At 41.7% G+C, this 72,089-nt stretch overlaps 2 protein-coding genes across 2 annotated transcripts; one reads left to right on the top strand and one right to left on the bottom strand.

The window, feature by feature from the left end:
• Positions 1–16,139: 16,139 nt before the first annotated feature.
• ptgir (prostaglandin I2 receptor) lies at positions 16,140–55,975 on the top strand (the record flags this gene model as incomplete). Its single annotated transcript, XM_080731900.1, has 4 exons — positions 16,140–16,718; positions 18,207–18,446; positions 19,091–19,243; positions 55,688–55,975. The coding sequence occupies exons 1-4, from the start codon at positions 16,293–16,295 to the stop codon at positions 55,973–55,975; spliced, it is 1,107 nt and encodes a 368-aa protein (XP_080588026.1). The 5' UTR covers positions 16,140–16,292.
• A 5,759-nt stretch (positions 55,976–61,734) lies between these two features.
• LOC308290124 (amino acid transporter heavy chain SLC3A2) lies at positions 61,735–66,725 on the bottom strand (the record flags this gene model as incomplete). The annotated part of the gene is made up of 7 exons (XM_080731899.1): positions 61,735–62,133; positions 63,901–64,008; positions 64,581–64,770; positions 65,089–65,144; positions 65,284–65,361; positions 65,717–65,859; positions 66,341–66,725. The coding sequence occupies 7 exons, from the start codon at positions 66,723–66,725 to the stop codon at positions 61,735–61,737; spliced, it is 1,359 nt and encodes a 452-aa protein (XP_080588025.1).
• Between the last annotated feature and the right edge of the window lie 5,364 nt (positions 66,726–72,089).

Here is a 72,089-nt window from a genome sequence, read left to right as displayed (position 1 = left end):
ACACCCACTCTGCTGGCTGCTGGTTTAATTTGATTGATTAATTGACTGATTGATGGATTGATCCCTGGAGGGGAAATTCATTTCACCACCACACACAGAAAGACAAACCAAGACAGCAACAAAACAACAGTATACACAACGATATGGCAGTGGATGCTTATACTGTTTTCCTAAATGATTCTAGGGTGTTGTTAATGGTGAAGATGTCTGATAGAAGATTTATCAAGAGTAAAAATGTTATGTCAAAGTGAAATATCACTTTAACATGCACCATGGTCAGAAAAGGCAATATCAAATTCACAATCAACAAAATATACAGTCACAAGTCATGTAAAATAAAGTTCCACTTTTATTCAATCCATCAAACAATCAAAAGTAAGTATGTTTTATGATGACCTTTTCAGGTTAACAGGTGGAATTGCCTTTTCAATGTAAATTCCAGGAAATTGAAGATTTTCTGGTGGTATCTCATACAGTAGAATTAGGCAGCAACAGATGTCAAAATATAAATGTATTGACAGCGCACATTTCTTCTACCAATATGATAAGGGATTTGCATGGAAATCGTGTCCCTGCAATAAGTCTGCCTGAACCTTACAAAAAAAAGACAATCTCGTTTTAGGTCTGTTTATCCTCAGCTGCTCTTAAAAACAATTGACTCCAAATAATTGTGTTAACTCCTCATAATTGGGTTAAATACCCACAGAGAGATCTATTATGACACAAAGAAAGTCACCATATAAAGAAAAGTGTTTTCCCCCCAAAAAAGAAAAAAAAGAAAAACGAATCAAATCACCTCACAGCAGGGGCATCATTTGGGGTCCCAGGGGAGGGCAATGCCATCAGCACTGAGTACATCTCAATCCACACACCCATCAACACATAGGGGTAGGGTTTTCTTGTCTTCAACCATACTTTGTCTTAAACCACTTCCAACCTAGCATGTCATGTTAGGCGAGCATTTTCAAACCTTTAAAAAGATTATAATAATAGCGAAAACAGCAGATCTACAAGCACACAACGCGTTGCAAGCTGTGAGCTTGTACATCGGCTATTTTTGAAAGAATGGCGAGTGTTCACTTTCTTTTGCCACCCTTGTAGTTCTTAATTAAATTACACACTTGTGTGGTCTCTGTGTGATCTCAGGCACCACACCGGGCCAGGAATTCTGAGGCAGAGTGAATTCTGGGCCGTGGGGATGTGTTTACATCACAGGGATCTAGCAACACTTTGTGCAGCTTGGTTTCTTTTGAAAACTAATAAAAAATGGAATAGCACATGCCGCTTGTAACAACACAATCTGCCCAGTGATTAAAGAATTACCGTCAACACTTGCATGACCTACTATCCAATAATACAATTACCCTGTGAAGTAAACAACAGGGTAAATTTAGACACAAAGCAACAACATATATGGTTATTATAATGTCTGTATTGTGTGAGAAACCAAAATCACGATTAGGAAATTACAAATAATGTACAGTATACAGTACCTCATAGCTTATTGCTTATTGATTCTCTCTCTCTCTCTCTCTCTCTCTCTCTCTCTCTCTCTCTCTCTCTCTCTCTCTCTCATCCTTATACACTCAGTTACATGACACACACACACACACACACACACACACACACACACACACACACACTCACACACACACACACACACACACACACACACACACACACACACACACACACACACACACACACACAGGCGCTAAAACATAGTCTCCAAACTTTGTTTGTCCGGCCTGGTAGAGATACTGACTGAGAATTGTTGCTACAGCTACTGAGGCCATCCACGAAGGTTTCATGATACATGGCATGTAGGCCTACTCTTTATGCTGATTTTGTAATTTCTAGATCCCAAAAACGTCCCTCCTAATCCAAAGCAGTGGCCTCTAAATCTGCGCTTGAAGACCTCACAGGCCCTGATCAAGTGATTGAATTTGATTGCAGGGCAACGGTTAACAACCTGCAGTCTGATGCACTACGCCAGGGGTCTTCAACATGTTCAGGCCAAGGACCCCTTAGTTGAGAGAGAGATGAAGCAGGGACCCCCACAACCTTTTCATAGATTCCGTATAGTTTCATTGTTTGACAGCACAATCATCAGTGTATTTTGGATTCATGTCAATTTGTGTTTTCAGATATTTACCCACTTGAACCGTCAATACTTAATAAACTTGACCTTTCACTCTGTACTTAGTCTGCTCTTTTTCCCCCTACACCAAAGCTCTTTGCCAAAAATAGCCGATCTACAAGCTCGCTATTTTCTCAGAATATGGAGGCTATAGGGTTCAAGTGGTTAATATAAAAAAGGAGAAAAAAAGTTTCTATCACTCAAAGATTTGGAGGACCCCCTGTAGTAACTCTGGGGACCCCCTTGGGGTCCCGAACCCCCTGTTGAAGACCCCTGCACTACGCGGGACAAGCTGAAAGAATCACGATTAGGATGAATGTGATAGAGTGCTGTGGAGGATGGTGGTCCAGATGGAACAGAACAAAAGCTGCAATGAGTCACACAATGAGCTGCTATCAAAATTCTCCAGCGATTCGACACGCGCACAGATGCATATCACCTGCTTAGACTCGCGTAGCTGACACATGCAATACCCCAGGTGTAGGTGGCCTGTGAACGATTATTTAAAAAAGGAGCAGACTTAAGCCTCTATCAGAGTCCAGGGTAAAGAGCTATTCACTTCACCGCGGTGCAGTTTTCTAGCTATCACCTAAAAATACATAACAAAGCCTCCTAGGTGATAGCTAGGAAACTACAATGCGGTGAAGTGAATAGCTCTTCACCCTGGACTCTGATAGAGGCTTGAGAAGTCACCTGTCTGCCAGCAAATTGGAAGATTTCACGTTGATGGCCACTGAAAAGGACGTCCTTGTTACAGTCTGTAATTGACAGAGTTGCCTATAGTAGAATGAGCCACTGGGGAAACTGCTTCTATAAATTAGAAAGGTGATTTGATTATTATTCCAAAATTACATTACATTACATAATAATCTAGCAGCTTAGACAATGAGACAAGATAATGAGATCATGTGACAACTACTACCACACACTATACCACTAATAATCCACCCCTTTGACGGTGTTCAAAGGGCCATGCAGCTTTTTTACAGACCCTGATACACGTAGCAATTTTTTCATCAATATCAACCAGCAACGACCAGAGGCGTCAATTGGGCATGGCTAAAGGGGAAAAAAATAAAATGTACTTCCTAAAATAAATTCTTGCCTGTTGATTAGGTATGGCAACATGACTGGTGTCTTGCACGCGTGAAGGCACACAAAGATTAATCCAATGATGATGCCAATGGCCATACCCAATTGACGCCGCTGGTCGTTGCTGGTTGATACTGATGAAAGAATTGCTACGTGTATCAGGGGCACTGGCAACTGGGGAAATCTCGCTCTTTCGAACGACCGTCATTTCGACAAAGGAGTGTCGGGATGGTTAGCGACTCACCCCACGGAGGTAAGGTTTAGGGTAAGGGTTACAGTTGGGTGTCGAAAAGATGACATGTAGTAACAGCGAAACGCTCCCCTGGAAATGCTCTATAACCAGCTCAATGGCCTTGTGGTTAGAGCGTCTGCCCTGAGACGGGGAGGTTGGGGTTTGAGCCTCCCTGCTTGGCATCAGATCAAGGGTCGGATTGGGGGTAAGTCCCTATGACATACAGTACTAGCATCATGTCCAGGGGGTGTACTTGTCCAGGGGGCTGCCCACGCTACTGAAACAGGGATCCTGCCCTAAGGCTTACTTACAGTACTTACTTACTCACTCATTGTTCTATATAGTGTGATCATTTAACTCAAGCACTTATCATTCTCACCCTTCTTTTTAGTTAAAGATAGTGATGAGGTAAAGGACGACAGCACAAGGGGAATGAGAGTAGCTGTGGCCTCTGATCTGGAGGATGTGATATGGATGAATGTCTCTGACGATTGGGGCGGCAGTGGCTCAGTGGGGAATCTGGGGATACCCATCGGCACTCCGACACATCTGTATTCCGAGTCCGACCATTGACATCAATTCATCGGAATGGGGGGGTGTCCCCACTTTTCTATAGACCTCGGCATTCCGAATTCAAGAGAACCGCCTTTCCGTAGAAGCTTTACATAGATTGTGCATTACATTCACCCATTCACACACACATTCAGACACCGATGGCGGAGGAAACCATGCAAGGCATCAACCTGCTCATCGGGAGCAACTAGGGGTTCAGAGCCTTGCTCAAGGACTCTTCAACAATAACTCTGGGGGAGCCTGGGATCGAAATGGGAACCCTCTGTGTTCTAATGACGGTTTCTCTACCCCTGAGCCACTGCCGCCCCTAGGTAGGGTGTGTCTCCTAGCTTTCTTGCTATGTATTACGTTCATTTTATTCCAATTAATCTTAATTAAGAAAACCAGGAATCAAGTAGCCGTATATGATTTTACAGAATACCTGGCTGAAACTCAGAGGTTGTGGAACCTGGTCATGAGTTGACAAGTCATGAGTTCAGTGATTTGAATGATATTTATCTATTATCCAGACAAGCAGGATCACTTATCTGGATGCTCAACATTACTAATAATTTGGCCTAAATACTGTCTCTCCAGCTGCTCTGTGGAACACTGTAGCTAAAAATGGAAGTTCTCCCTTGAAACTGCTATTGTAGCACTTCTACAGGGACCACTTGGGAGGATAGGCTGCTGGTTCAGCTGAGATTATAGTAGGACCGGTCATCGGCTTTAATGTGGTTAAATGATCCTAGTGTTTTTAGCAGCGTAGCATGCTTTTTAAGCCTAAGGGGTGGGTGACCCTTTAGCTCAGAGGAGCAGCTGCTCCAGAGCCTTTTTATTGGGTTCACCTGGGAGACAATGCCTCACAGGAACAGTGAGTGAGGCATATTTCACTCATACGGCCTCCAGCTGTCTCTGCTTTGGAACCATTGATGTTTTTGCTCCTGCCAGTACAGCTGTTGGTTGTCTGAACTTGAATTCAAACACAGTGGCACATGGAATATGCATAATTAGACAGACGAAACACACACTCTTTTTAATGCAGCGGTTCTCAAACTGGGGCTTTTGTACACATTTTTACACTCACACTGTTAGGATTTCACAGGGTAGATTGGGGTCCCCGAGAATAGATAGATGTTCTCAAGGGTTCCATGGCCTAATGCATATCAGACGGTCCTTGAAATTATAGACCAGAGAGCCGCTGGTTTGAGAACCTGTCTCACCTAAGCCTTGACGAAAAATTCCAATATTGGATGAATTGAAGTAAATAGGAGGTATGCAAAACTGTATAAAAAATCATTTATAAACTCCAAAATAACTCAGTATAATCGAAGAATAGAATTGATTGATTGATTGATTGATTGATTGATTGATTGATTATTTTATTAGACAAAAATGGAGAACAGTACAATTATAGTCAATACAATTGAAATGTACTGTAGTAGGCCTACAGTACAAGTACAGTTGAACACCCTGCCTAAAAGGAACATCCCAAATAAGACCTTTTCTGTTCATTTTTATGTTGGAATGTTTTTTTATGTGTTTATGTCTGAATGACTAATGTAGGCTACTACAGAGGTTAAAGTGAATGATTTAAATATGTTTTTTCTCTCAGATATTGGAATAATGGATTAGGAATACGAAAAAACACATAATGGGGTAAGTAATTAAGAATTAAATAAGCTGTTCATAATATAATAATGTTGTAAGTTGTTACAAGTTTGTTGCAAGTTTTTACAAGAGGTTGAAAGTTTAAACTAGTTGCATTGTGTGTGTGAGAGAGAGAGAGAGAGAGAGAGAGAGAGAGAGAGAGAGAGAGAGTGAGAAAAGTGCAAGATGGAAACTTTTTGAACATTGATGGCCAGATTGATCTTGTCACAGAGGAAAAGGTTGAACAATAAAAGCTAATATTCCCAGAACCCTAATATATAATTCATCATTTTGGCCAAGAAAGATACCACTGTCGCCACTCAGTTCCATTTGACTGAATGATCAATAGTAAATCAATTATAAATCATGTTTATGACTGTTCGATGTTCATAAGAATTATTCAGGGACCATTTCCCTGAAAGATATTTAACAGGGAAGACAAAATGTCTTCCCTGAATGAGTTTCAAATAACGTCTGTCCACTTTCCCAGCATCCACGTAATAATGGACATGCATTGAGCTTATATGCCTAATGTATGGTATGCTCTGTCATGGTGAGTTTGCATGATGGCTATTTTCGGCGAGCGACACAGCTGAACGACAATGTAAGCCGAGAGACTGTGACACCTCATTCATTTTGGGACGGAGGGCTTGTTTTCATTAGGATTCAAAGGAGGCAGGAGGCGATGCTTACCAGACCTAGAACATCCATCTGAATGCCCTGTTCAGAACAAACATCAGGCTGAACCAACCGTGCACGTGCACTGCACTGCACACACACACACACACACACACACACACACACACACACACACACACACACACACACACACACACACACACACACACACACACACACATTTGATTTTGGCAAAAAAAAGAATACAAGTAATCACAATATAACTTAAACCCAGGATAAGCACATAAAAGCATAATGAAACACTTGTTTCCAATGTTCTCATGCAAACATGCATGCATGCAATGCAAACTTATGCACATGCATGCATAGGCCTACACACCCACACCCACACCACACGCACACACCCACCCACACACACACACGCACCCACACACCCACACACACAAATGTGCACGCGCACACGCGTTGACAACAGTATGAGTATCACTTTACCCTGTCCCTTCCGGTTAATGGCCAAATTTGTAAATGATGGTAGGCCTACTATCATTACGATCTAAAATGAACATTTGTTTTGAATCAGAAACAGACTCTGGATATTGGCAAAGTGAGTCAATAGTAATACCAAGACTTTGACTCAGTAAATGCCTCTCACAGGGCAACATAAAAGTGTGCGTGCGTGCGTGCATGCATGCGTGAGTGTGAGTGAGTGTGAGTGTGCATGCCTGTATAATGACTGTTGTTGCTCTCTTGGTTCAGTGGCAGAGAGAGATTATCTCTGCCTTGAAAGTCTCCTGTTCTGTCTTAAGACAGATGCTGGTTTTGATGTTTACCTGATATCCCTGACCTCCTTTGCAGTCATTTGATTCCTTTGAAAAAAGTCCAGATACACACCAAAGAGGTTGACGACAGGTGCGTAGGACAAAATAGAAGGTCCAAATGCAAACAATGAAATGTTGCTACTAACCTACACATTACGTTTGGAGATGAAATATCATTAATCACAATAAATATTTGTATTCATGTTTCAAATATTTTTATTATTAAGCACAGGATAAATGTACTTTTCTAAGACCCAACAAACCCATTGACCCTGAATAAAATGTATGTCATATAAGTACCCTAAGGCTATATAAACACAATATATACGTAGGCCTGCATACAGTATAACAATAAATGCCATCAGGTTCAATTTATCAACCGGCTACCACAACTAGTGGGAATCACTTATCTAACTAATGCATAAAGCAAACATGATGGATTCAGTGTCTGCAGGCATATTTCAGCTTCCTGGCTCCTTGTACAGTAACAAATGTTCTACTTTTATGGGCATGCTACCATAAACAACACACCATGCCATCCTCTTGAGTTTGAGCTTGTAGCTGTAATCTGTAAAATGTTCAAACTTTCCCTCATGCCTTGCAATAAAATGAGGCATGGGGAAATTAATATGTCCATCATATATCAACTAAATTATCCACCACCATCAAAATGCGTAAGTGCACTTCACATGGAGAGACCATAAAGCAGTCAGTGATGATGTATACATTAGTGATGATGACCATGTATCCCAGTGGTTCCCAAACCTTCTAGCTCGAGACCCAAACTAGTGAAAATAGCAGATCTACAAGCTCTGTCCGTCCGCCGTCTGTCTGCATGCTGACATCACTGATAATACACAGTTACCATGGTAACAAGTGACATCAACAAAGCCCAACTGACATCACTGACTGACATCACTACAGTGCCCGAATTTAGAGATGACATAACAGACTGGCCTGGTCACGGAACACCATATATGGGCATAAAAGAGTGCCAGCCAGACAGACAGATGGATTCAACTGGTATTGCACAACTGGACATCGATGGTGACTCTTCTGCCCAACGGGCACCGGTCTGGGTTCTCCAACATTACTTCTGAGACTCCATTCAATCCTACATTCAATCCTTCATTGCACACCACTGGGCACAGGACTAGTATTTATATGTGTGTTATGCGTCCCTAACATTTGGCCATTAGGGTGCCCCAAAAGTTTAAAAAAAAAAAAAACATTATATTTTTTCTCCTAATTTTCCTCTCCTTTCTAATTGGCCTCTCTGGCAGACTCCTCCTTCAGCTCTGGGGCATATCATATGTATCGAGGAACCGAGGGAATCTGCATGGCTTCCGCGTGAATCGCTTCCGTGTGAGTCACACATACGCCAATAAAGCTCTGTTGAATTGATAAGTCCCGGAAAAGTCACTTTGACTGGCAGCATTCCCTTGGTTTTTCCCGGACGTCCGGACTCCAGTAGTTACAAATCGCTCCAATGAACTGCAGAGACAGATGAGATATCTAGTGTTTCATATCTATGGCCTACATAACTCCCTCGGGAAATTAACAGTAGCATCAGTTTCACAACTCAGACATCACCAGGAAAGAAAGTTGAGTAGAATTATATCGTGAGGGGAAACAGAGGTACCTAAATGTTATTACAACTATGGCAGCACATCTCATTCACGTTGTTAGGTTGTTTGCTTTTGCTAGGATGACTTACAGCTGATGGGTCCTGGTAATGGAAAACTAAAGCAGCCATTAAGGAGAGCAGTAGCAGGTGCGCGCAAAACCGGAGTACAGTATGATGATTATTACATCCTGTCTTTGCAAATGTGTTGTGTTTGTCCGGTCTGTATGTTTTGTGTATGTGTATGAGTTTCAGCGTGTTTCTGTGTGTGTTTGGGTGTCTGCACCGCACATAAAGGCTCTGATTTATGCGACGCATTAGCGTCTCCCATAGGAAGGAGTATTCCTTCCAGAGTTAAATAAACAAGGGTCTCATATGAAACCTACTGTTTCTGCATGTTTCTGTGTGTGTTTGGGTGTCTGGCATGGAGAGGGCACTACTATAAATGTGTATTCGCCCCATTCCATTTGTCAGTTAGCAAAATAACTATAATTTCCCTGAAACTTGGAGGGAACAATCACTAGGCCCTAGGCCGCCCCGAACTGATGACGAACCTTTGGTTTTATAGATTAAGGTCATAATCTCTTACAACTGGAGTTGGTCCCCGAGTGCTGCACTGTGACTGCTCACTGCTCCATGGGCCAAATGAAGGGGACAATATTACCAAATAAAATAAAATCAAGGTCAAAAATACATAATTGTGGATTTGTGTAAATTGCATAATCGTACACACTGAGTGTAATCATTATAGTATTTATAATAGTTTATTAAAGTAAATGCCTTAGGGAGCAATCCATATCATGTGTTGTATTGTGGAATAGTGGCTGACACCATCCATTAAAAGATGTGAATCACTGGTTTCTTTCAAAATTGGCATGGGAAAAAAAAGAAAGAATAAATAGAATAATACAAAAGAGACCACAAGGGTATGTCAAATGTAAAGGTACATTCCCATCGAAAGGAGGTGTCATTCACTGCCGCCGTTTTTCCTTTTTCTCCTCAGTACACAATAGTGTTTTGTAGATTGTAGATTTGTAGATACATTTGTATGCCAGTATTTTGATGTTGTGCTAGTATGTTCATGAACTGAATACATAGGACCACCATTGAAACAAGTCCCCAGGGCTTTTTTGTGTTATCCTTTTAGCCTTAATGTCTGACTGTACCATGTGCTGTTTATATTTCTGTCTAATAAAGTATTCAATTCAACTAACCAACCAACCAACCAACCAACCAATCAATCAATCAATCAATCAATCAATCAATCAATCAATCAATCAATGGTAGCTCTATGGTTAGCATAGCAGGGAGGCCCAGGGTTCAAACCCAACAAGAGTCTCTCTGTTGAGTTTGCATGTTCACCTGTTTCCTCCAGCTACTCTCACATGATACAACATGTATGACCACACCAACCCCACCCCTACAAATCATGCATGGCCTACACCCACACAGCATACAGCAATGCCACACACACACACGCACGCACGCACGCACGCACGCACGCACGCACGCACGCACGCACTGGATTTTCACCACAATCATCTTTCTTTCCATTCCTCATGAGTTAGCTTTCCATCTTGTTTTGGCACTTATCTCTTCATTTGTGTCATCTCTTTCTCTCATCTGTTTGTACCACGGCCATTATCTTTCCAGCACCTGCTCCCTTTCTGTTGTCCTCTTATTGAAGCCGAAGGCATTGTCCACACATCTGACCAGCATCAGGAGGAAACCTGTATCTGAAAACGCTAATCCAATCTGATCACTTGCAAATATCAGTGACCGTCAGTCCCAAAGATGAGATTGGAGAAACAAATCGGATTTGCCTGGTGTCTGAACAAAGCCTTAGATGCCAACTGAGTCTGAATGGAAATTGTCATTGTTCAGGTCACAAAGCCAATGTTGATCCCAGTGTCTATGAGCTTTCTTAATGGAAACCATGATGAGAGACACAATGGTTCTACCTCTAATCCTTTCCTAGGGGCACCATGCTTAAAATAACCCTTATGGGAGCTCGACAGCATCTCCAACAACCAGTACACAATGAGGTGGGGGCTACTTAGTACCTACACTACCACACCAACGGGCATCACATGACACCTGATGCTCAGATTTACCACATTTACCCTCAGCTACCTTCAGTGATCTGAGGTTGTGATGTTTAGTTCACATGCACATTTCTACGTGCACATTATATTGTTTTATTCATTTTGAATAGTTTAGCCAGCTCGACTCAGCTGTAGTTCAATCACAAGGATACATTTCCCTTTTCTCATCCCATTCCTCTTGAATACACAATCGTTTGTGGTCTTTACTGTTCTATTCACTCAGTATATCTCATCTGTGCAAATTCTTAATAGTCAAGTAATAAATAACACACATACTGGGTACTTTTATGGGACCTCCCACACACACACACACACACACACGCCCGCACACAAGCATGCACACACACACACACACACACACACACACACACACACACACACACACACACACACACACACACACACACACACACACACCCACACACACACACACACAGTTATGTAACATTACAGTGAACACTCCTATATTGGCATGCAGAGTAAGATTTACAGACAGTTGCCAAGGAATTATGTATCAATCAATAATTGTTCAGTGGTTGGAGACACTTCACATTGTAAGATAAAAGTTTGAATGCATGAGCTCATAAGTCGGCCTAAGTACTGCATAAAATATTCAGGTTGGTGGTAAGCAGTTATCTGAGAAAAGCAGGGAGAAAGCCTAACTATATACAAAGATAAGTGGGGAACTTGCTTGTGTCAGGGGACCAAGCTATACCCAAAACAATTGATACCTAGCCCACGTCATGGCTTTGACTTTGAAATTCAAATGGTCAGAACAAACAGTATCATGAGGATTGAGGCCAAAGGTGAACAACATAAGCTGTAATTCTACCGTCATTCTCCTTTCCTGGCGGACATATTATTGCAACTATCTGAAAACAACAAACACTTGCACAGTAGTGGAGATATTGAGTTTATGAGCTTCCGGCAGAGCTACTTGACAACCAGTCTGTGTCCTATCCGAGACCAGGGTCTATCTCGAAATCACAGCCTATATAGGGACACCTTTTCCTGTGCTAGTTCTCGCTGTGAGCTTGTAGATCGGCTATTTTTGCTGTTCATTGTATGAAGTATGTAGCCTATACCGGTAGCTTAAGTCAGTGGTTTTCAACCAGTGGTCCGGGGACCACCAGGGGTCCCTGAGGGGGTTCCAGGTGGTCCCCAGCTAAATGATGGAGAGCTACTAATCACCTTATGGACCCTTATAGATCTTTAACTCTTGAGAGTGTAAAATGAAACCAAATGGACCCTTACAGGTCCATTTGGTTTCATTTTACGCTCTCAAGAGTTAAATTATTGTTAAACATCTGTATTACTTAATTTACAAGAAGTCTACACAAATGAATGAGAATGCAGAAGAATTGTTATTTTGATCAACTTTTGCTTGCTGTCTCTCCTATGGTACCAAAACCAATACAGCATGGAATTGCGGACAAAATCTTACCCAACAATGACAAAAACATTTTGGGTCTGAAAGGCAAAATCTCACCAAATGGTGGTCTGTGGGCTGTGGCTCTGAAGCAGAATAAATAATGGACCATGATGTTGAAAAACTTTGAAAACCACTGCTTATAAGTGATTAAAATATTGTGGCTGGTGATGAACTTACCATCATCACCATGTTGTACTTGTCAAGGGAACAGCAGGGTGGGCCATGGTGAGTATTCATCGCGTCTCGAGTTTCTCCATAGTAAATGTGTGTTCTGGAACTGAATGTCAGTGGCACCTTCCAAAGAAAGAGATAGAATATGCGGGAAGTACATCGTCACTGTCAGGCAGAAACCTTGTATCTCCACGTTTAAAATGTGTATGTTTTTTTTGTAAATTAAAGCCCCCCTTTATCATTACAAAAGTGTCACCCAAAATGAGTGAAAACAGCAGATCTACAAGCACACAACGCCTCGCGTCGTTTTTAAAATAATAACAACAAAGGAAGGTTTTGGGCATACAAGGTTTCCACCCAACAACAATATGAAAGTGCACACACACACACACACACACACACACACACACACACACACACACACACACACACACACACACACACACACACACACTCTCTGGTTCAAACCCTGACTTTGTGCCGAAGTGCCCTTTAGTAAGACGCTTTTTTGGGCGTTCTTTACAGTTATGTTACACCCTAGTGCCCTCACAACAGTATAACATTAGCCTACATGTCCTATGAAAAATGTTTATTGGCCCTGGCCTGTCCTGATGGCACCCTGCCATGGCCCTGCATGGGTGGGCAACCAGGCCTGGCGGAGATCCGCGCTGAAGAGTGCACTTTTCTCTAGTCTTACTGTATGTGGTGGAAGTTTGTTGCAGGTATAGGTACCACATGTTATAGTTTGAAGTTTGAACAAGTTAATCAAAACTACACAAACACAGGTTTTCCTTATTCCTCCATGAAAAATGTGTGCACGGTGACGTGCAAACAAATTCTGACACCCACAGACACCTGGTGGTGATGAATCATATATACTGTACCAATATTATTCAGGTGCAAGCAGTGTTACATTTCCTCAACCCTTTGGCATTATTATTTTACAGGAAAGAGAAAAGACAGTTGACAGACGCTTGACCTTATGTTTTAAATATTTTATTTCAGACACACACACACACACACACACACACACACACACACACACACACACACACACACACACACACGCACGCACGCACGCAGGCATGCACACACACACACACACACACACACACACACACACACACACACACACACACACACACACACACACACACACACACACACACACACACACACACACACACACACACACACACAGCCAGTTAGCCACCAATCAACAGTGCCAAATTTGTATCAAAACTATTCTGGGAAAAACCAAAACTCCAAAATGTGCAAGAATCTTGCGGCATATTGGTTATTAGATTTAGTAGGCCTATATTCAGCAAAAACTGTGTAGAGTTGGGTAACCCCTAACCCATTGTTGTGTCATTGCCTGCAGCGAATGTCTGTGCAGTCATTGATCCTCCCACACTCCTGTGAGTAAACTAATAGTCATGAACTCAACTCTGCAGAAGCTCACGTTTCCACGATTTTAATATAAAGCAATTTTACATTGTAAACTAGAAGCAGTGCTCTTCCGAGCACAGGTCTCTGCCAGGTCAGGTATGTTATTGTGGCCTCCTGGTGGCGCTATAATAGTCCAATGTGAAAATGGTGCCATGTTTTCTTCTGCCTTTGCACGGTAATCTTATCTACAGTAACGCTGCATTCATGATTTGAGGCATTTTGTTCCAAAAATGTGTGTTGCAAAAGTTGACTAAGTTGAATATGAAATATATTAGACAGATCCGTCTTGATCACATAGAGATACTGTGTACCGATTTACGTGATTTTGGGATAAAATCTGAAGGAGTAATATCCCAAAATGTGTTTTACATAAGTCAGCCTCCTGGTGGCACTATAATGTGAAAAAGTCAGGGCAGATGTTCTGCTCTGGCACCCAGGGAGTGTGCAGGAACAGGTTCGTGCCATCATGGCAACAACGGTGCCGGATATTAGCTGTTCACAGCAGGTCTGGAATTTCGTCATTTGAGGGACAAGGCCACTTGGCCTTTGGTGTTGGCATTTTTTTAGAGCACAAAGGCCAAATGCCAGGGCAGGAAGGCCATCAAATAAAACTATATTTTAGTCCATTGAAAGAATTTGTTGAATTTAAGTGTTGCAGGGAAATAGATAAATTACGGTATTTACAATCTGATCCATGCTCAGCCCTGCACTAATCAAAGTCACTGGATTGGTTTAAAGATGGGACTTCGGGGAGTTAAGAATTCAGATTATCAACAAACGACACTAGTGTCTACATGACAAGAAAGAGACACCAGAGTCTACATATTGGCAGAGACCGAGGAGAAATCAGCTGGGGCATTAAGGCCACTGTGGCCTCAGGTCATGCAATTGGTTTGAGGGGCACAAGGCCAAACTGAGAGGCAACGGCGGCCATGGCCTCCATGGCCTCCATGAAATTCCTGCCCTAGTTCACAGACAGAAGGACGGGACACATGCACGGACGGACGGACAGGGGCGAAAACATAGTCTCGGGCATGCCTTTCAACCTGGCAGAGACAGAACGCTGTAAAATTCATGTAGCCTATATAGGCTATATCATGTCCTGAAGATTGGGACATGATACACACACACATATATATAGGCCTATAAATTGACTATTTACTCAATGTAAAATAGTCTATTTTGTCCAAAATGCCATTTGTGGCAATTTAGACCTTACCACTTTACATTTTCTAAGGTAACTGCAGCGAACTAATAGGAAGAGTGGGCACTTTGGTGTAAAATTGGCAATGTGTCCAAAATGTAAAAAAATTTAAATAAAACAAATAAATAATGTAAAATTGTAAAGTAGGCTATACATGATTAGAAAATTACTGAACATTACACAAGATACTTGATCCAAGTAGACTACACCCTGCCAGAGCGCAGATCATTTGAGTTGACTTGAACTGCATTAGTCTACACTTCCACGGAGTCGGAGAGAGTTCATGAAATTAATTGATGCTATATGGACGGGTCATTAAAGAAAGTCACTGGTGCATATTTGTCAGGCTGTGATTACTGTAATTCCAACAGTGACAGTGTAGGGTGGCTATAAGTGTTCAAGCATGTGGGAGGGACTCAAAATTGATTCAAGAGAGAGAGAGAGAGAGAGAGAGAGAGAGAGAGAGAGAGAGAGAGAGAGAAGTATATTAGACGCTACAGTACAACCTGTCTGTCGACACGCTAGTTTAGAAGTTGCTGCTGTTTCGCGGATGTGGAATATGCTCTTGCTGACTGACTCCAGTTGATAAAGATTTATTTTTGCTTACGAAAGACTGCGAAGGTGAGAGTTTACAAATACCTACAAGAAGAGAATGATTTCTACGATGTTGATTATGTTTGATTTATGGAAGTCATCGCGTCTAATAATATATATTTTTTTACAATAGCTGCGACTTAACAGCATTTCCAGTAGCATTTTTCAGGGTCTGATTTCGTTCCACAGAAACCTTTTTTGCACTCCATTAAGAAACGTGAAATCAACTCGGTGATCATGAATCCATATGTCATATAAATCGGACGGGAGAGCTTCTTCCTTTTTCAGTGAGTGAGCGTGTGTGTGCGCTTTTGCGTGCGCGCGTGCGTGCGTGCACACGCATCCATCCATCCATCTTAAACCGCTTACCCGGAATCGGGTCGCGGGGGTAACACTTTCAACTGAGATTTCTCTCCTGAGCAACTTCCTCGTTGCGTTCCCAGGCCAGTGTGGAGATGTAATCTCTCCATCTGGTCTTTGGTCTGCCACGGGGTCTCCTCTCTCCTCCCAGTGAGACGTGCATAGAGGACGCTCGGGAGGCATCCGTACTAGATGCCCGAACCACCTAAGCCGACTCCTTGTGCGACGCCATGTTCACAAACTCCTCATCCTGTAACAACATCACAGAGGCGCGCGTGGCCGGCGCGCCCACCACCAGCATCTTCATGTTCGCGGCCGCCGTGGTGGGCAACATGCTGGCACTGTTCATCCTGGGCGTGCACCGCAAGGAGCGGCGCACCAAGTCCTCGGTGTTCTGCATCCTGGTGACGGGGCTGGCGCTCACGGACCTGCTGGGCACCTGCCTGCTCAGCCCGCTCGTGTTCGTGTGCTACGCACGCGGGTACTCCCTCATCGGCCTGACCGGCGACCACCGCCTCTGCAACCTGTTCGCCTTCGCCATGACCTTCTTCGGCCTGGCGCCCACGCTCATCCTGTGCGCCATGGCCGTGGAGCGCTGCCTGGCCATCAGCCACCCCTACCTGTACTCCAAGTACGTCCGCCGGAGCTTCGCCAAGGTCAGTGGTGGGAAGTAACTAAGTACGTTTACTTACTTAAGTACTGTAGGCCTAATTAACCCTAGAACACGAAAATCACCCAGACAATTATGTTTATGTGAATTTCATAATGTTGCTGATGTCTGAGGTGGGTGGGTCCTTGGGTACCTTCAGGATGCTCAGTGACATCATAGAAGGTAGCTGTGTTTCCCCGCCCCATCCCTGTTTTTATCTACAGGCAGGTGTACAGTATGGGTGAATTTCACCCAGCTCCCAGCATTAGTGATAGAGAGTAAAAAAAAAATCCCATACTCCCACAATTGGCAGTTGACTGTGCCTTCATTGGACCATTCTCATGTCCCATGCAGGAATGGATGGACCAAAGGAGAAGTTCACAGCTCCTTTACGTTTTTAAGTAATATTGTTAATAGGCTACCCAATTTCTTTACAAATTTTGCCCCCCTTGATATAGTTTTTTCGTTTTTTGGAGATTTTTTATGTTGAAATGTTAAAGAAGAGTACCTCAAATTGTTATTTTCAAATGATTTTTATACATTTGAAAACTTATAAAAATATGGGACATTCTGCATGACGAGTACTTTTACTTTTGGTACTTTAAGAACATTTCGATGCCAATACTTTTGTACTTTCACTCAAGTACATTTTGAATATCAGATCATTACCAATACTTGTAACTAGAGCATTTCTACATTGCAGTATTGATACATTTACTTTCACCTCTTCAGACTCCACCTTAGCCCATAGCTCTTATCATAGCACTTGCCCACCCTCGATGACCATACATGTAATTTAGATAGTGTCGTTATATAGACCGATGTCTGTCCATTTTCGACTTGGCATCCTATCATACATCGAAGCTATAGTGTGTGTAGCTTCGATGTACAGATTATTTCGTTTTTTTGATTGTCTATTGAAATATATTGAATAAGTTCTTGGTCTACTCATTTTTGTATTAATGTTGATGTATTGATGTATTAGCCATGTAGTGCTTATTGTAAATCGCTCTGGACCAAGAGCGTCTGCTAAATGCCTAAATTGTAATTGTAAATGGTACTTAACACATTTAGGCCTGAACGCAAATCTCTGTCACTTTAGATTTGAACCACTTTAACCATTACTTTATGCTTAAACTATTAAAAAATAGCAGATATACAAGCTCAAAGCGAGCTTGTACTATTTTTTAAAAATCGTGAACATTTGAGCAAGTTGTTGAATATTGTTGACCAGATTATATAAATGTCTTCTAAATCAGTGGTTCTCAAACATTTTCATGTCAAGGACCCCCATTTCAAAATATGTTGTTCCAGGGACCACCCAGAAACAAATATTTGAGTTACAAATGTTCGCCTTTAAAAATATATATTCAAAGACTTGCAAAAAAAAAAAAAAAAAAAGAAATCAAGATTTCATAGTTAAAGCATTAAATAATTCTAGGCCTAAATAAGTAAAACATTTGGGTACTTTCCCCCCCACCGCTGGCTCTCACAGGTCACCCTCCTCCTGGTCTACCTGTTCACGTCGGCCTTCTGCCTCCTGCCGCTGGTGGGCTACGGGCGCCACCGGCAGTACTGCCCCGGCACCTGGTGCTTCATCGACATGGACGCGGACCGCGGCGGCTCGCTGGCCTTCTCGCTCTCCTACTCCACGCTCACGGCGCTGCTGATCGCCGCCGTGTTTGTGTGCAACGGCTCTGTGATCGTCAGCCTGTGCAAGATGCACCGCAGCCAGGTGAATATCGGTGCAACAAAGTACTTTTTGCTCAATTGCTGCACTTACAGTAAGTGCACTTTTGAGGTGTTTGTACTTAACTTGAGTGTTTCCAGTTTCCAATACTTACTTCTACTCCTCTACATCTCGGATCCTGATATTGTGCTTGCACTCCACTACAATTATTTGAAAACTTTAGTTACCGGTTACTTAAACTTAAATTATGATATTATAAAACATACATGAACTACTTTAGCCCTATTTTATACCTAGTTGCGATGCGACGCATTGTGAGCTTGTAGATCGGCTATTTTCAAACATTTTGTACTTTTACTTTTGGTGCTTTAAGTACATTTTGATGCCAACACTTTTGTTGTGACTGTCAGGTCGAAGTTACTATGAAAACCTGCAGCTCATGTCCGTCCGTCACGCTAGTAGCTCCCCAGCTGTGGGCAATCAGACACGCCGAGCCACACAGCTGTGGGCAATCAGCGTGTGTTGAGTATTAGTCACACAGACACACAAACACACACACACACACACACACACACATAGACACAGCGTGTTACTTGTACTTTTACCCAAGTACATTTTTGAATTCCGGACTTTTACTTGTAACAGGGTATTTCTACATTGCAGTATTGATACTTTTACTACCCCTGCAGGTGATGCGGCGGGGCTCCAGCGTGGCGTCTCAGCAGGGCAGGAAGAAGAGGGTGAGCTTGGCCATCTTCGGCCAGGGCGAGGAAGAGATGGACCACCTGGTGCTGCTGGCGCTCATGACGGTCATCTTCGTCGTCTGCTCCCTCCCGCTCACCGTGAGTTGCCCAAATGTTACCTTGTGTGAAAGTGGGTGGGCGCGTATCGATATTTCGATGTGCCGTTGTTTCGAGCGGCCAGTAGTCCGAGGCTACGGCGGGTGAACGCCAACCCGCCGTCGCTGGTGAACGCTAACCTGCCGGCGCAGTTGAATGCTAACCTGGTGAATGCTAGTCTCTCAAGAACAGACTCTCAAATGAAAAGGAACAAAACAGAGAGGGTGCTGTTTTTCCCTTTTATTTGACGATGGCTATAGCCAGATTGGATGAATGCTAACCCAAAGCCTAAACCTTAACCCTAACTGGAGTACTGGGAAGTTGAAACAACGGGACATCAAAATATCGAGATTGTGCCAAAGTGGGTGCGTGTGTGTGCACGAGCGGGTCCATGTGAGGCCCAAAAGGAACTATTACCAGTTGAACTTGACCTTATGGGGAACATTCTCTCCTTCCCCTTGAGGGAAATGGCTATTCTCATCCTAAAAAGAAGAAGAAGAAATGTCTTTCTCTCTGAATTGAGTACAAGAGGACCCCCAAGAGGACCCCTCAACAAGCCATCGCGCTTTCTTGGGTTTCCTTTTAGTTGACCTAGTATCTGAACTGAACTGTCCTGTGCTGTGTTTTTCCTATGCACATTACTAATTAAGTCTTCAATCAATCACTGGGTTTGATACTAGTTTGATACCAATTTTATTACACATTCTTTAAGCTATTGTAAAGAGGCAGGGGCACAGTTATTTCCAGTGACCGTTATTTTATTTTTTATTGTGGTAGCAGATTATGATACAAATCTATTATTAGCCTCTAAGGTCTGCCAAAGGGCAACGGGTACCACTAGGCATATATCTACATAATTAATAACATAATAAATATTACAATTCTAGGCCAAAAAATGTTTTGTTAAGCATGAATGTTTTGTTCCCATTAATTATATATTCATGGGAATCTGGTCTTTCCTTAACCCTTAACCGTTTAGGTTAGGGATGGGAATGTTGAGGTTAAGGTTATGATTTAGGATTTACGGTTACGGCTGGGGTTATAGTTAAAATGTATTATTTATTGGAACATTGTTTTTAGAACAGCAATACAAACCTCTGTGTGTGAGAGATATCAACAGTGTGTGTGACGTGTGTGCGTGCGTGCGTGCGTGTGTGCATGCGTGTGTGTGTGTGTGTGCGTGCGTGCGTGCGTGTGTGTGTGTGTGTGTGTGCATGTGAGGAATTGAAAGTATAGAGGGTATGCGCATGCATTAAGTGAATGGCAAATCGAGTGGAAAATCGAGTGGCAAAGTGGGTTTAACCTCATTTAACATCATTTAATGCAATCAGATAGGACTTTTCTTTTTGGATGTATGGGCTGTCAAGGCCAGAAAGTAGTTTTTTTGGCACTTACAAGGTGTTCCCGCATAACTTCTGGGTATGATGACGATGTCACGCGTATGTACCCTCTATACATTATTGACATTTTTACATTCTTTACTTGTGAGTCCTGTTTTACCATTTTCTGTTCCCCAATCCGTCTCCTGAGGCCTGTCTCACTCTCACTCTCGACTTGTACATCTGGACCTCACTATGTGTACTGATATAGGCCTATGATATCTCACTGGTTTGGTCTTCAGCACTATTTGTTTAAGATTAGTTTTTTGGGAGGGGTTGTATTCTTATTTTTAGAAAGGAGATAATGCTGATATTCTTGTCTGTGGATTTCAAACAAGAACCATTCTTCTCCTTAGGAATCTAAATAGTGCAGATAAATTCAGCATGTTCTGAGATAGGAACGCTGAAAAGGGGGCACACTTTTAGGTGTTTCATTATTTTGGAAGCTCATTTTGGCCTGATTTACATTATGTTGTTTTATGCAACATATTTTGTATGTAATATTATACGCTGTATTACTGACATATATTTTCCTCAAGAATGAAAAGGTGGACCAGGAAATTAGTTCAGTTAAAGTTCTACAAAGCAAAGTCCATCCGGGAATAGGGTGAATTAATTTCCCGACTTCCTACAAGAAAGCTTCTTAAAGCAGTACACAGCAAAAATCCTCAGTGTTATTTATAAAAAATGCACCCTTATGGGTACCATTTTCTCACTATCAGAGTGAAATTACCACTGAGTATTTGACTGTGTGTGTATAGCTTTCTAGGGAGGGGTTGTCCCTATGTTGCATAACTTTTATTTACATTGCACGGCTAAATGACACAGCGGACGGTTCATGTCTTTGTTGTTTGTGTCTCGCTGGTGTCTCACTTACACCACTATTGTGTTTCGCTCCAATGGGTGCTCTTATTAAAAGGCGTGCTGTGTGTGTGTGTGTGTGTGTGTGTGTGTGTGTGTGTGTGTGTGTGTGTGTGTGTGTGTGTGTGTGTGTGTGTGTGTGTACTGTGTACTGTGTAGGTGCTTTAGTCTGTTCTGCTGCAAACTCTAGTAATTGAGAGATGTTTGTGTGTGTGTTAAACCTGTCAGCCTTGGATGACAGGTCTGGAGTGTCCCACCCTGCCCAGAGGGCTGAGGTGTTGGGTTGCCGGGTCAGCCACCCTCTGTCACCTGCCTAGTGTCCAGAAATACAGACCAGATGATATTCTATGTACAGTTAAATGTTAATTTAACACAGATGGGCCGGGACCCATTTGTCGGTTGCAGACTCATTTTCATGGTTCCCTTTATTTTTTGTGTCCTACATTTAGTTTTTAATTATTATTTCAAAACATTAAAAAAAAAAAAAAAAAGAGAAAAGAAAAATAATGAATTAAAAATAATTTCAATAATTCTTTTCAGTAATTTAATGGAGAAATGAAATAATCGAATACATTTCTTAAATTAGAAAACAAATGTTTAAGAAGTAGTGAAAATAGCTGATCTACAAGCTTACAACGCGGGGCGAAGCGACACATTGTGAGCTTGTAGATCTGCTATTTTCACTTTTGGGTCTCGAGCTAAGACTTTTGGGAAACACTGCTTTAAGGAATATGATCAATTGAGTTCCATTTGCACACATTGTCGGAGTTACTGAGGATTTTACATACACCTTTTACGAACCATGACGGTCTAGGGGCATAGCCCGTAACAAAAGAGTGGGCAGGACACCAGTTTATCCAAAGACTACAATATCTGTGTTACGCCAGCGGGCGTAATACACCGCATTATAAGAGAACGAGAGCCAGAATGAAATGAGCTATGGAACTGAAACATTCTTTTCTTTTATGTTTATGTTCTTGTTTTATTTATGAGTGAAATCTAGCCCGCACAAAACCTACGCAGTTGTATTGTCTTACCTTGTACAGTACCTGACTTGTTCTGTGCTTCAGTGAAAAACACACAGATAGTATCATGTCAGAAGAATTAAACCACATGAACCCCAACCCCCTAGCGTCACTATTCTGGGCTTGTCACAATACTGTAGGTGAACTGAACATATGGTGAAAATACATTCTGCGAAAATAGCTGACCTACAGTCTCACTCATGGCTATTGTGAGCTTGTAGATCGGCTATTTTCGGCGAAGACATTTGTTTGCAGTGGGGGAAAAGGAGGGGGCCAAGTATAGACCCCCTTGGCCAGTCAGCAAAGTACGCATTCTGTAGTTGTGGTTAAAGGACAACTTTGTTTTTTTTACAACAAGGGTTCATATTTTAGATTGTAATTAGAGAAAAGAAAAGTTGAGTGTTAAAATGTTTTCATTTACTTCTTTCTATTGTTTTAGGCATTTTGAATTACTTTGATTTCAGTGCATGGGGGCCTAAATGTGTCTTTTTAGACACAATAAGCTGGAAATGTCTTTATTACCATTTACAGTAACACTACTAGCCCCCATAAATAACATCTGCCCACGAAAGATTGTGGTGCATTTTGGGAATGGGCTAATTGTATCTAAAAATAAATATTTAGCCACTTGCACGCATGCCCCAAACCACTGAAATCAATGTAATTAAAATTGCTAAAATGATAGAAAGAAGTAAATGAAAACATTTTAGCACTCTTCTTTTCTCTAATTACAATCTAAAATATGAACCCTTGTTGTAAAAAACAAAAGTTGTCCTTTAATGTACATCAGCAGTTCAAACCGCCTTCAGTGCCTTATCTTAACTGAATGGCAATCAGCATGACACTTTTTTTAATGATTTGCTAAAGAATATGTTTGCATTAAATTCCATGGAAAAAATGGAAAATGTTTTTGCACATTCTTTCCTCAGAATGTGCATTGTGCAAACCCCTCACCCACATCTGTGGTCTCTTTGTCTGTGTGGGTATTGATTTGTCAGAATGAGGAAGATAATTTGTTGATTGAACGGAGTCTCCCATCCAAGGCCCCCCCTCTTTTTTCACCTCTACACCACAATATACAAGCTTGTTTATCTGCTATTAACGGAGGTTGTTCGTGACCAGAATTGGGACACAGTTTGGATTTCGAGTGGTTAATCTTCATGTGACCTTGATGTGACTGTCAGACACCACAGAGTCAACATATGTTATAGACATCCGCGACGAGTCAAACTGAAAGTGGGACTTCCCCAAATACTGTCAGGCACCTCTTCTCAGAAATGTCATGGATGTGGAAACCACAGTTTTGAGTGGTTGAACAGATATTTCTGTGAGAAAACAACTAGATAACTTTCCCCTGACTGTTCTCAGAGAGGCTTTGGGTTTCAAAAATAGACACTTTTTGTGTCTACTCAGCTTTTGACGAATTCACCCATTATCAGCCCTTTTCTTTTCAATTGTTTGCTGTGATCAATAAATATAGAAATGTGTATTTCTTGCTCCTAATTTCACCATGGACATCTGGATTTGCAACTGTGCTTTCACATGAGCATACATAGTATGTGTGATACATTTGCATGGTTGTAAATGAGTGAGAAGGAAATTATCACTAAAGTACAGCTCTGTATAGTAGATTGCATTTGATTAAGAGGCAATGGTCTTTGTCTGACAGTCATTAACAATACTCATTTCCACACCACAAACATACCACACAAAGTTATGTCTCATGTCTTTGCTGAATTAGGAACCCTGCTTTGGTTTAACCACATTTATCCTGGCATCCCTCATTTGGGGGCACCATTTCTGGCTATTTTCAAACTAGCCTGGCATGGCTAGGCTAATATCACTGCCGAGGGCAATTCTTTTTTCTTTTGTTCTTTTTCTTTTAATGCAATGGCAAATTAATTTGTCTGGTTTCCAGGGTAATTTCAAACAGGATTTCCTATAACTTTACAGGAAGAGAAAGTAGGCTACGTAGTTTCTGTTAGCTTGGGATCTCCACCTATGATGCCACTGGTAGGCAGGTTTCTGAGACACAGAGAGAGTAGATGGAAATGGTGTCATTCATTCATGGCACCAACAATTATATGAAACACTGATGAGGTCTTAGAGGCCGAAACGTGTCCGTTTGTCATGACTGCTCCTGCGGTAAATACAAGTACTTTTTCTGTTTTGTATGTGTCTATGGAGTTAACATTACTCTAATAGACCAACCGGGTGGGGTTCATCATAAAATCATCCCTTTTACCATACACCCAACACTGTGGGTGTGGCTAACTTCAGCTGGGTGAACACATAAAACATAATTTTAACACTTTCAGTACACTTTTTTGGGAAAAAATCTTCCTCCCAGTATAATCATACCAGTATAATCATGGCACCCCCATCTTTAATCAATTGGCTGTAGAGCCTGCTCAGTCCCCTAGTATTTGGACCAACTATATGAAGATGATATGGAAATGGGTGAAGGGCACCTTTTAAGGTGGGTTAAAAGTGTGTTTATTCGGATGTGATCCTTGATATTCATCATGTCACTGTCAATGTGGTTGTTGTTGCTGTCGGAAGAACATCAAAAGCTGGTCATGGTAACATCAGAGCCTTCGTCATGTAACATCATGTATTCAAGCACGTCCACGTAACTGTACACCTGGTAGAACAATACTGTACACCTGGTAGAACAATACTGCCAGGCCTCCAAGAACACAGGACTACATGTTCTTACTGCAGTTTGATCTTAGCAGATCAGGGTCGGTGTGTAAAGTTTACGTAAGTGAAAATAACCCTGGGAAGACAGAAGCAGCATAGAATACGGTGTCGTCAGTCGAACATTTTTGATTCCTTTTGGTGGTGGTGGAACTTTTGAGAACATGTTTAATGCTCATTTACATTGGAGGCTGGCATACAGTAGTGACGTTATGAGTTATGCAAGTACCCTTTTTGTTGACACGTTGACTAGAAGTGACAAAATGACCCATGGAGAGAGCCAGCTATTTGCTCTGTGGGTTTGTGAGGTGTGACTCTGTGACTCCTGTTTAGCAACATGGGAAAAAGAAAATGGACCCTTATGCTTCAAAGGATTTACATCAATTGATTACATCACAGCTTTCACTGTATATGAAATGAAGGGATTCACAACAGATTAGATTAGATTCAGGACACCTGATTGTGTCAATGCCAAGATAGGAAATAAAAGCTACAACTAGCTACACAGACATATTCCACATTTCTATACTGGCATTTAAATACAATGAGATGTTGTTTTTTTTGTTTTTGTTTTTTATGTTTAGAAGAAATGTATTGATGGGTTAGGGTCTGTGTTTCCTTCATGAAATTAATGCTCATTTTATACTCTGTTGCACGTCTATGTCACGCGCCAATAGTTGCAGATCTACAAGCTCAACGCATTGTGAACTATTTACAGCAGCTATTTACTATTTACAGAGCTATTACAGCCTGTAGATCTGCTATTTTCACAGTATTTATCTGCGAAACAGAGTCAAACTAAATGTAATACCTCAACTCCTTCAATTGCAAGTGCCTGTCTGGGTGGGGGGTCCCTGCTGTTCAAATAGGATTATTTCAGGGGGTCGCGGCCTGAAAAGGTTGAGAACCGCTGATTTACAGCATGCAACAGACGCACAGCCGAGTATAAATCAGGCTTAACATATTCCCAGGTCTGTTACCGCTGCACTACAGTACTGGATTCTTGAAAGATGAATCACCTTAGGGATTTGCACTCTAAAATGGTTATCTAAAGTGTTATTATCACAGACAATTATTATGAAAGATTAGGTGCCACGTTACTGTGGTCCTGCTATGAGGGAGAGCCTGTTAATTGTTTGATGTAGTGTGAAAGGTGAGGCGTTCAGTTTGCTCTTGTACTATTGACTCATACTGTACTGTATGTGCATTATTAAAGGAGCTATAGTCAACTTTTTCATTGTAGGGCCGACACTTTGTTTACATCCTAGTCTATAGACTAGAATGTAAACAAAGTGTCGGTCTGACAATGGCCAAAATTAATATTCTATCATTATTTTACGCTTTTTGTGGTCATTTTTGAATAGAAACACATATATGAAGCTTATTTTTTTATACAATATTTTCGAAACATTATTTTTATTTTAGCATCCGTTTTTCAAGAAAAAGTTGACTATAGCTCCTTTAATATGGATGTTTGAACATTTGTACATACAATACAGCCATGCTATTCATTTGCCTAGTGAAAAGTTCTGTTCCAAAAAATGTAATTAGGGGATGCAGTCTGTCTGTTACAGTGCTATAATTTATGTTCCTACTGTGCTTTAAAAAGTACTTTCTATGATCTTTAGTTGTGATCACATTCTGTAGGTTGGCCCGCAGTTTGGTCAGTTTGTACAACATTTGCAAGCACAGACCAAGAGCTGGTAGTAGTTTATCACAAACTACATGCATGTTTTTTTTATTTTTTTATAATGTTATAATGTTCTCAAAGACAGTGAAGAGACTGTCTTTGACAAAAATATCAACATGTTAAGTCAAAGAGGACCCATGTTATTAACCACATGAACTCTAGCATCCCAATCCTGGGCATGTCATAATAGGTGAAAATATTATATCTTGTCATGTTGCAAGTGAGCTTGTATATCTGTTTTCAGCATGGAGATTTAACCCTGATGGACCCTGGTCAATCGCACACTGTCTACACTTACAGACAAACATTTGGGGGAGGGGAGTTCAGGGGTTCAGTTACGGTGACAAGCTTAGATTTTTTACTGGGGATACAACCTATCAACAGGTATCTGATACCTGATAGCCTCGGAAACCCAGACTTCTTTTGGCGATCGGAAGAAAAAGAAGCCTGGGCGATCGCGTTATGATCACTGTTGTAGGAAGTGTAGAATTTCCAACCAAATGTGTCGACGTCATGACGCACCAGCGTTCTCTGCGCTGAGCAGAGGAGCAGAGGGTGTTGGGGGGAGGAGAACACATGCTATTGGCTGGAGACTTGCGGAGAGACTCACCGCGCCCGCCCATCTGCCTACACTAAACTGTCCGCGTTAGGTTAGAGTGGATACCTGATGAAGGTCAGTGTGACCGAAATGTTGTATTCTCATTAAACTGTAAGTGAAGACAGTGTGCGGCCGGGCGGGAACCCCTTTTTCCATGCATTGTTTTTGATTGCTTGCTCCTACACACCCTTCATTGAAGTAAGTGCGCAGAAGTACCTTTTTAACTAGGATCCAAGTCAACAAAGTATATCGTTTAAATGGTTAAATGGTGTGGGTGTTATTTTATGAGCTAAGACTTGTTAATTCCATGCTGGGGATCCACCATTTCTCCTTACATTCCCATTACATGATGTCATGGAATTGTGTTGTGATGATACAGAATGAATGTTCCTAATTGCTGTGAATGAATCATCTCTTTTCATCTCTCTCAGGGCTCAGTTCAAACACACCACATGCGGCGTTCATTTCATTATGAGAGTGTAGAAATTGACCCGTAACTCAGAGAGTAAAAATGGACCCAATGGATTCTAGAATCTAGCTTTTATTGATATACACAGTAGAGAGAGATTGGAAACCGGGAGAGAGCTAAGGGGAGTGACATGCAGTAAATAAATGACTTGTAATGTCTAAGTGATGATGTTTTTTGTTAAAAGGGGAGGCTTTGTTAAAAAGTATACAGTATATTCTGATAGTAATTATCTGTTCAGTTACACAGTTCTCCCTCTCAGCTCTTTTGTAAACAGAATATACATTTTCAGGATGAACCTAAAAACAAATGCTAACTAGCTTCATGTATGGTCATTGAGTGTTTCAGTAGTGCTAAGGGTTTAGGTGGAGTCTGAAAAGGTGAGTCTTCAGTCCACGGCGAAAGCTAGCGAGTGAGTCCGTTGTTCTAAGTGCGACAGGGTGTTTATTCCACAACTTTGGGGCCAGGAGGGCAAACTGTCTCGGACGAGTGGATTTTTGCCCTGGGGTAAAAATCCACTTGTCCGAGACAGTTTGCCCTCTTGGCCCTTACTGAGGTTAGGGTTAGGGTTAGGGTTAGAGATAGGCATAGTATTCTTAACAAATTCGGACTAATGAACCTTCGGACTAATGAACCTTCGTACCAACGCCATGGCACCGTGGGTGTTTGGGTTATGTACGTTTTTGACTCTAAATGGAATCATGAAGGTACAGTGAGACAAATTACCGTACTTGCCTACAGTATATGCACGTTTACGTTCTGCTGTACAGTGTCCCAAACAAATTAGGTTTAGGTTCTACTGGAAGGGAAATCCATGAGACCATCGCCTCTTCCTCTTGGCGTCTACTGTTTTATATATGATCAGTTAGGTCTCTCAGCTGACAGACTGATAACCAGCCTGAAGTGATTACCCCACCCCCCTGCTGTTCCCTTGGGAACCACAAAAGCCGCTGGTCGATGAAAGAATCAATAAGTGCTGCACTTGTACCGGTAAGATTTTACCCTGGACATCGTTAGTTTAATTTTTCTTCAATGATCAGGTACTTATACTTTATAGCAGTGGTTCTCAAAGTGGAGTCCAGGGACCCCTAGGGGTCCTTGAGGAGGTCCCAGCTAAATTAATTAATATAGCATCGAAATGAGTTCAACCAACCCTATATACTATCTACAAGCTTGTTTTCAAAGAATATTGCAAATATTTCAAAAACTTTTTAAAAACACAAATCTTGTATGAGGGTCTCTGGCACAAAATATTATCAAATGGAGATTTGCGGCCTAATACATGCTTTATAAAATTACGTGAAGAAGTAGCAGGTTATTTTCCATATAATGTTTTCTGTATGTACATGTGGTTGCCTGGAACAGTATTAGTCCTGAGCAGCCACATCATGTCAGAGTCCCTGCTGTGTGTTCCTGTATTGATGTTTTGGTTTAATTATTAAGGTTTCTATCAGTGTACTGTCTATAACGCTTAATCTCCAGGCCAATATTGACGTGTGTGCGTGTGCGTGTGCGTGTGCGTGTGCGTGTGTGTGTGTGTGTGTGTGTGCGTGCGCGTGCATGCATGTGTGTCGTTAGACCACAATGTTGTAAAAACTAAACAATAACAACAACGGAACCATGTGGGTTGTGGGAAGGAGAGAAAGTTAAATATATCCATGTACTTGACCTTCACTGGCCAAATAAATTAAAACCATGCATTCATGGTGAATAAAAGAAAATAATATGTGTAGGAGGCCTATTACATGCATGGGAAGTATACACCTCAGATACCAGAAGGTAGCTGAGTGTAAATGTGGTCTATCCGAGTCATGTGATGCCCGTTGGTGTGGCAGCTACTGTAGGTACTAAGTTATTTTAACCATGTTGCCCCTAGGAAAGATAGATAATGCCATTGTGTGTCTCATCATGGTTTCCATTAAGAAAGGTCACACCGTCTGACCAACAGCCGGCTTTGTGACCTGAACAGCGAGAATTTCCATCCAGAGTCAATTGGAATCTATAGCCCCAGCCCATATACTTGAATCACGCACACATATCATCACTGTCGGGCAGAAACCTCGTATCTCCAAGTTTCAAAATAGGAGGTTCTTTCATAAAGTAAAGCCCTACTTCAGCATACAAGAGTGTTGCACAAAAGTAGTGAAAATAGCAGATCTACAAGCACACAACGCCTCGCGATGCAAGGCATTGTGTGCTTGTAGATCGTCTATTTTCACTATTTTAAATAGTTTTTTTTTTTAAAAAGGGAAGGTTTTGGACATACAAGGTTCCCACCCGACAACGATAATATACATTATGCATACCGGTATATTGTAAAGAGGAGCTTACACCTGCACAAACATGTGTGTGTAGACTGTGTACACGCCCAGTAGCACAGCTTGTCTTGTTTCTTTGTGTTTGCCTTTAGGATCAGTTGTCAGCCTGTCCAGTGCCCACACAGCAGGCTTCTAATCCTGTTTTCATAAACTGCATTTTAGTCACAGCATGAATGGTAAATGGTGCATTTGCATAACAACTTTACAAGTTACAAACAATGGATTCATCCATTCATTCACACACCAACAGTGGAGTGGACGGCACCTACCTGCTCATCGGGGTTAGGTGTCTTGCTCAAAGTCACTTCGACAATAATTGCGACCGAAGGTCGCAGTTTACCATGAGAAACGTCACAGCTTGTCTCCGTGTAGACATGTAGACTGTAGATGAGTATACCGTAAAAAGGTGTCATCATGATGTCATCATGCTCTGATGTCACTGTGATGTCAGGGGAACCACTCTACCAGAATGGGTTTGCCGCTCTGACATCACGCTCTGGCTTCACTGTGATGTCACACTAACAGAATCCCTTTTATGCCCATATATGGAGTTACCTGATGTCATCTATATTAATGATACCCTGTTAGAGAGATTCTGTGATGCCAGGGGGAACACATCCCTTTATGCCCATATATGGAGATATGGAGATCCCTGTGATGCCAGGGGAACAAATCCCGCATCACTGTGGCGCGACCTCGCCCGTTAGGTCGCTTGTCGCCCTGAAGCGTCTTACTAGTATGAACTATGAATAATGTCAATAATGACGTTTATTTGTATAGCACCTTTCATGACATGAAATGCAGCTCATAGTGCCTTAAGCCAGGAATCGAACCAGGAACCTTACGCTTGCTACCTCCTGAGCCACTGCCACTTCTAGCGTGCAGCACTCAAAATTATTCTGCTACGACAAATATGTTTTCACATTTCAATTAGACTCGGTTAAGTTAGTACGATAACTGCCCTTGTTTCTATGTGTTGTGTGTTATACACATATTAGATATTGAGCCATTGTAAGTACCAGGTAGAACTGTGTTGAATGATGCTGGGCAGATGTATTAAGAATGCCTTAGGCTTCAATAAGCGGACAACATTAGGAGAGCAGGTGCTGGAACAGATCTATAATAATGCTTATGGTACAAAAGAGATGAGAATAGGAAACAGCAGAGGTAAGTGATAAGTGTCAGAACAAGATGGAGAGTAAACTGAAGTGGAAGAAATGAAAGAAAGAGATAAGAGTGCCGTAGGGGTGAAAAAAAGCTATTGTGTGGGTGGTTTTGTTTTTGTCGCGTCTGAGTGATTATCAGAATGACAAGAGCTCATCAAATCATCAAAGCATTTACCCACAACTGGTGAATGTACGCTGTGATAGATCAGCAAGGTCAGAGGTCATATGCGTATGGCAGGGGTCTTCAATAGGGGGTCCGGGACCCCTAGGGGGTCCTCAGAGTTACTACAGGGAGTCCTCCAAATCTTTGAGTGATAGAACGTTTTTTTTCCTAATTTTTTACATTATATAATATATCCATATTCCGTGAACTTTAGCCTTGCGCTGCGAGGCGTTGTGACTTGTGAGCTTGTAGATCGGCTATTTTTGGCAAAGAGCTTTGGTGTAGAGGGGGAAGAAGAGCAGACTATTTACAGAGTGAAAGGTCAAGTGTATTAAGTATTGACGGTTCAAGTGGTTAAATATCCGAAAACACTAATTGACATGAATCCAAAATACACTGATGATTGTGCTGTCAAAACGATGAACAGGTTGTGGGGGGTCCCTGCTTCATCTCTCTCTCAACTAAGGGGTCCTTGGCCTGAAAATGTTCAAGAGCCCTGGCGTATGGCATTCAGTCACTGTTTCACTCCAGCCATTAGGTTATATTTGTTGCTTCACTGCCGCTGCATCCAGGCAATAAAACCAGGGTCATGGTCCTCATTCTCTGCTGCTGCCTGTGGCTACAATCACTTAGCTCTTGGCTTGAAATGATTTTCTTTAGAGCTCATTATGTGTGTCTTCTTACCGTAAACGCTGTCTCACACACAGAGCATTGCATAAAGGAGATATTGTGATATATCTGATATTTTCTGTTTGGGTACTCAATGTCCTGTATTATTCATATTCTGGTCATGGCCTTCCTTGGCTCACCCCAACTGTTCTTTTCGTAAATTTTTAGCACACTTTTCCCATTTAATTTCAGGGTGAAGTAGAGCTTCTGAGAATCTATAATGCCATTGTATACTGTGTGTATATATAGGCATTGCTCTAGGTTTATCCTAGGAAGGACGTGTACCGTATAAGAAACCACCACAGGTCTTCGTGCAGCCTAAACCATTCCAGCATACAGTAGGGCATTCACGAATAGTGATTTTTAGTATTCAAATTATTTGACCTCAAAGTATTCGAATAGTCGAATATTCGACAGGACTGGCCAAACTGTCAAATATTAAGTAAGCAAGAGGCGAACATTGCAATGCGAGGCGTTGTGAGCATGTAGATCTGCTATTTTCACAATATTTATCTGAGTCACATTCAATGTAATACCTACAATTCCAAGTGCTTGTCAGGGTGGGGGTCCCCAGTTCAAATATGTTTATTTTGGGGGTCAGAGCCTAAAAAGGTTGGAGAACCCCTGGTATAGAGCATTAAGAAATTCATTCACCAGGGGCATTGACAACTCATTCTTATGACTTCCTATCTAGCCAAGCTTTATAAACTATATATTTAAAAAAAGAAGAAAAAAAAAAGAAAAGCGAATATTCGACTTCGGTGAACAATGTCGAATAGTGAATTTGATATTCGAATATTCGAATATTCGAATATTTGGTGAATGCCCTTAGTAGATAATAGATGGTACATAACTGTACATACAGTCCACCCCACACAAAGTGTTCATTGTAGATGTACAGATGTTGTGTCTGTCTGGAAACCAGAAGGTTTCTTGTTCACACCCCAGCTCCTACTGACTGTGTGTCAAAGTGCCCTTGAGCAAGAATCCCTAATTGCTCCAGATGAGCAAGTTGGTCCCTTGGATGTTACCGCTTTATTTCTTTATTTGTGTGGAAAATAAAGAGTTCTCTAATCAATGTATGCATCTAGATGCATTTGTTAAGTTGCTGACCTGGAGCACTGACAGGATGGAGGGTCAACAACAGGGTTGTTTGTTTGTATTGTTGGTACTGACAAGAGGGATAAGACTGTTGCACACCGAGTAACATTTTCCACAGTCTTGGCCCATTAGGGATTATAGAATAATATGCACAAATATACAGTATATGAAGATTATAACTATCAAACTGTGTTGTTTGTACATTTATTTTCTTGTTTGTTACTTTTTAGTCGTGGAGGTTTGAGTCTTGTGGTAGACTTAATGCACTGTACTCTATGTGGTTGGTTTCTGGTGTCCCTATTTGGGCTTGCCATTATAGGAGAAAACTTTCTCATATAAATATTGTAAAAGATAAAATCTCAAAAATAGCATCATTTTCAAAAGTATCATCACAACATGTCATGATGCAAAACATTGTGAGCTTGTGGATCAGTTATTTTTGCTATGAAGTATACTGTAGGGCAGTGGTTCTCAACCTTTTTTATTTTTTGGGGGCTTTTTCTGCCTTCATTGATAGATTTACAGTAGAGTAGACTGACAGGAAATGGGGAGAGAGATGGGGGCAGTGACACGCACAGCAAAGGTCGTCAGGAACGGGACTCGAACCCACAACATGCTGTCAGGCTGGATTAACAGCCTAGGTGCCCAGACGGCTACGACAGCTGTTCGGGCCGAGTTAAAATGGCCGGACTGCATGCATTTTCAGAGTATGCTTCTATTTTAAGGGTCAATCAATTGATTGTGTCGCTGGCTTGGCTCAATGGAACTAATGTGGTATACTTTTAAGTTCCTATTTAGGTTGGGAATCGTTGCTGCAGGGCCTTAGTGTTTAAGAACAGGTGTATATGAAGAGACTAATGACAGAGGCATTAGTACTCTTAAGCAGTATTCCTGTAAAGTAAACACAGTGGTAGAATTGCTCGCTTTACTCAGTGACTACATATACACATCATTTGTATTTCAGGCAAACCCCAACCGCAATGGAGATTTACTTAAAAAATACTTAAAGAAATAAGCGTTTATCATCGGCCCAGGCAGCACAGTTTTCTTGTCATCATCAACATCCAGAGGTCAGAGCCCTGTCTCTCATGTGTAGACCAAAGTCTGGTTTCTGCTAAGTCCTATGAGTCGCTTCTTTGGTGGTGAGTAAATTAAGTATAACATATTCTGAATTTCTTTTGGCCAAAAGAAACAGCAACATCAACAAACAGCCACCTTGGCAGAGGTCAGTGCTCTACTGAGTACATTTTTCTAGTTGTAAACTTGTAAACTCTGTCCTAATTCGAGTGTAGATCAGTCTGAACTCCTTATAGAATCAGACTAGCACACAGTCAGTACAGTACGTGACGAGTGGCAGGCATCGTAACCAAACAAAATGGTGATGACAAATGGGAATATTTCTTCATTCGCTCTTTTGATTTGTTAGCCAACTCTCTCTTTTTCACTAAATCAATCCCACCAGTGAAAACATGGACTGTAGTTCACAAAACAAGGTCGCTCTGTGCGTAGGCTGTCTGAATACGCCACAGCAGAATGATTTGTTATTCACTAAGGAATCCACAGAAGATGCTATGCCAAGACGAAGGCACATTGAAGCGCCATTACTTGTTTTGCACACGCATGCATGCGCGCGCGCACACACACACACACACACACACACACACACACACACACACACACACACACACACACACACACACAGTGCATACTGTTGTAAAGTGGCAAACATTGTGAAAATAGACGATCTACAAGCAGTGTGAGGCGTAGTGATCTTGTAGTTCAACTATTTGGTAACATGTCATTAGGTCGAACACCCTTTGGATCGACCACCAAAACCTAACCTTAACCCTAACCCTAACCTCAGTAAAACTATGCCTAAACCTAACTCTAATTTCAGTAACCGTGATGCGGGTGGTTATCTAACCTGGCGACGCTCGCGGTCGCGGGTTATTATCTAACCTGCCGAGTCGTGCCGACGCTGTTCGACCCAACGGGAGTTCGACTTATGGATTAGTCCCCCAGCTATTTCCACAATATTTATCTGTGGAACCAAGTCAAACTAAATGTACTGCCTACAATTACAAGTGCTTGTCAGGGTGCGGGGGTCCACAATTCAAATATGATTATTTTTGGGGTTCACGGCCTGAAATGTTTGGGAACACTTGGTTTAGAGCTCTGTTTCTCAACGTCTAGTCTGTGGAACCGGGTCTGTAACTTTAACAGTGTACAAATGGAACCAAATGAACCCTTACAGGTCCATTTGGTTCGATTTGTACACTCTCAGAGTTGAATAAATACTGAAGATTTTACAGTGTTGATTGGGGTCCCAGAGTTAAAGAAATGTGTATCAAATGATGTTCCTTGGCCCAATGCATATCAATCTGGGGTTCTTGAAATGAACAAATATTGATCATGCGTCACATTTATTACATAATCGTCTAATTGCAATTATTTGTGGTAATCGCAATTATTTTACATATTCTTCATAATCGTTTCCATGTTGAGAAATGTTAATATAGTTTCAAACACTTTAAAAAAACTCACAACGTGTCGCGATGCGTGTAGATCGGCTATTTCCATGATCAATGTTCTTTTTAAGTATGAAGTTGTCAAATATGTCAGTAATTTATTTGTATATTTATGTTATGTGTCATAATTGCCATGTGCAACTTCAAAGCCTAAAAGCCAAACAGAAATGTAATTGTCAACGACAAAAACACAATTAAATCGTTAACCGCAGTTATTTGAGTGACAATTAATCGTCATGTAAAATGTCATAATCGTGACAGCCCTACATGCATCAATGGTTGCAGTCATTCATATGGACTGGTTATTGAGTCCACATGAATGTTCAGGCGCCCAGCTGTGGAAGGAAGGAGATGTGATCAGCTCAGGCAATAGCAAATGTAATGAGGAACAATTTGGTTCGAGATCAATTTGGGAGTCACTGGCAGATGCCAATACAACTGGACTGATGTTTTGTCTGCTGTTGTGAAACTGATACTTATTTTTAGTTTGCAACTTGAGTTCACCCAGCAACCAAAGGTAGGTTTGCCATGAGTGATGAAAAGCAAGAAGCTTAATTTTCTACCTTTGCTGGGTTCACGTGATCCAAAGACTGCAGCCATTTGTTGACCACAATATAATAACAAAGTCTAGTCTCTTTTAGAGAGGTTTTATTTTCAGACCTCACCATGCATAATAAAAGTAAGACAATACGTTTGCCAGCACACACACAGCAGTGAAATACTACACCCCCACATCAAACCAACTATAAGTGAAGCAGAATGCAATTATTATGTACTTAAGAACGCGTGCTATTCTGAGAAAGTCAAGCGAGCATCCTCTTTAGCATAGCATTAATCAAACTCAGATCCCTATGTTTTCATACTTTGATTTCCAGCTTTGCTGTCTATCAATTCTTGTACTGAAAGCCTTGCTGGAGGAATTACTATATGGAGGTTTTTATTTGTTATATTTAATTGTTTATTATTTTATTCTTAGTCATTGTCTCTTGCGGGATTTTAGTTTGGCATTCTTTGACATTCCTGCATCCTTAAGTAACGTTGACTGCAGGGACCAGTCCAGATGATTATGATCATGTGTTTGTTGTTTTTTTAATAGAAAACACACACACACACACACACACACACACACACACACACACACACACACACACACACACACACACACACACACACACACACACACACACACAGTATAGTATAACCTAGTGTATATTGTGTTGTTAGATTACTCTTCATCTTTCTGCCTTATGTAAATAAAATGCACTTATTTCATTAAATCATTTGGGAGTAGGCTGATAATCTAACATATAATTTAGCGAATGTCTGTCTGAGTGTCTGAGTGTCTGAGTGTCTGTCTGTCTGTCTGTCACAGCGTTTCTCCTCAGTGGCTGGAGCAATTGATCTGAAATCGCATCACCATTAGCATATGAACACACCTGCCACAACTGTGAAGCCCTTTTTTCACTTTCACAAATCGGTTAATTGATATTAATTTATTAGTGAATTAATTTTTCCCATTGACTTATAATGGGAATCGCAAAAACTCACATTCAATATTTTTTTTCTCGCAAACCATAGGGGCTACAGTTACAAAACTCTGAGAGGAGATTTATAATGATATCAAGGATTAAATAAAAAATAACTTTGTCAGTTGGCCTCATGGTGGTGCTATAACAGTCCACTTTACGTTTCGGCCTGTAACTCTTGAACCGTAGGTCGGAAAATTAAAATTATTTTTTCCCTGGATTCCGTGGGTCGAGACGCATCTCCCGATATAGGCCACGCCCATTTGCGCCAGGCTAGATTTTCCGCCATCTTGAATTTTCTCCAAAACACACTTTTTGCTCCTTTTCCTACATATTTTCTTCAAATGTCGCAAAAAGCGGTATACATGATCTATGAACCCATGCAATGAATATACTCAAGGGATATGTCGATAGTCTGTACCGTTCGTTCGTAATGGGCTTCCAAAGTTATTAGCAGGATGGGACCGCAAACAATAGCCGTAAAGCACAAACAAATTGTCGAGTCAACACTGAATTTTAACCAAGGGTCGCGGGTGGCATACTCAACGAATCCCCAAAAGCATTTCCACTCTGCCTCATGGTGGCGCTATAACGGCCTACTTGCCTTGTAACTCTTGAACCGTAGGTCGAAAAATTAAAATTCTTTTTTCCCTGGATTCCTTGGGTCAATACGCATCTCCCCATATAGGCCCCGCCCATTTGCGTCAGGATAGATTTTCCGCCATTTTGAATTTTCTCCAAAACACACTTTTTGCTCCTTTTCCTACATATTTACTTCAAATGTCACGAAAATGGGTACACATGATCTCTGAACCCATGCAATGAACATAGTCAAGGGATATTTTGATAGTCCATACCGTTCGTTCGTAACGGGCTTCCAAAGTTAGCGGGAGGGGCCCGTTTTGCAAACAATAGCCATAAATCACAAACAAAACGTCGAGTCAACACTGAATTTCTGCCACAGGTTGCGGGTGGCTTACTCAACGAATCCCCAGAAGCATTTCCAATTCCACCTGTAGAGGGCGTCACAAACGCGCAAAACGTAACCGTTTCGTTCCAAAACGCATTTTTCAGGCGGACCGACCCTCTCAAAAAGAAACACAGACTACTCTGCGGATGGTCTCACGGTCCAAACCGCTGCACACACACACACACACACACACACACACACACACACACACACACACACATAGCCATTAAACGAAGCGGGTATTTCTTACATTGATGCTCCTACATATTATCATGCAAGTACCAGTTAAAGTTACTTTCCATCCCTCATATACCGTGTGCACAGTGCACATCCCATAACCCACACACTGCACATCATTTCGGAGCTCATATCTTTGAACGGGTAAGGACTAGTCTCTCAAATCGATCAAATTTTGTAAACGCTTTTAGTCTTGTTTTTCTTGTGGTGAGCAACACTTCCTCTGTACAAAGGACCATGAGCCAGAGAATGCAGTGAAGAAGGACTATTTCTCCAACCCAGTAATTGGAACCAGGCAGAGCGTATTCTGTGGTTTGGTATTTCTTGGCCAAATGACCCATAGCCGGTGTTTCCTGCCGTGGCGTCAGTTCAGAAAAGGCAAAGGTATGGCAACATGACTGGTGTATTGCACGCGCGCAAAGGCAGCTGCCATAGCTTGCCATACACAATTGACGCCTCTGGTTTCCTGCCACGGTCCAGCTCAAAAGAGAGCTGTATTTCATGTGAAATTCACTGCAATTAATGTAACCACATGAACCCGAGTGATGAGCTTCCCTGTTCCGGGCATGTCATGCGAACATTAGGCAAAAATAGGAAAACATTCTGAAAAAGTAAAAGATCACATGGTCATGGTCACAAATTAATGGGATGCCTTGTGAGACGATTTTAAATCCAATTTTGTGGGGAACCACTATACCTTCAACCATATTATATAATGTCATTTTATTGTAATTTATTTATTGTAATAAATGAATCCGTGTTAAAGGAGAATTTCGGCCCTGAAGGCTATGTTACCTTTAAAAGTACTTATTTTGCTCCCCCAAATTATGGTCTAGCTGTTATTTTTTCAAAAGATGCAATATATATTCCATATTTTTGGCTCGTTCTGTCCTACCTGACCAGGGCTTCAGACAGGAGCGTGTGGTTAAATTGTTAATCTGCTTATTTATCTACAGTAGCTGGAAAGCTACATGTCTGCTGCAGATAATGCCAGTGTGTGTGTGCGAGTATGTGTGTTTCACATAGGCTCATCGTAAAAAATCTCGATTAAAGCTAAGGGGTGTAACCTGCATGAACTAACGCTAATATGCTTCATTATTCTTCGTGCCCACCCGATTCATAGCCTTCATACCAACATAGACGGTCCCAATACGGAAATGTAAACATGCCCAACGCTTGGAAACACACACACATACACACACACACACACACACACACACACACACACACACACACACACACACACACACACACACACACACACACACACACACATCTTGTGTGTGAACGTTCCAGTGCTGCCCACATACACGTATTCCATGTCTTCTGTGATGAGCTGCCATGCAGCTGTCTGTTGACGTCCATCCAGCAGCAGACAGGCCCAGAACACACATTTACAATGGAAAGACCCATGCCTCTTCTTTTGATATCCCCCTGGTCATTACTTTTAAATGTCTCATGACCTTTTTTTCTTTTTTTTTTACCTCATTTAAAACACTAAACATTCAGTTGATTTTCGGTGGTTTGGAGTTTTCTGAATAATAAGGCTCTGAAAAGTGATAAATGATTGGCCCCCAGACTTTGGTGTCACAGTCCATTAATCCCACCATTTTCATTGCAAAAGGCCTCAGAACACAGAAATAAAATAACCTGCCATGGCTTACTGGAGTGGCCTTTTCAGTTAAAACATTTTAATACACATTTGAAGGACCATGATGAAGACTTTTATGTTTATAAAAACAGCATGTCATGAGCCCTTTAAGCTCAGGTCAGACTGAACTAAATACATGCATATTCATTTTCACTTCATAGCGTCTTCAGGTTACCTCAAGTATTTAGGGCACGAATGCCTTTACAATTGTTATGTTCACATCCAAGACAGGGAAAGTATTCCATTTTTCAGTGAGCATGTCCAGTAACCATTATGCAAATACACCAAGGCTGTTTACATACAGTATGAGGGCCTGTGCTTGTCAGAAAACACATCTCAGTAGAGCTCTCAGTATGACTCTGATTCTATTCTTTTTCTACAGGGTGATGTCCTTGTACAATACAATACAGTAACACAGCGTGTCTTTCATCCAATCTGATACAGTCTGATGTAGCCTGTTCACTGCCTCTCTGGATCTGATACCAATGCTGCCTCTCACCACCTTTTGCAGTTCAGCAGTTTAGATGATTATTGCCTTGCTCATTGTTTCAATTGTAATACATCTTTTGAAACATTGCAAATTATCATATATTATTATATTAGCATACACTTTAGTTTTGACACTAAAACATACAAATAATAAAATTAATTGAAATCCTGTTGTGTTCATGGTAATCTTTGTTCAGAATATAGTAGTTACACTAATAGAAACACAGGCATATCAAAAATAAGACTAGTAAGTAATCATACAAAGTGAAAGGCTAAAAGAACAGCAACTAGATAGCTACATAACAGGCTTCCATAAAGGACCCCAGTAACTCTCTTCTTCTGGCTGTTCTGTAGCCGGCCTAAACCAGTTCATCCAGCAAGTTTCAAAAATGCATAATTTTGCGACCAGAAGTCTCGTAAGCCACACCTGCCAGTCAAAGTGACTACTAGCCAATCACAGTGTGTTCTTTCCGGGACTTGGCTGAATCATGTCACATCCTACCAATTCTCTCCACCTGCAGCCTCCATTTTAAAGCAAGTGGGCCTTACCAAGAACACAAATAGTAATTTGTATCAATTAACCCAAACAAGGCAAACTATGGCCCATGGGCCATAACAACTAACTGTTTCCCACCTTTTCAATCAACAAACATGTTTAAAACCATTGCAATGTCCATATTGTTTGGGAATGCATTCAGTACAAATATGAGACATACAACATTACCAAACAGTCACTTCCAAGCCAGCCAGGAATAATTAATTAGAAGCAGCTGTGTACAGTGTAATTAGATGGGGCTTGATTCTATGTTTTATTTCTGTGCTCTAATTGCTAGCTTCAATGTGAGCAAAAATATGAAGACATTGTTTTTTATGTATGATTAAGGTCCATATGACGGTTGCCTCAGTTTTGCAAGCGTATTTTTCGGTGTGCCGATATTTCTTCCTTATGCTTTATTTTATCCAGCACCGTGTGCACCAGTTCACCTTTTTTTCAAGAAGTCTTTAAGCATCTAGTTCTAAACAATATGCAACAGATCGTGTGAAACACTAGAAAGCTGTCACCAAGCCAACGCAAACATAATTACAACGATGCTTGTTGAATATTTGCATTGGGCACTTATACTGTGATGGCATGTTGCTATGTTAGCTGACTATTGCTTTACATGTAATGGAAAGTAACAGCAACAATTCAACAATATGTTTACTTTTGTGCAACAAAAATAAACTAGGTTTTGCTTATAGAACACACACATATGAAACAGGTTTGACTGTTTGAATGATAGACGGATTAGTCATGAAGAGACTTACCTTACTGTAACTGTGTCAGCCTTTCATGCCCTAACTAGTGTATTCTTTCTGCATGAAACTGACTTGTAAGGCCTGTAATGTAATCTTGGTTATAGTATCCTACTGTATATTACAGGAATGTAATCGCAGACAATACCTGTCAGGCGTGCACCTGTTATTTACATACATTTGATCCAATCCAAAATGACTCCTAAATGACGACATGAATATATTGTAGTGAAGTAGGTGTGTGCTGTATGTTGTGTTTACACTGTATAACACAGCAGCGCTTGGCAATATGGAAACATTATGTCCAGATGATTATGGGGAAATATAAAGATGAATACTGATCGTTATGTATACATACTTTCTTACAGTATGTGTGCCATGTGGAGACATGCAGTGAAATGACATCATGTTTTTTTGGGGTGTGTGTGTATCATGTTGAATTGTCCCAGCCAAAATACTTCATGGCTCTGATTTCCTATCCCAGGTCCCTGGAGAGACAATTGCCATTTTCTTCATTTTCCCTCTGTGATTTCATTCACGCCCCTCTATTCCTCCACCCTCTTCCTCCCATGTTCTTCCTTCTCTTTTGTTTTTCTGGTTTTATTCCACTATCTTTCGAGTGACTAGAGATCAAGCAGGGAGTAGTGGTGGGAAAAGTACTCTACTGTAGTTTTTATACCTAAGTAAAAGTATCAATACTGAAATATAGAAATACTCTGTTACAAGTAAAAGTCTGGACTTCAAAATATATTTGAGTAAAAGTACTGGAAACTGGAAAGTACTCATTTTGCAGAATGTTCAATTTCACAACGTTTCAAATGTATGAAAATCTTTTGAAAATAGCTGATCTACAAGCTCACAATGTGTCACATCGCTGCGCATTGTGAGCTTGTAGATTGGCTATTTTCCAATGGCCGAAATGTATATAGGGCTGAAGTGGTTATTGTACGTTTTGTAATAATAATAATTAAAATCTACAAAGTAACTTACTAGTAACTAAAGTTTTCAAACAATAGTTGTTGAGTAAAAGAAACAATAACATTTGTCTCTGAGTTTTTGGAAAATTGGAAATAGTCCAGCAAAACTGTTTTTAAGTACAGTACTTGAGTAAATTACAGAAATATGGGTAATGGCAGAAGGAGGGACATTGGCTAGGTTTTTTGTTTTTGTTTTTGTACAGCCAGTGATGAACCCAATGATCCCACATCGCTGTGCTTATAGATCAATCTGTGGCCAAATCAATAACTGCAGGAGACAACATAACCAGCATCTGTTTTGATGAACTGTGTGTGATTATGTTTTATTTCCACCTACAAATAAAGACGGCCTGCTCTAGCATTTATTGAGCTACAGTGTGATCAATTATGTTAGCACACTGTATAACGTACAGTATATGAAATCTACAAAGCCATCCCATCTCTAAGATATGAACTAATGATTTAACAACCAAAGGTTAGAAATTGCTTATTAAAATACAGGAAATTGAAAGTACTTCACACCATCTGCCAGGAAAGACAGAAGGTGTTAAAGCTGGATTGCGTGATGCAAGGGCCATATAATAAACAACGGGATTAAGTCAAGATAACAAACCCTCCAGCACCATCCATCCACCATAAGTGAGAAGTATGGATGAGTCAGACTTGATCGTGGTGTTGGCTTTATACTTGGTCTGCTGTTTTCTCCCCTCTACACCAGTGGTTCTCAACCAGTGGTCCGGGGCAGGGTGTCACGAGGGGTAGGAAAGTGGGACTGAGTTACTAGGGCCCAAGGTGGTGGAGGGGCCTTAATTATTTTATAATTTAGCTATTGAAAAATAGCAGATCTACAAGCTCACAGCGCGGCACCGAGTGCCACGCTGCGAGCTTGTAGATCTGCTATTTTTGAAAAGTCGTGAAAATGTGTGCAAATCTTTGAATTTTGCTTCTGGGGGGTCCCTGGAACTCAATATTTTTAGACATAGAAACATAGGTTTTTTCAAAAAAACTCAGAAGGATTTGAAATATTCAAAGATTTTCATGATTTTTCAAAAATAGCAGATCTACAAGCTCGCAGCACGGCACTCGGTGCCGCGCTGTGAGCTTGTATATCTGCTATTTTTCAATAGTTAAAGCACAGGGGCCCTGCAGTGAATCCTTGTACCCAGGGCCCAGAATTTGGTGCGACGCCCCTGGTCCGGGGACCACCAGTGGTCCTTGAGGGGGTTCCAGGTCGTCCCCAGCTAATAAAGTTGGTAACCAAATGGATCCTTATAGATCTCGAGAGTGTAAAATATTACACTCTCAAGAGTTCAATTATTCTATTGTTAAACACATGCATTTCTTAATTTACGATCAATAGAAGAATTGTTATTTTTATTGATCTGTTATCAGTTCTATGCCACCACATCGCATGGAATTGTGGACAAAATTCCTATTCAATGATTAGAAAATATTCGAAATTTTGGGTCTGAGGCAAAATCTCATCAAATGGTCGTCCGTGGCTCAAATGCCCAATAAATAATGGGCCTTGATATGAGAAAGGTTAAAAACCACTGCTCTACACCACCATAGATGCGATGCGTTGTGAGCTTGTAGATCTGCTATTTTCAAACATTCTTTAGCTTTACTTTAAGTACATTTTGATGCCAATACTTTCGTACGTTTGAATTCCAGACTTTTACTTGTAACAGAGTGCATCTACGTTGGAGTATTGATATTTTTATCTAAGTAAAACATGTGAGTACTTTTTACTTCTGGCGAAAGAGAACATCTCATCTCATTGCACCGCTACCCTTTGCCTTGTAGCGCTCCGCTGCACCTTTCAAAACACAACCAATGATTTTACAACGTAGCATAGTGGCGAGAGATCGAAATCTAAATGCTGCGACACAACATACAGATATAATACCGCAACCTCAACAACCTACACAGTACAGTTGCTTGTCCTTGTTTCTCTTTGTCACTGTGTGTGTGTACATGTGAGTGTGCGTGTGTGTGTGTGTGTGTGTGTGTGTGTGTGTGTGTGTGTGTGTGTGTGTGTGTGTGTGTGTGTGTGTGTGCGTGTGCGTGTGTGTGTGTGTGTGTGTGTGTGCTCACGTATGTGTTTGTGTTGGCGGGTGTGTGTGTGTGTGTGTGTGTGTGTGTGTGTGTGTGTGTGTGTGTGTGTGTGTGTGTGTGTGTGTGTACGCTTTATTTTTCCATCAGTGGATGTAGACTGCAGTGTTAAGCAGACATGATCTCTTGTTTACGTGTCACGGTGTGTGACAGAACTCAGAGCTACAACTTCTGAGGTTGCCCATGTGTAAGCAGCTTTAATTCCTCTATTGACCGGCTCTGTGTTACCCAACTGGCCTTGAGCACAACACAGTGATTGCGGCAGAATGTTGTTATTGCCTAGGGAGCAAAGAAAATAATGGACTTTATTAAATCACAGATTTACAGGTGCACTGTAAAACAGTGGTTGAAATGTGTTGTGCCATCGTTAATAGCGGGGGGCAGGGGGAGCAAGGGGAAGAAACATACACCCCATTTTGTTATTATTCGAATTCAATGAATAATTTGATTACAATATATTTACCCCCATCGATTCCGGATGGGGACACAAATGCATTTGGTTCCCCTTCAGGAATCAAAGGGGGTGAATGCACTATAATCATATTTTTGTCTTGGGAATATGTGACAAATACAAAAAGATATCATTGAACTCAAGTCTCCATGGGGTGAGTAATCAATAGATGAACTACTCCTTTAAGGTGCAAGAATAACTTAATATCAGCGTGGGATAAGGTGAATAGTGTCTTAAAGGGATATTTCACTTTCAAAAAACTTTTGGTCATTGTATCGTCTAATCAGGCTTTTATGAACACCCTGAACAGTTTTTAATTTGCTTGATTCAATATTTAGATATTTGATGTAAATGTTACCAGGCCCTCCAGGCCCAGGGCCTCTCCCCACACACACACATTGTAACTTCAAACTTCATTTTAACCATGATAGATTCATTAAAAACACCCAATATTTTTTCTGGTGACTCATACTACCCTCCTAAAATGTGAGCAGGCCGTGTTTTTTCAATAACCTTTTTCATTTATTTTTAATAATTATTTTTGGTATTTAATTTTTTCCATTTTCCCAAATAATTATTAAAAATACATGAAAAAAGTTATTGAAAAAACACGGCCTGCTCACGTATTAGGAGGGTAATATGAGTCTCCAGAAAAAAGAATGGGTGTTTTTAATTAATCTATCATGGTTAAAATGAAGTTTGAAGTTACAATGTGTGTGTGTGTGGAGAGGAACCCTTCCACTGTTACCACTGTTTCCCTGTTGAAAGTGGAATATCCCTTTAAGTCCTTTTTTTACCACCCTTAAAATTGTGTTTTGCAACACGTGTGCTTGTATGTGTGTACTGTACCGTATGTACGCACGTGAGTGCAAGCTCATGTATGCACGTATACGTCCTTATACATCTTCCGTATCTGTGCATCATCTTACACTTCTAAATAAGAGGCAGCTGTAAATTTTGGTGTTCTCATTCCCCTACATGGACTCCACAATTATCCCCTGACTTTAGTTCATCATACTGTATACATTAATGGCAAGTCAGTGACAGCAGTATCACAAGTGTGAACTTAATCATCAACACCTACTGTAGATACAGCTACAATAGTGACATTCAACAGCTATAGGACAAGGTTATTGTCTCCACCAGCCGAAGGCATGGGGGAGAGTATGTTTTCGCCCCTGTCTGTCCGTCCGTGTGTGCGTGCGTCCTTGCGTGTGTCCGTCCGTGCGTCCATCCAGTTTGTTACCAGCTAATTTCCGGCGCCGTTGGCCCGGTTGCTGCCAAAATGAGCACACACACTCCCTGGATGCCAATTCAGAACCTCTGTCCCACATTTTTCAAATGGCCCTGTTCTAGCGCCACCATGAGGCCAATGTTTGTAAAACACATTTCTGTACACTACTCTTAGAGATTTTGTCCACAAATCCTACAAATCGGTAGACAGTATCTCTACAGTCATGTGATCAACATGGATCTGTCGGATTTTCCATATTCCATCCTGATTGGCTATAATTGGCTTCCAAAGTTTGCAGGATTGCTCTGTTTTGAACAAAATGCCTCAAATCATGAACACAGCGTGCAATCTTGATGAAATTGGGCACGCACGTTCCCACTAGGCCGAGGAAGAAATGCCACTTCACATTTCTCAAATCAGCCTCATGATGGCGCTATTATATAACAGGGCAATTTGTGTTTTTACCTTTAACTCCACCGATAAGTGGAAAGCGTTGTATGTGCACTCCCTAGAGGGTAAGGATATACCTTTGCCCTGCATTTTTCACATTTGCCTTTTATAGCGCCTCCAGGAGGACAACTTATGTATAACACATTCTTTGCTATTACTCCATCAGATTTTCTCCAACAATCATGCAAATCAGTACACACTGTATCTATAGTCATGTGATCAAGTCCGATCCGTCTGATATTTCATATTCCATCCTAATTGGCTAATATTGGCTTCCAAAGTTTGCAGGATTGCTCCGTTTTTTGAACAACATGCCTCAAATCATCAACGCAGCTTGCGATTACCATGAAAATTGCCAACACATATTCCCGCTACGTCAAGGAACAAATGCTACCCTTTTCACATTGCCCTGTTATAGCGCCACCAGCAGGTAGACTTTAGCAAAACACATTTTTGGAACACAATGCCTCAAATCATGCATGCAGCGTCAGACTGCCATGAAAGGTCTAAGATTGGCGAAGAACACATACCACCCTTTTTACATTAGCCTATTATAGCACCACCAGGACGCCTGGCCTGGTGGAGACCTGTGCTCGGAAGAGCACTGCTTCTAGTTCTTCATGAATCATTACACAACATGCGGAACGGCAGAGACTGTGTCAAATGTTTTTCAATTTGTGTACCGTTGATGTTTCTCATGGATGAAAATGACTAAAATAATCTTGAAACTTAGTGGGCGTCATACAGACAGCCTAATTTGCAGATACCAGACACCGTTGAGGGACCTACTCGAGACTCTTGCCAGGAATTGCTCTCTTTCTTACACGTCAATTCCGTACAACACTGGTAATGGGTCTAATGGTGGCAGTTACAGTTAACCCGCCATAGCTTCTGGCACTGTTTAAAGAGGAAATTCACTAATGGATAGATCAGACGGGGTGATTCCCCTGACAGCACGAATGTCTGAAGATGGAAACATTTTATCGATCCAATTCTATCCTAATCTAATAACTTGGATCTCAAAATTGAACTATGTTGATTTGTTAATGGGAGGAATTCCTAGTACAGTGCATGCAATGCACCGAATGTCAGAATCATAATTGACTTTATTGTCACAGGTTTACAGATGTAAAGAAGTGTGTGAAATATAAGCTCCATCATTTTAGTTTTAGAGCAAAGAGAAAACAACAACAACAATAATCTCATTTAGGCTAAACTCTATTCAAAAAACTTAACATACAAACAGTAAACACATTACATAAACCAGCAGGTATATGAGGTTGTCAGGTTCAGAATCAGAATCAACTATATTGTCACATTACAGATTTACAGATGTAAAACAAGTGTGTAAAATATTTTTTTTGTGCAATTTCCGCATTGTGTGTGTGTGCCTGGCCTGCTCAACAGCGCCACTTGGTCACCCAGGCCTGCCACTAGTCACCCAGCGGTATTGCAGCTCATACTACAGACATACATAGTAACATACACACACAGTCATGCATACAGTAGGGGACGGTATGAACAGCATTCAAAAAGAATATGTACAATATGAAACTGGCAATGCTGCTGAAATCAAGGGTCGTGGAGGATCATGAGGAAAGCACAGATTATAACACTGGTTCTCAAAGTGGGGTAGGGGGACCCCCAGGGGTCCTTGAGGGGATTCCAGGAGATCCCCAACAAAGTGAGTAACAGTTTAAAACACTGCCCTGTTTCCTTTTAAAAAGCAGTATTATTTGGTCTTTAACTCGATTGGGATTCTTCTGGCCTCTGTCTCACCTTCCTGTTCTCGAGCCCCCATCCCCCCACCCCTAACCCAACCCATTGTTACAACACCATGGACAGGACCGTCAGTGGTTCCCTTCTCCAGAACTCTCCTCGTTTGTGCGACTCATCACCTGGTACTTTCCCTCTAGAGTCTAAATGTAGGGTTGTGGTTTTGAGGGCATAGGGCAAACAGCCTGGGGTAAAAAAACAAAAAAAACACATTGGGCCATTATTTATGCAGGGCATGACCTCCAGTTATTCAAAGAGGGGCACATTTGAGAGCTAATAGGTTTTCTATCAGTAGTAAATCCTCATACTGAACCCCAACATAGTGTGGACCACTGTCCTGGCAGCCTGGGCTGGCACACAAGAGCACCGAAGTCTAACATCACTGCTGCTAGAGGGCGCTATCCCCCTGGGCCACAGTGTTATCTTGTGTGTGTGTGCGTGCGTGCGTGCGTGCGTGCGTGTGCGCGCGCGCGTGCGTGTGCGCGCGTGTGCGCGCGCACGTGCGTGCGTGCGTAAGAACTGTGTTCCATAAAATAATTGTACCACTCAGGCGATTTTACTCATATGGATATGAAGCATCAACTGATGGTGAAAAAGTACTAATTTATTCAAAGTGTACTCCCCCATGCATTACTCATATTACATTATTATTACACCTTATTTTTACTAGTTTTTATCATTACTCACCCTATACTACCCTATTACTAATTTTACAGCACTACTCTCACTAAAACATCTGTAGAGTTTACATAGTCTGAAATCATAACAATTTGCCTATCAATTGATGACACCTTGAGGGACAATTTCTCTATTCACTTATGTCTCCAATGAGGTCTTAAGCCTTTTCGCTATTCAGAATGCACATTTTCCATAGGCGGAGGTCTTTTTCAATCCTCTTTTCACTGGTAAGTGATCACAGCAGGACAAATTGGTAAGAGAAATGTGATGTTTTACACTGCATTTGTGAATTTTCAGAGGTTAGCTTACATTTGGTGGGTCAAGAGTAGCCACAATCATTGTAGTTTTGTGTCCACATCTGTTCCACAAGCGTTGGACAAGCATTTTGGGCGGATTTTTCCCCTGGACCCCCCCTGGGGTTGTTAGATGCTCGATGAGGCGTTAGGGTTACAGTATGTGGATATTTTCAATAATTTGTCTGAACCTCAGTCTCCACGGAGATTTACCTCCAGGATACCCTCGCCTTCTCTCTGTGCTGGACTGCCTCCACTCATCCACATAATAATCATCCCACTGTGAAACAGGATCAGGGATGAGGATATGAGATAAGGATAAGGATCCAAAATGGAAACTAATAGGCCACCGAGGACAGTGCATTACAAGGCCTGTTTCCTGATAGTTGGGGCGATCATCAGTCCCAAATGGTATCTAATATGTTATATATTCCCGTCAGATGCACATATACAGCAGACATACTGGGTCCATGTATAGCTATGGTTACATAATTGGATGTGTGTGTGGGTTTACGTGCCTGTGAGTGCATGCGTTTGTGTATGTGTGCACAACTTTGCATGCACCTCTTCCTGGCTTTACCGTACATTTGCGATGTCTGGTTTTATTTTCATAATTGTATGCAGAGGACCATACTGGAAATAAGTCCTGGACTTTATTGCTTTATCCCTGAATGTTTTTGGAATGCCATACCAACAGTGATTTAAAAGTCTGGCACCTATACTCTCCTTCAAAACCCAGGGTTCCCACGGTCAAGGAATTCTGGGAAATATTTTGAAATGAGAAACCAGGCGTGGAAAAGATTTGGAATCCATCAAATGCTTTGGAAAATGTTTGGATATACAGTACATTGGTTTTGGCTATTGATTCTGTTCATGAAAAACATGTCCCAAAACATGTCTAACATTAGGTGAAATACCTGTGGCCTAATGTATACAGGATGTCACACGACAAATAAATAGATCTATAAGCTGACAACGTGTTGCATCGTCATACATTGTTAGCTTGTTGATCTGTTCTTTTTGTCATGTGACACATTTCGTTCGAGTCCGTCTTGGGGCATTGGTAGCACACATGTGTAAGAGGCTAAGAGCCTCATTATTGGACCGTGTGGGCCTGTAAATCACCGGAAATGGTGAGAAATTATGTTTACTGTACATTTTTTATTACTTTTTGGGGTTATCCTTCAGACAGACAGAAAGACACACACACACACACTGACACTGGCCTGCACAAGAAGATGTTTCAGGCCTGTTTCTCAGCTATGCACAGATACAGAACATCACAGTGTCCCTGTTTAGGGAGAGACCTGACATGTTATCTGTCTCAGCCCCCACAGTCTGCAGTTCTTAAGGAGGTGACGGCCAGTGATTTGTCTCCCTCTGAGAAGGCTCTTGGGGTCTGTCTGGAGGACCATAAGAGGCAGGGTGGTATGGAATCTTACAAGCAGGAGTCAGCGTGGCAGTGACAGCTAGGGGCAGGACAGTAATGGCCAGGCCATAGGGCATACATGGGCAACTGGCGGCCCGGGGGCCACATGCGCCCCCCACCTTCACTTAATGCGGCCCTCGGGTTAATACCGGAATACTGATATTAATTTCAGCTGTTACAATTCCAAACATGACCTGCTTTAATTCCTTCAGTCTTTTTTTATGTCCAATGTATTTGTATTCAAGTTCATAATGTTAACATGAGTATATAATTCAACATGTTTGAAATTAAATCAAAATGTTACATTTCAGGATTCCAATTAAAAAATAACAGAAAAAAATTCAGGATTCCAATTCAAAAGAAGCAAAAAATAGCAGATCTACAAGCTCAAAACGCATCGCATGCGTTTTGAGCTTGTAGATCGGCTATTTTTTGCTTCTTTTGTATGAGATACTAGAATGACAAAGTAGGACGTAGCAATATGCATTGTGGCCCTCTGGAGTGAAGGTGGAAATATAGTGGCCCTCGCCATCATCAAAGTTGCCCACCCCTGCCATAGGGGTAGATGGGTGCGTGTCTCTTGTAAAGGTTTCTGGCAATGCCGGATGATGAGTAGCCCAGGGTGTGGGGTTACAGCACACACGCTGCAGAGAGACAAACTCATCTCTCAGTGTTTGTTAGTGCGGTTTGTCCCAGTGTGATTATCCCGGCAAGATGAATGGTTACCACTGACAGAAAATGGAATATAGCCGTACAATTGTAAGGCGTTACTCTCATGAGCAAGTAGTGATGCAATTTACTGTGGTTCATGTGTCGAGAAGTCAGAGTGCATTTCTGTGCCGTATAGTAAGAGGGAATGTGACACAGCTCATGAGCATTCTGAAGCTGAGCCATCAGGGCACATTTTGGGCAATAGTAAATGGCCCGCTAAGTTAAAATAACAAATTCCAATACATGATACATAATAGTACAAAATGTAAAGGACTACACTCAAATATGTGACATACAACTCAGAAGCAACTCAAACATCTGCACTTGATCATTACACAAGGCAATGAGTCATGATTTATGAATATTAGTTTGTCCTAGCTGGTGATTGTTGTCACTATTACCGACACCTCCTGAATCTAGGCATACTGTATGCCTCTAGCAGACAGCATCCTGGTGTCAGGGTTAGGGCTATGTTTAATTGCATTCTCCGTTCACAATTATTATAACACTTTTGTCATTTGCCTACATTTAGCCACTTTCATTTAGCCATGGCCTCCCTATTTCGGGCATGTCATTAAATTGTCAAAAATGAAGTTTCAAGCATTTTCTTTTTTTTTTAACTTTGTTTTTTTATTTTTGTATATATTAAACAGGTCAACTTGGGCAGCAGAGATACAGAAAATAAAAAATTACAATGCAACATTCTTTAAACACTCATTATGTTACGGTTCATACAGTCCCTGGGTGAGAGGTCTTATTCCTTCACCACTTCAGTCCGTTATAAAGTCCTCATTCCCCGTCCCAGCAACATGCTGGACAGGTCTCCAGATACAACGGTGGAATAGATAGTAAAATAAAACAAAGAAGTTGGGTAGATTGCGATGTACAAGGAAATAAACTAAAAACATGACATGGGTAGAAATATAACACACTCAAGTACACAGATTGTCTCACAGAATATCCAGAATATCCATTTTCATGTAAAGTATCCATTTTAGCCAGTATATATAAAACTTCTCCAAGCACAGCCTTACAGAAAAAGTAAGTTTTTCCATTTCATAAATGCTTCGTACAATGGCTGTCCACTCTTCCCTTGTTGGTGGTTCTTTGTCTAACCATTTTCTGGTTATTGCCTTCTTACCGGCTACCAGTTTCAAGCATTTCCAAATAAAATAGCTCTACAAGCTTACAAAGGGTCAATGCTTGTGCATTGGCTATTTTCACTATTAAGATGAAGTATAGGGGTTAAGTGGTCAAGACATTTCTAAATACATATCTGAAACATTACAGCAGTCACACGTGTATACGAAAGGCTAAGGGTGAATAACCGAGCTTGTACTATTTATTTTTGTAAGAAAGTACCCTAGCATCAGTGTTAGACAGTGTATGTATGGTGGGTCTATCCTGACTGTCACAACAGTTTAGAAGAGGAACTTGTGTAATTGAGCAAAGGGCTGCGCATGGAACAGATCTTTCCTGCCACATGTTTTATTGCATTGGGTTTGTGATGGTGTAACCCCATGCGCTGGTTGTGTGGTTGTGGGGGTGTGTGCCTGCGGGCGTGCATGGCATCCATGCGAACTTGTACAGTACTTGTTTTTTGTATTATTGGTAACATTAAATGGGGTGTGTGTAAGTGATGTTTTTGTACCAAAATAAATTGCATAGTTGTTTGCTCAGTTGCATGGTCTCTCCAGCTCTTTTGTAAACCGAAAATACATTTTCAGGTTGGGATACTAATGTTATCCAATCAGTAGAGAGAACCCCTGAAAGATCATCAGCTCAAGTGTTCCAGTTCCAATGTTGTCTGTTAACCTTTTTTGTTTCATCACTTCCAATTTCACTGTTTTCACCTGTATCCAGTCTCTCTCCTGAATGGATAAAATTGGTATCCTGGCCTGAAAATATATTTTCTGTTTACTTAAGAGGGGAGACCGCTGTTACTCAACAAACACTCATCACTGCTATTGGATTATAGAGCTAATGCACACTCATTTTAACAAAAATAACACGTACAGTGTTTTTACAATTGGCCTTCTATCAAATTTAGTTGTGAAATTCCATGGAATGTCCTTCAGTCTGGCAAATGACATAATAAGATCTTTAGCGGCATACAACATCTGCCAGTTGTTTTTTTTTGTTTGTTTGTTTTTTCCAGCGTTCCAGTTTTCTTTTGACACATCCATGCTTATGTTGTCTTGTGTTTTTGAAGTCATTTTGCTGTTTATTTCAGCATCTGCTTTGTGTTTAGTTGATGATATCACAAGCAGGACAGCACGATAATTGCAGGATGTGTGTGTGAGAAAGCCCATGCATGTGTGCGTGAGTGTAGACCATTTAAACCAGCTTGTTCCTTCTCAGAACCCGTTCTAACATTGATCTGGGCTGTAATGTTCCCACTATAGGGCTGAGCGATGTGGACAACATCTAATTATTGCGATTTATTTGACCATTGACCAAAAACCTTGATATTGATATTGTGACGATGATATTTGTATTGTAGCGATAATCTTATTTTTATTTTATTTTTATTTTTATTTTAGAAAATGTCTGAAAATAGTTGATACATATTTTTTTTTTTAAATAGGGCTTAAGTGATTAAAACCAGGAAAAGACAAACCACATAAGCTCTGATGCCTGACAGTGTGTCGCGGGTTCGAATCCCGATCCCGACGACCTTTGCTCTCTCTCCTGTTTTTTCCTGTCAATCTGTCCTATCAATTTAGGTTGATAAAAAAATCTTAAACAAAAACCTAGTCTCATAAAACGATATTGATAGATTGCTACATTCCCCAGCCTTAGTTCCCATCCAACCGTTCCAGTCCCACCCCACCCCACCTGACACCACCACCACCACCACCGCCGCTGCTACTGCCGCTGCTACTCTCACTCTGCATTTAGCTTATTAGTGTTCCTTCCCAGAGCCCTAGCAACAGGGAAACATTTACACCAACGTACAATATCAGTCAATCACGGCACGCCATTAATTAGGGCCCTGTTTGTTTGAATACTTCATGAAGGAAATAAGGCATTGTTGATAGAGGAGAGGATCGAGGTGGCGGAGAAGCTTCCTGGGCCAGCTGCTAATTCTCTCTCTCTCTCTCCCCTGAATGGTTGGCCCGCCAGATGCTTCTGTCTGGGGTAGCAGGCCTGTCTGGCTTCTCTGTAGGCCTGTCATACCTAAAAGGTTAATGGAGGAAATGGATGCGGTTTCACCGTCCAACACTTTCCCTCTCCCGTGTGTGTGTGTGTGTGTGTGTGCGTGTGTTAAACTTCTGCGTCTGTGGCTTGCCTAACATTAAGGAATAGCCAGCACTCCGATGTATTTTTTTTATTCCTAGATGCACGGACAGCGTACACGGACACGTTTCGTCGTCAAGCCTTCCTCGGCGCGTAGGGCTTGGCGCCGAAACGCGCCCGTTTAGGCTGTCTTGGTGAGCAAACTGCATTATCATCGTTTTCTACTGTGAGCCTCACTGAACCTGTCCCTCTTTCTCTAGATCGCCGGCTTTGTCAACGCGATGGAGCCGTCCCCCAACGACAAGGCCAACCTGACGGCGTTCCGCTTCTACGCCTTCAACCCCATCGTGGACCCGTGGGTCTTCATCATCTGCCGCAAGTCCGTGTTCCGCCACCTCTGGTCGCTGCTCTCCTGTCGCTTCAGCAGGAGCGCCGTGAAGACCAAGGCTCACCACGCCCTGTCCCTGCCGTCAGACATCTGTGTGCAGCAGAGCCCTATGCTCTCCACAGCTCTGCACTCCAGCGTGGACTCCAGCCTTCCTCTGTGACGAGGGTTAGCGGTCGAGACTCTGAGATGAATTGAGTGCGGAAGACTTTCATGACTTGCATTTGTACTTAAAACGAGACTGTCCAAACGCTCCGCTAGCCACCCCCAGATGTTTGTGTTGGTCCTTACACTCCAGGTGGTACATTGTTTGGGACCAAAGTGTTGGTTGGTGGGACACGTTTCAGGAAAATCCACCCATTTTTACATAATCTTGTGTGCAAAGTTGGCATCGTGACCTGAGTAACATAGAGGAACATTCATGACATTCATGGGATCGCCCCAATCCTTCCTCCAGGGAGCATGAATGCAACTCAGCAAGTTTCATGGTAATCTGTCCATTGCATTTCCAGATATCTTGTGTGCAATATTTGCCTGTAGGGGGTGCTGTAGGGGGCCCAGGAGAACGACACAGGACATTCCATGGCTATTCAGCCTGTATTTCCAAGATACTTTGTTTGGGACCAAAGTGGTGCGAGGACCGACAAACAGACTGACCGACATTGGCCTCCTAATAGAGCCCAGCCATTATAGTGTGGCTGAAAACGTTGGACCAAAAATGGACCAAGAATGGACCAAGAATGCATACTGACTGAGTAACATGGACAGTGGAACCGTCTTGTCACTAGACAATATAATGTATCCCAGGAAGAAAGCACTACCATAAGGTGTCAATATCAGCTCCTGCACTGAAAACAAGAAACAAACAGACACTTTCACAACAGAAATGACCTTGTCTGTGCTTATAAGCATGCCCTACAAAAGAACTTGCACTAGATCTTAAATTTGCTTTGGTCAATGGATAGCATTTCGGGTGTCCATTAAAGCTGCAATCCTTATCTTTTTACTAGTGAATACAACATTATTTTGACCAATAGAGTATGTCAATACAATATACTGTAACTAACACAAGTGTGGAGGTTGTAGTTATGCATGCACTCCTACAGAGAAATGTATATCCTCTGGTCGGGTAGGACCAATACTGGTTGTCAAGAGGTATTGCATGAAGCTCAAAATGCAATTTAACCTAACATTTTGGCGCTCGCAAGAGGGACCCAGGTTTGAATCTTCAGTAGGGCATGAAAGTTACTGATTGCAGCTTTAAACCCAAACCTAAGTATGATGTAATTAATTCATAGCTTGTACACATCAAACTGTATCATGTCTGCAAATAAAATATTCTGTAAAATTAGACTGTACTGTATTTACCAGGGCTATTAAGGCTTAATATATTATACCTTAACAATTTTGTTGTTTTTGTTGAGCGACGTGGTTGTGCCACAAAGTTCCTCCTCCTCCAAAGCACTTCCTGTATATTGCTTAAAAACACCATGTTTCATTGTAAATATTCTGACCCCTTTTTGCATGTGTGTGTGTATGCGTGTGTGCGTGCGTGCGTGCGTGCGTACGTGCGTGCGTGCGTGCGTGTGTGTGTGTGTGTGTGTGTGTGTGGTGGGGGCTGAGGTTTAAGAGAGGAAGCACACACAGTAGTCATAATAACTATCTTGTCAGCATACATTTCCTTCAATGTAGAGACATCATGTATTGCATGGAGATTTGGAACTATTCCTACAGTATATTATGTCTTAACAGATACAAATGCCTCTGTGAATGTTCTTGCATGAATATATGTTGAATTCCTGTTTTAGGGAGCCTGCATTTGGAAGAACTGCTGGAGAGGTCCTTGTAAGAACTACTGTATACTTACAAGGTCATTTTTGTTTTATTAGGCTTGCATTTTGATGTGGTATATTTGTGTATCGTGGCATCATGTTGTGTACGCTGAAAGTTGCTAAAAGAAAGAAAATGTGAATATGTATTATTACTCTTGTACACATAATCATCAACTCTGTAAAAAGAAACACAAGGACGCGCTTTAAGACAAGAAAGACGTTGCATGCTAGTGTTGGACAATGTGTCCATGTGTATGTTCTCAGAGACATGTTGCAAAATGTATGTTGATTGTATGAATGAACATTTAAACAGTACCGTGCTCCGTCTGAGTTCAGTTATTGTAACCTTCACTGTGCTTGAGCACATCGGGTGGGTGTTTACACAATATTTAAGCAAGAACAAGACAAGATAAACAGGAAAATGCTCTGTTTGAATTTAAACCCAGTTGTTTCTGGCCTTGCCATTGTCCATCTGGTCAGTAAGTATGTACTGTAAGTGTATGTAATAGTGGACCAGGAGAGGGACATGTCATATCTTAACCCCTAGCCAACATTCTAGTTGTGTGTGTCACTACTTGACGTCTGTAGCATATATAACCTAAAACATCTCTAGTTCCCCAAAATGTATGTGTTTGGCTATGGACACCCATTTGAGAAAAGGAATTTGCATCAGGTACCTCCATAAGATGAGATTTGTGAACATTTGTGGAAAATAGCTCCACACATTAAATAGGGCATACGTGTTTTAGGTGTTTAAACTGCTCCCAATCTTTGCTGGGGACCCCCAGGTCCCCTGTAACTATAATTGATCCTATAATATAAACTACATTCTTTCTGTTCCTGGAAAGTTAGCATGCTGAAATAGAAGCCTTGTTGCATAAGAAATTCTTCAGTAGACGGAAATGGTATCTTATAATGAGCATTAGTGTGGACCTATTACTGTATATGAAGATTTTATAAGCCTAGACTAGATACTATTGTACTTTAATAATGTTAGTGATAGGGCTTTGATTATTTATGTGGTTTTAGAGTGACATGCAAATACAGGTATGCTCAGTAAGGTGTGAATGTTGTTAGTGTGAATTGTGAAGGGTCAGTATTTCTTTCTCTCTGATAAAATTTGACAAGAATATATTGTGCAATATCGTACATTGCGAAATGAGGAATCAAGAGTTGGTCAAGAGGAAGACCTTAAAACATTGCCAAGTCAGTAGTTTTAGTAAGTGTAAGTAAGTACGTAGCCTCGTGTTTCCCATGGGTTCTGTTTTAAATGGTCTCAGGATGAAATAAAGGGTGGATAAATTGGCACAATCAAGTACTGCAAAACGTGAGAATACATCTTTGTGAACTAGAAGCAGTGCTCTTCCGAGCACAGGTCTCCACCAGGCCGTGCGTCCTGGTGGTGCTACTGTATAATAGGCCAATGTAAAAAGGGTGGCATATGTTCTTCACCTTAGATCTTTCATGGCAATCGGACGCTGCATGCATGATTTGAAGCATTGTGTTCCAAAAATGTGTTTTGCCAAAGTCTACCTAATGGTGGAGCTATAACAGGCCAATGTGAAAAAGGTAGCATTTGTTCCTTGACCTAGTGGGAATATGTGTGGCAAATTTCACGGTAATCGCAAGCTGCGTTGATGACTTGAGGCATTTTGTTCAAAAGCGGAGCAATCCTGCAAACTTTGGAAGCTAATATTAGCCAATCAGGATGGAATATGAAATATCAGACTGATCGGACTTGATCACATGACTATAGAGATACTGTGTACCGATTTGCGTGATTTTTGCATAAAATCTCAAGGAGTAATATCCAAAAATGTGTTTTACATATGTCGGCCCAAAGGTGGCGCTATAAAAGGCTGATGTGAAAAATGCAGGGCAAAGGTTTATCCTTAGCCTCTAGGGAGTGCGCTTACAAAGTTTGAAACTGATCGGTGGAGTTATAGGTAAAACCACGAATCGGCCTGTTATAGCGCCACCATGAGGCTGATTTAAAAAAAAAAAAGTTTGATCTCTTCCTCGGCCTAGTGGGAACGTGTGTGCGCGATTTCATGATAATTGCACTTTGCGTTTGTGATTTGAGGCATTTTGTTCAAAACGGCTCAATCCTACAAACTTTGGAAGCCAATCTTAGCCAATCAGGATGGAATATGCAAAATCGGACAGATCTGTGTCGATCACATGACTGTCGAGATACTGCCTACCGATTTGTAGGATTTTTGGACAAAATCTGTAAGAGTAGTGTACAGAAATGTGTTTTGCGAACATCGGCCACTAGGTGGCGCTAGAAAAGGCCCATTTGAAAAATTTAGGGCAGAGGTTCTAGATTGGCATCCAGGGAATGTGTGTGCTCACTTTGGCAGCGACCGTGCCAACGGCGACTGAGATTAGGTGCTCACAAACTGCGAGGACGCACGGACGGACGCACGGACGGACGGACGGACGCACGGACGGACGGACGGAGGGGAAAACATACTCTCCCCCATGCCTTCGGCTGGTGGAGACAATAATGTCAATACCACATGAATTCAACAACTGATCAATGATGGTAACACATCACTTTGTTAGGAGTAAGAGCAGAAGGGAGAAAACTCCCATCAAAGCAGGTGTTGCAGTAAGAGCGCCCCTGTGTGGTTAAAACATGTCACAACCATGCACACCATTAACCCTATGAAGTACTGTAGTTAGTACATAGGGTTAAAGGTACATACTGTAGGAGGGGTGTTTAATCAACCAACCAATTACATTATTACTTTTGCAATCTAATTGATTTAGTGATGTATCATACAAAAGGTTATTTAGGCTGCAACTTCACCAAAATGTGAACCCTTGTCTTTTTTTCCACATTATTTATATTGCAAGCTGTCAAACCAAAAATACCACACATTGAAAATGTTGGGAAGGAGCTTTGCCCATTATATTAGGAGCTACTGTACAGTAAGTAGCCTATGCTGACTTTGTGTGTAAACATATACAATTGATTTATCTCAATATCTTGTGTTAACTTATGTTACTGTCACCGCATGAAACAGAGCAGACTAGGAGTAGAGATATAACCAAGATTCAACATAAAAAGGTAGGATAGCCATCCGAGCTTAGACTGTCTGGGCACACATATTAATATAGGCCTCTAGTGTTTCTCAACGGTTACAGCACTGTGTGGCAGGTATGTCATAGTCATTGTGTCTGTATAATGGTATTTTGTCAATAAGGCTCTGGTCATTGTATCTCCATACCATGGCCAGTATAATTGATCTTAGTATCAAGTCGGTATACAGTATGGTAGACATGGTACTGGTAAGTCCAAGTCCCTGCAACATACTAGCTTCACACATAGAGGGTGTACTTGTACATCAAGCTGCCTCATGCTACAGAAACAGGAGATAGGCTGCTGCACATGGGCCTCATGGCTTCGCAAGGCTTACTTATCATGGTAGGTAAGGTTGGGTTGACTATCAGCCAATGGGGCAAAAAAGGGCAATTCTATTCTCATAGAAGAAATGGCAAGCTGTGGAATATTAATGTTAAGCATCCATGCTTAAAAAATAAAAACTTTTAACAAGCAAAATCACTTTGGCATATCATGTCAATATAATGTGCATGCACTTCATAATAACACATGGCACATCATAACACAAAGAACTCAAGTGTGCAATGCAGTCTGATTCATCGCCATTCAAGTGATTTATAATTGCAGTGACACCACAGTTGTGACAAATGGCAAGTTTATAATTCAGTCCATGTGGTGGTAGACTTCCTACTCGGGAATGTAATAATGTGTAATATATCTGTATAGGCTATATGTTTTTTGTTGTAATCTTGTTAACGGCAAACAGCTCATGACATCAGAAATCCAGTATCTCAAAATATTCTAATATTACATAAGACCACTCACAAAAAGGATTTATTGAGTTGCACAAATGACTATACCAACCCAACTTCACATAATACCGATTTTATTTTTTTCCTTGACAGTTGAATCTTTAGAATGTGATCCATTATTAAAATGTGTACATTTGTGTCTCACGCCTCGTACTGTCAGGGAACCGTTATTCAGCATCTGTTATCTCAACACGGAGCAACCTGTGCTCTAGGAGTAACTTCCCGCCTCAAACAGTTTAATGACTATTGCCTCTTGGGCTCGTACTGTCAGCGTGTCCAACGAGGTGGATCCCAAACGGTCCATCCCTGTGCTGGCCACAAACACCCCGCCTTCTGGGAGACTGGGTGCCCAGGCGGGGTCCAGGGTGTGGGGCGTGGAGCCCAAGTTGAGCAGAACCAGGAAATGGACGCAACCCCAGGAGCGCAGGAAGGCCAGAATGGGGGGAGACGAGAGGGGGGCGACGGTGGAGTTGGAGGACGTGGAGAGGCCCGTGGTGTTGAAGGGGAGAAACGTGAAACTGCCAGAGAGGAGGGCTTCCTCCCTGGCTCTGGAGCGACTGAGGGAGTGGAAGAGAGCCAGAGCAGAATACCTCGCCCTTTCCTGGTCCTGAAGGATGTAGGCAGAATGTAAATACAGACGCACTTAATAGCTCGTCTCCATTAGCTGTGGTGGCTAACCCGAGAACTGCAGGATATAAAATGATCCAGCCTGGTCTACCTCAAACGAACCCAACAAAACTGAATGACTGTTTTGTCCTCACCCTTTGCTTGCTTTGTCAATTATTGTACTAAAAAATATATTACCTTTTTTTTTTAGTTATTGACAGTAGGCTACAGAAATACAGAAAACATGACATTTAGTCATTCCATTATAACATAAAACCAGCAACAAAGATGAGATAATTCTGACTCAGTCACGTTCTTAAGACTAAAAATGCTACTGGCTGTGAGCCAGACAAGAGTAATCAACTAGACAGCTCTCATAACTTTTTTTACTTACCACATAGGAATTGGTTACCGGTATATTATCCTGCTGCTGTGACCAGTCCATTTTCACTGTTAGATTCTGTATGGCAGAAAAGCTTCATTTAGTCAATTTAAAAGTTTATAAAAAAAGAACAAGTCATTAACCACTTAAACCCTACCACATATAGTGGACTGGGATGACCCAACTAGAGGTCTGTAATTAGCCCACTACTTTTCCCCTCTACACCAAAAGCTCACAACATATCACATTTCCACGGAATGTTTGCTTACAATTTACAATTACAATTTAAGCATTTAGCGGACGCTCTTAATCCAGAGCGCCTTACAATAAGCAAGGTAATACATCAGTAAATCAACATAAACAATACATCAAATGGAAAGAAATAGTAGGCAAATCTAAGAAAAAACAGGTAGACCAATTCAGAGAACCTATTCAGTAAAAAAAATGCTATCTAAATTGATGGTAATTTGAGGGTAGGCCAGTGCTACGGTAAGTGCTATGGGCCAAGGTGAAGTCTGAATAGGTCAGTCTTCAGGCCACGGCGGAAGCTAAGGAGTGAGTCTGCAGTTCGAAGTGGGGAGTTTATTCCACAGTTTGGGGGCCAGGAGGGCGAGTGGATCGTTGTCCTGGGGTTTTTAGCGAAGGTTCTGTCAGCAACCCTGTGTTTGCTGATCTGAGTGCACGAGTGGGCTTACTAAGACATGCCCAGAATAGGGACGTTAGGGTTCTTGTGTTAAAGGACAACTTTGTTTTTTTACAACAAGGGTTCATATTTTAGAGAGTAATTAAAGAAAATAAAAGATGAGTATTAAAATGTTTTCTTTTACTGCTTTATATTGTTTTAGTGATTTTAGTATTTTGATTTCAGTGGGTGGGGGCATGCATGTGTACAAGTGGCTAAATATGTATTTTTAGACACAATAACCCAGCAATTTCTTTGTTACTATTTACACCAGCCACATCTGCCCATGCAACTTGGGAATGGGCTTATTGTGTCTAAAAAGACATATTTAGCCACTTGCATGCATGCCCCCCACCTGGAGGCATGCATGCAAATCAAAATCATTAAAATCAAAATAAAATGATAGAAAGAGTAAATGAAAACATTTTAACACTCATCTTTTCTTTTCTCTAATGACTATGAACCCTTGTTGTAAAAAAGAAAACTAAGTTGTCCTTTAAATCAATATAGTACAGCAACGATTCTCAACTATAATATCTTCTTTAAAACCTTGAAAAAATGTTTTCATTGTGATGGCGTTAAATATGAACTTTAAAGTATACCAGGTTAGTTCCATGGCTCCATGCCTGAAAATGCACGCAGCCCACACAGTGTGGTTGCCTTCAAGACTTCCAAGTGGGCCCTGAACCACGGTAATACAGTACCTGTGTAGGCGTGAGCTCTTCTCCATATTGGACTGCAGGTGATCCTGGTAGAGTCATTAACAACACTAGCAGTAGTTTCTGCAGATCATGGGAAGCTTTACCACCAACCTGCCAAGCACACAATTCATACAAGGCTTGTCAATAAACCAAAAATATATCAAAACACATAGAACCAATGATGACCGCTCAACTCATGTAGGTTAATCGAATAATCGAGAAGCAGGTTATCAATAAACACGATTATTAGTAGTCCGATTAACCACATACTGTAGCACTGTATGATACCTTTGCTGTACAATGGTGTGCAAAAAGAGTGAAAATAGCTGATCTACAAGCTCACACCGTGTCCCACCAAGACACGTTTATAGATCGTTTATCGATTTTTGCTAATTGACCTCCATTTGTGTGTAAAACAGGAACTCAGGGTTTGTCTCCTCCACTTTTAGTCCACCTCCTCCTGGCTGCGTCAGTGTTACAAGGCATTGTAGAATCTGTCTAACAAGTTTGGAGATCTGACAGGCTATTTTCATAATTCTGCACAAGGCTGTTGCGTTATTCAATAAATCTAAATAGTGTAGAAAACAAATCGATAGTTCTAGCCCTGAATAAAAGTATGTGATTATCCCTATGGACCAAAAGTATATAGGCCTAGGAGTCCCCATGGAGAGACAACAGCTTACAGTCCAACTGGGCCATATATCTCCTTTAGATGTCTGCAGGTGTGTCTCAACAGCAGCAGCAACTTCCTGTGCAGATAGGATGTGGGGCTTGGGTGGCAGGATGGCTCTCATGACCACCTCCACCAGTGTGGTGTTGCTGGTGGCGTTGAGAGCAGGCAGAACGTCCCCTGTCTGCTTAACCACCACTATTCTGAGAAGACATTGGAAATACATAACTTCAATTAGATTTACATGAGGTATGCCTGTGTGGGGCCATGTAGGGCTGGGAAATAATACTTCAAATCCAATCTCACGATTATTTCTAACTTGATTATGATTAACTACAAGCCCACGTCGCTTCACATTGCAACACGTTGTAGATCAACAATTTTCTACATTTTCATACAACGAGGCAAAGACAGGTTTATATAAAACATTATATAGATGTTTTCATGTTGAGAAAAAAAAAGAAAACTGATCGGCTTTGATATGTTTTCAGTTAATTGCCCTGCGTTCATCCATACATTACCTTTCATCATCTTGGATGCTGAACTCGTTGATCACAAGTCTCCAGTCCATTAGAACCTGAAAGACAAACGGTTTTTAATTGTGAAATAATTATTTAGGAAAATGTTTATTTCCTTCTATATACACTATCACTATCTCATTCAGTGTCAAGGTGAATTACACAACTGAAGATTTGCAGCCACCATGGACTTCTCACCTGTTCTGAATAGGCTGCATCCGTGTCACAGACTGAAAACCCTGCAATGCCCTGCTCCAGCCAGAACCGAAGTGCATACTGTCAAATGAACACACACCATTTGGTCTTTTAGCAGACGTTCCTATCCAGAGTGACTTAACAGTGCAAGATCAGAGAAAATAGCATGAACCCTCGTCAACAAAAGACAGCGTCCAATTGTTAATGTAACAAGAAAATCATCTGTTTTACCTGCACCGTGTCTGAGCGTTCTGAAGGCACATCGGTGTGATTTCCTACAGCATCCTGAGTTCCAAATAGATCTAGCTGACAGAGGTCTAACACTATTTTGAGCCCTGTGAATCAGTCAAATTACCAGTTAAAACGTACACACACGCACATGGGTGAGCCAGACAACAGCATACGATGTCAGAAGGTGAGGCCTCTACGTACCTACTTTGTTGCTCTCTGTGACCAGATGCTGGATCTCAGGCAATGTCCCTACTCTTTCATCGATCACTTTGAGTTCTGGAGGGGACACTCCCTTATGAAATAGACCCTCCAGGATTAGGGCCCCTATTCCCAGGGACTTCAGATAGCCTAGATGATCACACACCACTAGAATCACACCAAACAGAAATTGCATTCATTGAAGGAGCAAAGTGATATTCTTCGTTAACTTAAAAGTGTTAAATAGCTTTATAATATCATAGTAATCAAAGTTGTAGAGTGGTTGTTCAGTAACTGGGGGAAAATGCATTTTACAGTTGGGATACCAGATCTATCCAGTCAGTAGAGAGAACTTGTACATTACAGGATACGGGGGTTGAGATGACACAATCTGATATGATTTTTGTGTTATTTCCTCTTCTGATTGGATGACATTTGTAACCCACGTGATTTTGTGTTTACTAAAGAACTAGAGTGACGGGAAGACCCCTGTAGCTGAACCAACACTATAATGAATGATTACTATCCCGTGTAGATTTGGTGTGTTATTCTTCACAGCTAATGCCAATTGTGTATTATTGCGTCTAATAACTCAACTGGGCCTGGAGCAACATCAAAGCTATTCATTTACCACTGATCCCGCCTGATCCGTCATTTTGGGCATCAAGAAACAGGGCAGGTTGTAGTTGGTAGAAAAGGGATTTCTGCCACCACTGCAGAGGCAAAGCGATCGGCTTTGGGCTTTTCACAATGATGGCTATGGAGGTGCCGAGCATGGCCAGCCACAGCAGCCAGAAGAGCAACACCAGGCGCGAGCGAATCTTCCTCCATCTTGGACCTCCTGCTTCGAGCTCCAGCTCCTCCTTGGACAGGGGCTTCCATCGAACGGGTTCTGAGTCGGGCTCCTCCGGGATCAGCAGTGGGGCTGACTCTGCACCACCCACACTGACCGACAGGCCGGGGCCTGCGCTCGCTGTCACACTGCCATAACCTGGGTCTCCGGCGTTCAGGGGCATTTTGTGTGGCTACGGACAGACAGACCTTCATTATTGATTCCATGGGGGAAATGCAGTCACCAGAGGCAACACAGCAGAGCAGTTACACACAGTAGAGTAAGAAAAGTAAGGGATCAGGGGTAGAATGTCACCCCCCCCAGTAGCCCCAGGTACACATAAATATTACATTTAATTAGCCTATGACACTACATCCAAATATTCCACCCAGATTATTTTTCTTCTTCTTTTGAAACGTTGTCTTTATATTTATATAAATGAATGAATGTAGAAATATGTGCAGGATGTAATTTACATACAGATGTGAGGGGACTTCATTTAATTGACTAAAATATATTTTATTTAAAAAGTTCTGTGTGCCAGTGATCAGCCTCCCCTGTGCCAATGTTGGCAGTGGGCACCCATGCTGCCTTAGGTTGCCTACCCCTAGTTTACAATAGGCCTATAAATCTCTGTCTTCACAGTATCCTGGCCCAGTTAAAGCACAATCTAGCAAGCCTGCACTGCAGGACAAAAACAGTCACACATTGACCATACTGTCCTATCATTCTCACTCCTGTGAGTCCTGTCACTCTCACTCCCCATTTTGTTTGACTCAGTTCCCTCTGATAGATATTGTAAAAATAAAATAGAAGATTGTAGTAATGATATTATGCAATGCAATCTCTATCTATCTATCTAGTAGCTATGATCCAGAAGGCATTTGACACCGTCGATCATTCTATTCTGATTGAAAAACTCAAAGCTATTGGTCTTGATAGCACAGCAGTGAGATGGATGCACTCTTACTTGGTGGGGAGGGAACAGATGGTGGAAGTCAACGGAACCCTGTCCCCCCCCCCTCCCAGTAAACTGTGGAGTACCTCAAGGGAGTATACTAGGACCACTGTTGTTCTTAATATACGTAAACGACATGTCATCTGCTTGTGACTGCAATCTGTTTCTGTTCGCGGATGACTCGGCTCTCCTAGTCTCAGGCAGAGACATTTTGCAGGTTGAAAAGGCCCTTAACTGTGAACTTAACAAGATCTGCACCTGGCTCAATGACAACAGACTCTCAATTCACCTAGTCAAAACTGAATGTATCCTCTTTGGATCTAGTCAGAAACTTAGCCTAGTTGAGAACTTCACAATTAAAGTAGGTGACACTGTGATAGAAAGAAAAAACCACATCTGCTACCTGGGTTGCATCCTGGAGGCTAACCTATCCAGTGAAAAAATGACCACCAAGGTAATCAATAAAGTCAATCAACGAATTCGCTTCTTGCAAAGAGTTGCCCCACTGATCAATATTAAATCCCGAAAGACACTAGGAGGTGCTCTTATTGGGCCCCTCATTGATTACGGAGTCCTTGTCTGGTATCGCGACGCCCCAGCTGCCTTAAAGCTAAAGCTCCAAACAGCCCAAAACAAACTAATTAGGGTTGTGCTTGGTCTCCCTCCTCTGACCCACCTTACCGAGCATCACCACGAAAGCGTGGGGTGGCTCAAAGTAGCTGACAGAGTACAGCATCTTGCAATGGGCCTGGTGTACAAGATACACTACACCTCCAAGATTCCCATGTACCTGACAAACTACTTCTTAAAGGTCAAGGATGTTCACGATCATAACACCAGAGGCAGCTCCACTAATCATCATCAGCGTAGATTTAACACTAAACAAGGCGCTAACTCGTTCTCCTGCTATACCATCAACATGTGGAACGCCCTTCCACAAGCCCTAAAGGAGAGCAAATCCCTAGCCTCCTTCAAAATTGGTATGAAAAGTCACCTTCAGACAGCAGCTACCCGTGACTTGTAAACAGACTAAGCCCCCATGCTCCCCCCCCCCCCTTTTTCTTTGTATTCTGCCTTTTGTATTTGATGTTATGCTTTTGAAACTGATATTATCCTAGATAAAGTACTATGTTCTATCCGTCTGTCTTTCAATGTTATATGAGATACTTAAAGTGTGGTTCCTGTGGAAATAAGCCTCGGCTTTCTAGGATCTCCTTTTAGTTGACCTTGTACCAGTGATTTGTACTGTCATGAAACTGTACTTTTTTCTATTGCAAACTTCTAATAAATTCTTCAATCAATCAATCAATATGATCTTTACTTGCAGAGGTACAAATAAAAGAGGTTATCTGGCGCCCACTGCTGGCGGAATTGAAAACAACATTCTGACAGTAGTGAGAAAATGATAGGCAATACAAAGGCGTGCTTGATTATTGATAGTCAAGTCTACGTGTCTGCGCGATACGGGTCCCGTATATTGATGCATGACAACTGCACGCAACCCCACACAGTTCCACTTCCAACAGGCACACCCGCAGCCACCATAGATACACATTGATTAATACTTATTATTTAAAAGCTTTCTCTCGGCTAATTATTCTTAAACTGTTACCGTATTATTGACGCTGTTTTTGGCGACCTCGACCTCAGGTTGCTCCATAATGAATGCTGCTATCAGCCTCTTTCCACAGCTGACCTGGGCTGATATATTAACAACTTGGCGACCAGCAGAGTGTTGGGGGAACAACTTTCCCTTCAACCAAACCTCTCTCCCTCAACGAGAGAGTGTTTTTTACTGGTGATTCAGTCAGAGTGTATGAAAGGGTGCGCTCGTTTTATTGTCCACGACATTGCAAGCGGCGCGAAGGCCAGCGGACCTTGGTCCTGCTCTTCGCCCCCGAGCGCCGCAGGCGCGAGTGGCCGCGAAGAGCGGGCCAGGGCCGCGCGGCCGGCGGAGCGCCGCGCGAGTTACGAAGCCGTGGTGAATGCAATCGTTATATTATGCCCAGGCCGTAAGGCCTGGGCAAGCCCACGATAAACGCCCGCGCAGTCCGGTGCGCATTTCCGAACGCACCCTTTCCCCAAACTCGGACTGAAACACCAGTAAAAAACACCATCCCCTCCCTCAACCTGGGCTGAAGGCCTGAAGCATGCACTAGCAGGTGTTTGAAATTATACAATTAACTGGCTCACGGTCACTCCGTCTGGGAACCCTGTCAGCCTCCCCTTAATTCTATGGAACCGAACCAAATACTGTAATGTTACTGTTACTGTTAGCCTATGTATGGCGTATCATGGGTGAATTTAGACCTCCATAAAGGAACCCACAAAGGCCATGGCATCCACTGTGAGAACCACTGGAAATCTGGAATAAGGTAAGATGAGACACCTTTTACATTTGTATTATCACAGACAGAAAAAAATTGCCTACAACGTTTGATTAAATAACGAAACTTTACAATAGTAGGTGAGAGTGGGGTAAACTGAGACACCGGGTAAACTGAGACACCCCCTGTATCTAGGCAATGGAACACATTTGTGGTCATGTGAACATTATATTTAATATATCAAGCCCCTTGAATTTCCCCCTAGCCATGAAGGATAGTGCTGTGGAAAACATGCTTTTTCACAAAAATTTTTTTGCATGTAAAAGTAAATTTTCTTGCTGTCAAGATAATCAGCTGTTGAGGGAGAACATTTTATATAATACATGTTGATGAATTACCAACTTATACAACCATGTGATAGATGCTAGCTGAAGATTACCTAGCCCTAGAATGTCTCCAATATTCGGTCGAATGATACTCCGTATATTCCCTCAGATCTGGAGCCATAGAACGCTCCCATGTCGCGGCGGTTAGCACGAAATCTCCGCGGCACTAAAGTGCTGCGCGCTTCTTGTGTACTCACCCAATAATTAATTCCTCAGCCTGGGAGAAAGATATTGTCCTGTAGTGTCATATCCATTTGAAAGTTATGGCTGAAAACGTGTACTTTGTAAAATATCTCCACTTATCTCGAGCCAACACGGACGACTTACACGACCGGGCGAGGGGCTCGGAATGACTGCTGGACTGAATATATCAAAACTTCCTTTGGGAAGCACAAAACGTACGGGGCACACAATTGACAGGTGCTTGTGATTGACGTGGGGTGACTAATCGCACCACCTGCGTGATTGCGTGCCCCGTACTTTTGTGCTTCCAAAAGGAAGTTTTGATATATTCAGTCCAGCAGTCATTCCGGGCCCCTCGCCCGGTCGTGTCAGTCGTCCGTGTTGGCTCGTGATAAGTGGAGATATTTTACAAAGTACACGTTTTCAGCCAGAACTTTCAAATGGATATGACACTATAGGACAATGTCTTTCTCCCAGGCTGAGGAATTAATTATTGGGTGAGTACACAAGTAGCGCGCAGCACTTTAGTGCCGCGCAGATTAGTTGCTAACCGCCGCGCCATGGGAGCGTTCTATGGCTCCAGATCTGAGGGAATATACGGAGTATCATTCGACCGAATATTGGAGACATTCTAGGGCTAAAGATTACCCTGAATGGATAAGAGATGTCCTTTTCAACAAAATGTGTCTGTGGGGTAAAGTGATACAATAATTTGCTTCGGGGGAAAGCAAGACACTATCTCACATTACCCATATGATAGACAGGGAGAAAGCTGTACAAACCTGATTAAAGTAACCAAACTTTTCTCAATTGATTCTTGTGTATTTCTCCCTGTAGAATCAATTTCCGCAATATACATTTTTGTATTGTATTGGCTCTTCTGGTGCCAGAACAGCGCACCTAGCAGCCAATCATAGGAACTTTCAGTTCCGTGTTGCTTCATTTTAAATCGGTACAACCAAAGATATTTAATTAATGAAGATAGCTCATCCTCATTGGATCCACTAGAGTGCGACATGGTACACAAATCCTACAAATAGACTCCTAAGTGGGCGCCGGCTCTGACTGCAAATCTCGCGCACGTCCTGTTTACTGGTGCTATAGATCCCGCGAGAGTGTGTTGCTGGGACAGCTAAAGAGCAATAATAAAATTGATTTTCTCAGTTGTTGTGTCGCTGAAAAAAGCCACTTTAGTACGACAATTTTGTTAATATTATGTGGCTTGTGATGATCTGGTCCAATATTTAGTTCAGTGACTATAGCTTCTGAACTATTATTTTGCTCTGTGTTCACGTTAGCTCTCCCATTGTAAATGAATAGACTCCAAACATGCTTCCGCCTCCTAAAAATGTACCTACGTCACACAGAAACGGGAAGTACAGGTCTTTTGCACACTCTTGCTATCGCCCTCTTTGGTACAACTACACCCCTGATACCAACACGTGATAATAACTTCCACGTTGATATAGCCTACTTTTTACTATGTTCCCCTACTCCCCCCAACGTGATCAGATCAGAAGCAGTAAAATCACTTCACACAGGGACACACACACACACACACACACACACACACACACACACACACACACACACACACACACACACACACACACACACAAACAAACACTGGTTGCTGTTAGCCTCGTAAACCAGTGGCAGTCTCTCTTCCTGCCTTCATTCGAATGCGAAGGATT

The sequence above is a fragment of the Nannobrachium achirus genome (assembly GCF_963921795.1).
Source record: "Nannobrachium achirus genome assembly, chromosome: 8".
Lineage (NCBI taxonomy): Eukaryota > Metazoa > Chordata > Actinopteri > Myctophiformes > Myctophidae > Nannobrachium > Nannobrachium achirus.
Note: the sequence above shows the minus strand (reverse complement) of the source record. Positions and strands in the feature narration are given on the sequence as shown.